Source organism: Magnolia sinica, chromosome 11 (genome assembly GCF_029962835.1).
Source record: "Magnolia sinica isolate HGM2019 chromosome 11, MsV1, whole genome shotgun sequence".
Taxonomy (NCBI): Eukaryota; Viridiplantae; Streptophyta; class Magnoliopsida; order Magnoliales; family Magnoliaceae; genus Magnolia; species Magnolia sinica.
The window spans coordinates 22,432,463-22,504,551 of record NC_080583.1 but is presented as its reverse complement, the minus strand read 5'-3'; the positions used below and the strand labels follow the sequence as shown (position 1 = coordinate 22,504,551).

Here is a 72,089-nt window from a genome sequence, read left to right as displayed (position 1 = left end):
TGAGGACTGACATGCTTGCGTTGCATCTCAGATATGACACTTGGCTAAGTAGGCCTCGCATCGCATGGCCTTGGTATGGCCGATAGCATTCATGCCTTGCATCGCATGGCCTTGGTATGACTAATAGCATTCATGCCTTGCATCGCATAGCCTTGGTATGACTGATAATATTCATGGACTTACCAACTTATTTCTGCATTACTCTGACATTGCATACTTAACACTTGCCTTACACACACACTTACACCACCCTTTGAGATTTTCATAAGCTTATGCCGACCGTTCCGTGCAGGTGACGTTGGATCGCAGCTGCCCTAAGGCAGGAGGGCGTGACAGATTATTTTGAAGTTCTTTTGATCATTTGTATTTCCCCTTTCGCATTGTACTCAAAATTTTGATATAGTGGATATGTGGTGATATTGTTTTGTGACTTGGTTATGCTTCATTACAAAAAAAATAAATTCATATTGAAAATCCTCTTTGTAGGATCTCAGGATCGGAATCTGATATGTGGGTGCCGGGAGCAGAGAATGGGGTACTACGGAGGCTGTTGGTGCCGGATTCGATGATTGAGAATTTTGTGAGCCTGTTTTCCAAGTTTAGGGCATGCCAGGGGCTTAGCATCGTTCTTAGAAAGAAGATAATTAAGCGCCACATGATCTGTGTAGACGCGGATCTTGGATCCGATCAAGTAGGACTTAAATTTATCTAAAGCGAATACTACATCTAAGAGTTCCTTTTCTGTAGTCGAGTAATTCACTTGGACAGGATTTAGAGTTTTACTTGTATAATGAATAACGTAGGGCTTCTTTTCTTTACTCTGGACTAGAACCGCCCCAAGAGCATAGTCAGACGCGTCGCACATAAGCTCAAAAGGAAGGCTCGAGTTGGGTGGCTGCATGATAGGTGTAGTGGTTAACATGCCCTTAAGCTTAGTGAAAGCTTCCTGGCATTGCTTAATCCACTCGTATGGTGCATCTTTTTGAAGTAGATTACATAGAGGACGAGAGAGAAGACTAAAGTCCTTTATTAATATTTTATAAAAATCGGCGTGTCTTAAGAAGGATCGCACATCTCGTATGTTCTTAGGTGGAGGTAGGTTAGAGATAAGATCAATTTTTGCCTTATTTACCTCGATTCCTTTGGACATGATGATATGTCCAAGGACAATTCTCTTACGAACCATGAAATGACACTTCTCCCAATTGAGTACCAAATTCTTTTCTTCACATCTTTTCAGCACACATTTAAGATTCTTTAAGCAATCATTAAAAGATGGATCGAAGACAGAAGTCGTCTATGAAGACCTCTAGATATTGCCCCACCATATCAGAAAAAATACTCATCATGCATCGCTGAAAAGTGACATGGGCATTACATAGTCCGAATGACATCCTTTGGTAAGAAAAGGTGTCGTAAAGACATGTAAATGTGGTCTTTTCCTGATCTTCAGGGGATATATTTATCTGGTTGTAGCATGAATACCCGTAAAAAAATAGTAATAGGAATGACTAGCTAGCCTTTCCAAAATTTAATCGATGAAGGGCAAAGGAAAGTGGTCATTCCTCGTGACGGTATTCAACTTCCTGTAGTCAATGCACATTCTTCAACCAGTAGTAACTCTAGTTGGCACGAGTTCATTATTGGCATTGGCTACAATGGTGATTCTAGACTTCTTGGGAACCACATGAGTTGGACTTACCCATTGACTATCGGATATAGGGTATATGATACCCACATCTAATAGTTTAAGAACCTCGGCCTTAACCACTTCTTTCATGTTTGGATTTAGTCTACATTGTAATTGCTGAGATGTCTTCGCATTATCCTCAAGATAAATGCTGTGAGTACAAATCGAAGGGTCAATTCCCTTGAGGTCTGCAATCATCCATCCATGTAACGTCCTGTCCAACCAGAACAATGTCCTGAGGCATCCACGTAGAATTTACCGCAGGACCGTTCGCTTAAACCACTCGTAGGTGGGGTACCACGAATAAATTAACCCAAGATTAGCCCATTAAGGTGGACCAGTTTGGTTATAATCAGAACGTGTGCAGGCCGTCAGGCCAAATAAGCTGTTTATGCTTGGCAACAGCCTGCACAGGCCGTACAACAATCGAGGAAGGTCAGAAAAATCTAAAATTTGGGAAAACCTCAAATCTCGTTGGGCTTGTGGTCCATCGTAGACCACGGGCTCAGTAGACGCCTAGAAATTTATTATCTATGTTGTCCCAACGGCACTTGCCAAACGCAACTCACCCCAACCTCGACCTAAAGGCTAGAATTGAAATCTGGCACTTGTAAATAAAACTGAGATATCAGGCTTTACAGTCATTGGATGTCTTCTACATTTACGGTGAAGGCCTAACATATTTTTCTACGCCCGTCCACAAAATCTGGAACCCGATCGTGAAACGGTGACCGTTGATCGCAAATCAAATCCGTACGATAAAACCTTACTTCCGTTTACCTTAAAATTTTGCATGGCCCTTTATCGGGCTATGGAGCACCTATCCTATAAATTTCATAGCCAGGGGGCCATCAGAACCGCCCCAATGGCCAGAATGGACCCCATAGGGCCATTTATAGATTGGAACCGTACGATCAAACCCCACATCTGATCGCTCCGAAATTTTGCACAGCCCCTCATCGAGCCATGAGATACCTACTCACCAAATTTCATGGCCAAAAGGGTGACAAGGCTTCCCCAAAGCAAAAAGGGGCCCCCAAAGGGCTATTAAGGGCAATTGTTGAAACTTAAGGCCAATAGGCCTAAACCTAGGAAATAAATCCCTAAGTCTCTTTCTCTCATACTCCCACCATTCCTCCAACAACCAAAGAGGAAGGAGAGAGTAAAGAGAGTAGAGAGAGCAAGGTGTGAGAGAAGAAGGGAGAGAAGGTGGACTATAGTTCAAGGTGGGGCCCAAGGGAGTTCAAATCTTGCAACTCGTTCCTTTTTCCTCAAGAGATCCCGCACCCACCACTCTAAATTTGAATTTCAACCGATTGGAGAGGTAAGCACCCATCTCCTTGAGATCCTTTGTGTTGAGCTAGATGTTGCATGTAATCCTAACATGCAAAGTTTCTTTGACTCATGGTCTCTACGAATCCACCCGTAAGTTGGCAATCCTAGGTCGTTTCCCAAGATCCCAACGATCCATAGGTGCGGACTATTATTTTTAGGTGGCCTAGCACCAATTTTAATATGAATTTAATGATTTTGCTTGTTGGGTGATGTATTTGGGTAATTTAAAGAAACTTAGACAAGACTTTATACTTTAGGTCCTCCCCAAATCAATATGGAATGATTATGGAATGTTTGAAGTTTCTCAACATGATTGGGTATGCATTTGATGTTTGCTTGTACATTCCTTGCTCGATCCTTGTATGATGTTTCCTCATAACATGTTGGATGCACTAACCCTTGTGTATGTTTTTGTACTATGAGATATATGAAATGCTTGGCTTCCTCACTAACCCACACAACACATATACACCTTTATTTTATAATATTGTTAGCATTTGCATTGTAGAAAAATCTGAATTTTTATGTTTGGAAATATGAATGCATCGTATCACTTGTGTTAGTAGATAAACCCTGATTGTTGAAATATTATTGAATATCATTAAATCCCTGTGTTGATTAGGAATTTAAGGTGAGAGACGGTGGTCCCATTGGTAGGACTATCCTGAGGCTAAACCCGTGGATTTGGGTGGGTGTGTATGGGCGACAGTAGTTGGACTACACGGGTCGCTTGTACCCAATGTCGTCTGTCATGTACTCGCCTGAACTCGTGCAGTCTAGTCTACTCACTGACCAACCATGTTTGTTAACCTTGTCTGCTTATGCCTGTATGGAACCTGGAACACTCTTCAACCATTGAAGCCCATTGATAACCAATTGAAACCGATCCACTGACTCGAAAGCCGGACATGGTGGAATGGGATACTGTTTCTAAATCGTCGGCCTACGATGGGGTGAAGAGCCTCCCCGTAGTAACCGCGAGCGATCCCTCTGCTTAACACTCCCCATATGCTTGAAGTCGGGGATGGGAAACCCGACAGGATCAAGGATCGCGGGGTCTTGGCCTCACACATTGGGGGGCCTTGGCCTTGCAACCAGTTTAGGGCATTGACATCGTGAGGTGTACTAGTTTTCCCAATCTGCTGTTTGAATGGACTTAATTAAAAACCTGGCTAACACGATCATGACTGCATCGCACTAGTTAGGTTGGAGACTCGGGAGTTGAGGTTGCAATGAGGGTGGTTGGTCATACGTGATCATTAGATGGAGTCGCTCGAGGGAGTGTTGTTGCGAGGGCATGCAACATATCATTTATCATGCGTCTGCATTAACAAGATTAGTTAGGTGTTTATGAATGTTTGTCTTTTATTAAATTCATAATATAATTGATGTTTGTTACAACTTAAGACTAATAGCACCCACTGAGTTGATCACTCACTCACATTATGGGACGGTGTTTTAAAACACCAACCAGACTTTTCAGTAGTTGCAGGTGACGCAGAGTACGAAGAGCCTGGCGATGCGAGTCTTGATGAGGAGGACGAGCTGTCCTACTTCCAGCTGATGGGCGGTTCTCCATCGGCCTAGTAGATGGATGTTGGATCGCTAGGCGTTGGACTCAGCACATCATTCTTTTTGGACTTATTTTTTTTTGTAATTTTGTTGGGCAACGCCAGGTGCGACCCTCTATTATATTTTTGGACTTATATACCTTTAGTCATTCCCATTTTAGTAGACTAGTTGTGAATTGTGATTCATGTTTCAAGTAATTCCATATTGCGCATCACCCTAATTAAACATAAAACAATAAAATTGGATATAAGTGATACCTAGGAACTTGTGAGTCGAGCGTATGCACGACCCTCATTTTTCAGGACGTTCCAATCCAAGGGCTCCGTTATGCTCGATGAGAGTAGATATGAGCATACTCTCCTGTTCTTGCTCAAGGTGGGAAGAGATCACCACCGGGTAGGTCTCATCTTGACCTAAATAGACATATTTCAAATCAGAAGGCAAAGGTTTTAGGTCAAGCTTCGGTGCCTTGAGGTTAGATGGTAGAGACACTTCATTAGTTTAGGGCAGTTCTTCAAATTATGGCCTCCACCGATTAACTTCAAGTACTAGCATAGTATCAAACATGACAACCATCTCCCTAATCATGTCATCATCAAAATCATGGGAGTGGGCCAGGCACGTCTCTAGAGGGTCAGAGGATAAGGTCAAAGGTGTTTTATCTTCCACGAAAGAGTCAATCATGTTAATGTCATGAAAATCGTCATCATCCTCTAACTGTCTGTCAGTAGTGAAAAAGATATTTAACTCCAATGTTATATTCCCGAAAGACATATTCATGACTCCATTTCTGCAATTAATGATTGCGTTTGAAGTGGCAAGGAATGGGTGACCATGAATGACGGGAATCTGTGTGCTCATGTTACTGATGGGTTCCTTATCCAAGACGATAAAATCTACTGGGTAGTAAAATCTGTCAACCTAGACCAACACATCCTTAATTATCCCTTTCGGTACATGAACTAAACAATCAGCAAGTTGTAATGTGGTTAGGGTGAGTTTTAATTCACCTAAACCTAATTGTTTGTACACCGAGTAGGGAATCAGATTTACGCTCGCTCCTAAGTCAAGAAGTGCGTGCTCAATTCGGTAGTTCTCAATTACACAAGGTATGGTTAGGCTACTAGGATCTTTGAATTTCTATGGCACATCTTACTTTAGGATAACGCTCACTTTCTCAGTTATGAAGATTTTCTTTTGAATATTTTGCCGTCTTTTGTTCGTACATAAGGCTTTCAGAAATTTGGCATATGAAAGTATTTGTTTAACCACATCCAGTAGAGGAATATTGACCTTTACTTGTTTCAATACCTTTAGAATTCCCTGAGAGTTAGAAAGAGGTTTTGGTGCAACCAACCATCGGGGAAATGGAGCAATCGGCTTCCCTTGAGGTTCCGTGTAACGCCCTGTGTTTTCAGGACCCGAGTATATAACCCATTTCCCAAAAACCTGAGTATTAGCTTATAAAATCCAATTTAAATTTGAACCGTTTATCATTAATCAGAGTTAACAGCAACGAAGCTAGAATAAACCATGTATTGAATAAGAACATTCCAACCATAATGAAATTCCAAATTTAGCGCCCATACAGGACTTATACAATTCAAAATACAAAGTTCATATAACCCAAGACAGGAATCTATCAACTAGTGGTGTAGCTCAATATGGGCCGCAAGAACCCCGTCTAGCTCCTCAGCTACCTGGTCCGCCTTATCAACTCAGTGAACGGTGCCTGCTCGCCCTACACCTGCATCAACTGTTACGGTTCGATAACGTCAATGGCTATCGCAGTGAGGGGCACCCTCTAAGATTGCACACTCATCATTCATAATCCAGTACAAATCGCAAGTCATGAGAACAGATATATTAAACAGGGCGATTCATAACCATGAGTATACATTCAAAAATTTAGTCAATCAACATAATCTCATCATAAACAAAATATAATAACAGTCGTAATGCAAAGAAATATGTCCGGATAACCAAACAATCCACTATACGACTTTCTACTGCACCTGAAAGCCACATTGTATGTGAACTCCGCAAGATGGCTAGAAAACTGATAAGCGAACTTCAGCTTTACTCGAAAATCATGGTACAAGTGAAATTCGTAAGGTGAGTCGAAACCTCTTTTTCATTCGAAAATCATGTCGTATGTGAACTCTGCAAGATGGCTAGAAAATCGATAAGCGAACTTCAGCTCCACCCAGAAATCATGGTAGACTGACACCGCAAGATGAAGAGGCAAACAACATACAAACCCTATACCACTCGGAAATCATGTCGTACGTGAACACGGCAAGATGGCTAGAAAATCGATAAACGAACTTAAGCTTCACTTGAAAATCATGGTATGACTGAACACCGCAAGATGGCTAGGAAGCAACAATATATTTGAATGTAACCATCAAGCCACAAGAGGGCACTAATAATCCATCAATGCCACGAAGGCAACTAGACGATCCAAGCCATGTAGGCAACATACGGTCCAAGTCATGTAAGGTAACCATAGACCGTAAGATGGTAAGACCCTAACATGTTCCATTCAGTCCATAGGATAATCACAAACGACCCCATTTAATTAATTAACAAACCCTACAACTTGAGATAAATTGTGGCAACCAGTTCATTCATGTTTATTAACATTAAAGAGATATAGCAGTTGTTCATTTCATAGTTCAGTTACAAAACATATTGACAAAATTATATAATAAGACAAGTATGAGAGAATTTAGAGCTACTAAATTCATGGAATTAAAGTATCATTTATGCCCAGATTGGTGAATTAAAGTGGGAAGCTCAAAGGGTGAGTCCTCACCTTGGTCAAACAACCTAGTTGTGTGTGGCCCGCTAGGTAGCACGAATGTAGCCTGATCGAGTCAACCCTAATTGATACACATGCTACCATGACCAAATCAACATATCAATGAACATGCTAAATGCTTGGCTTCAAGGGTCAATAAACTTAGTGAAGACTTGTTGAGTTAATTTAGAAGCAAACAAAAGAAATGGGTTTTGATTTACCTTGACTTGAAGTTTGTCTTGGTGACTCAGATCTGGGTCAATCGGCAAGGCGTGGATGCAACTATGACCCATCGAAATGATAGCGGCTAAGTCGCTTAAGGAGTTGACTCGACAACAACTCCAACCCAAGCTCCCTTCTTCCTTTCTTCTTTCTTTCTTTCTCCCCCTTTTTTTTTTTAAAAGCTGGAATATCCAGCAATAATCTGGACCGAGTCAACTTAGACTCAACTCGTCAGCGAGTTGACTCGACTCACAACTCTCTCTCCTCTTCCTTACTCTCTCTCCCTCTCCTCTTCCTAACTCTCTCTCTCTCTCTCTCCTCTTTTTTTCTTAAAATGCTGGAATATCCAGCAAAAATCTGGACTAGGGTCCAAACCCAACTCAACTCGCTGGACTCGGATCCAGCTGAGTCAACTCTGTTTCGACCAGGCCGCAGCCCCACTCCTCCTTTCTCTTTCTCCCTTTCTTTCTCATTTTCTTTCCCTGCTAGACCAGCTCGTCCAGACCGTACCCAACACGATATGGACTCAGTCTAGACCGAACTCAGACACTGAGTCAACACAGTAGCAGCAGCTCGTTAGCAACCTCTCTCTCTCTGCCCTTTCTTCCCCTGTTTCTCTCTTTCTCCCTTCTTTCTTTCTTCTTTCTTCTTCTCTCTCTCTCTCTGTTTTTTTTTTTAATATTTGAAGTTCCAGGAACGTCTGGACTAGGCGCAGCAGGTCTGTTACTCGGACAGCAGCCCACTCGACCGCCCCTGTGCTCAGCAAAAGTGCAGCGCCGCACCTCTGTCTCCCCCTCACTTCCTTCTTTCTTCCCTGCTGTCTCTTTCTCTCCACTTTATTTTTCTTTTCTGCTGTTCTCTCTCCTTTTCCTTAGAAGAGCACGGACCGAGTTGGGCTCAGCCTAACCGCTGTGGTGCGGCAAGAAGAGAGCGACGCTCTCAGCTCTATCTCCCTCTCGCGTTTTCTTTCTTTCTCTTCTTTTTTTTTTTTTTTGGGATAGTTGCCCTAAAAGGGTGGGCTTTTATAAGCCGTTCGAATCCTCATTTAGAAGTTCCGACCGCTAATCATCGGATTAGCTGCGGTTCTGCAATTCTAACCGAAACAGGGGCTCGGTCCGACGCTGATTCGGTCTAAATCTGGTTGCATTTAGAGGTGGGCATCGGTCCTGATCGGATCGGATTAGGTTCAACTCGACCTGATCCGAAATTCTACAGGCTTGACCCGAATCCGATCCGATCCGTGCCTGGATCTGGGTCACATGATTCGGATAGATTCGTTGCATGGTTTTCGTGACTTGAACAGTGTCCGACTCGGTTAGAAAAACCAAGTCGGATTAGGTTGAGTAGAATTCAAATATATAAATTTAATTAAATTGTTTCATGTGATGTGGTCTACTTTAATCTTTAATATAATTACTTTTTGTACTCAATGGCTAAAATAATATGTAAAAATTTATGAATGGCTTAGATAAGACATACACATCAAGGTGGGACCCGCATGGGTATGAAAGAACTTCCAATCTAAACGTATACAGCGTTTTTACTTTTTATTGAATCTTGACGTGCAGTACACGAAAATCAAACTACTTCTTTCACGCAAGCGGAGCTGTACAGGGTGAGCAAGGTCCATAAATATAATCATAGGGTATGTGTTATATCAAAACCGTTCATCCATTTTCTAAGCTTTTCTTAAGGCTTGAGACGAAAAATAAGATGGATCTAACTATCGAGTGGACCACACGAATGGTTTAACAGTGAAAATCATTCTCTACTGCTATTTGTGGTGTGGGCCACATGATCTTTGGATATTATTTAATTTTTTTGCATAATACTCTGTAATTATCTCTAAAATTATATGAACGGTGTAGATATGATAAATACATCACTGTGGGGCCCATAACTTTAATCTCATTTGAACTGTTCGTACAGCACGGAGCTCGAGGAGCGCCTGCAGCTCGAGGCGGTCAGACATATTACAGCTAGAAACGGACTGGGTACTTCCCTGGCCACCGGACGTCCATGCTCTGTGGGCCCCACCACGATGTATGTGTTTCATCCATGCCCTCCATCTATTTTTATAGATCTTTTTAAGTCGTTGGAAAAAAAAACTAGGTATATTGAAATCTCAAGTGGACCACATTATAGAAAACAGTGTTGAATGAATTTTGACCATTAAAAGCGTTATGTACGCAATAAAACTTTTCGATCAAGCTGATAGATATTTTTTCCCTTCATCTGGGTCCCCATGACTTGATCAACATATTAAATATGCAATCTATATATTTTATCTATATCGTCCATCTATTTTTAGGAAAATTAGGGTAAAAAATAAAAAATATATTTCATACTACCCCCTCGCCTATCGGTTCGGGTCTGTTCGATGCGATTCGGGTCCATCGGTTCGGGTATCCGGGTCGAGTCGGTCCGGACAGAGTTCTATCCGAACCTGACCCGAAAAAAAATCGGATCTGGAAACCACAACCTGATCAGGCCCGATCTTGGTCGTCGGTTCTGTTCGGAACGGGCCGGATCGGGTCGGATCTGGTCGGATCCGCCGAATCGGGTCACAAATGCACACCTCTAGTTGCATTGATGCAATCCTTCGATACGGATGTAAACTCATCCATATAATCCACTAAATGGACGCCTTAGATCAGCAAGTGGGGCCCACGTACAGGTGGTGGGTTCTTCAAACGGACGGGGAAGATGACTTCAATGTCAATGACAGATTGCCATTGGACGGTTGAGCTTGTGATCTGAGTCGTTCGGACGGTGTGGATTGCTCCTCTGATGACTGTGGGGCCCTTCAGATGGACGGCGATTAATGGTTCTACTTAATGGGTTCGAAATGCGGCAGTGGTTGCAAATCTTAGCTTGGCTATGAAGGAAACCGGACGCGGATTTCCTGTGAAAGGCTTTGCAGGAAGTTCCTGCGCTGGAAACCTAGGTGGGGCCCACCGTGAAGTCTGTTAGAAATCCACCCCGTCCATACGTTTTGTGAGCTCATTTTAGTACAACAGGTCATACCCAAGTGGGCCCAAAAGGTGAGGATTGAACTTCCACAATTGAAATATTTGTGGGACCACAGCATTTTTGAATCAGGGTAATATTTGTTTTTTCAATTCATCCCAGTAATAATGACGTTATGAACGGTATGGATCTCATTTAAAAATAACTATTGACCACAGAGAGGTTTCAACGGTAGCAATTTCCCTGCCCACATTTTCTTTTAGTGAGGCCCATTTGAGTCTTGGATGCTGCTCAATTTTGGTCACAAGTACTAAAATGATCTCAAAAAACGGATGTACGGGTTAGATTTCTCTCAAACTTCACGGTGGGCTCCACCTAGATTTTCAGTGCAGGAACTTCATGCGAAAGGCTTTCGCAGGAAATCCGCGTCCAAGGAAACCTTGGTACGGAGGGCTAGGATGGATTTTCAATGAAAGGCTGAGATTACAGGAGGGGATTTCACGCGGATTGCCAGCGTGGCAAGAGAGATTTTCCATTTTCGGAAAGTGGTTGAACAAAGCCCTCTTGCGCCCGTGTTTGTGCATCTGTATGTGCTACAACACGTACTAAACTTTGAGGGTTCGGTCTGAATATCCCGTTCTATAAGATGGACAGACCAGATCGTCTGATAAATGGCCGATGGTGGGCCATCTCGTGTCAAAAACGGGCGTTGTCTGCAGCCGTTCGCGGGCGGGAAATTTCGAAAGATAAAAGAGAGTTTTCTCTTTTTCAAACGGGCTCGGTAAGCGCCCGATTTGACCGATTTGACCGAGCTCTCGGTCTGGTGCTCGGCTATGCACGCACATGGTGTACACACACCTCTTGTGTGGGGCCCACCATGATCCTTTTGATGGATCCATTCCATTGAACAGCCTCTATTAGTCCTAATAGGCCATTAATACAAAATTTGGGCAGATCCGAAACTTAGGTGGATCATACTTTGTGATTCGGGGTCCTTAGTTATAGGTTTTATTAATCCGACGGTTAGATATAACTAAATATGGTCATCAACGGTTACGAAGGTTTATAGTTCAATTTAGAGGGAATTTGTCAAATACATCTATGGTTCGTCAATCCCATATATAAATTGGGCACAAGATAATGAGCTTGAACAACTGGATTGCTTCAACACCGATCATTAGTGGTCCACCAAGATGTCTACTTAAAATCAAGATGTCTACTCAAAATTTAGCTCAATCATTTGACTTCACAGGTCCAGGTACAATACCTGACTAAAGGTTAGGCGGATCCATAGTTTAGGTAGGCCATATCTACTCATTCATATGTCCAAGTGGTTATCTTGAATGATTTAACTGTCAAATTGTTATCAAATGTGACTAAACCCGACCCTAAAGGGTTCTATGGATTTTTGAACTAAAATCTGCTAGTTAGATTTATATGCAGATGTTCCAATGGTGTAATCTATTGGCTGACTCGCCTAATCAAATTATCTAGACTCGATGATTAGTAGATCTATTGGTTTGGGTCCCGAAACTAGTGATGCATGCTTTGATATGTTGGTTCACATTCTTCAAGTGGTCAGACTTAAATTGGGTCATGTGGTTTAGGTGTGGTTTGATCATTAGGTCATCAAGGATGCAGTAGACGGTAGATCTCGCCACTGATGACTCAAGGTCGATAGTGTATGATTTGATTTTGGGATGACATGATGGCCTGTCTTGGAAATTAATGGATGGATAGGTTGGTTAATGGACAAAGATAACTCTCAACCATCAAATCAAGCTAGAATGAGGGCGAGTGTTCAGATACATCAGGTTTGATTTATCCTAAGTTTGGTCCTCATAGTAACACATGATTGCCGAAAGTATGGGGTGTTATGGACCCAATAGATGGTGGATCGGATGATCTAAATCCTACTATTAAAATGAACGGTTCGATTTGTATATTACAGTGATTGAAATCTTAACATAGGTGCCCCCTCACATTCTAGTGGTGTTTTGTTCTCTATTCAAGTATGTAGCTGATAAACAGTGGACCTCATAGTCATGGCTTGTAGTTTAAGGTGTAAGGTTATATCCTATCTATTTAAAGTGAGTGAAATCTTAAAGATAGATTTCTTAGTTGAAGTGAAGGTCCATTTTGAAAATAGATGGTTAGATGGCTTGATTTGCCTATTAAGGAGATTTAAAACCCTAAAATAAACATTTCTTGTGATGTGATAGTCCATCTTTAAAGATGATGGATGGATGACCTGATCTAAGGATGGGAATCCTTCTAATGGTCAAATGTAGGTTAGATCGAAAGAAAATATCTAGATGAATCAGATTTGTGTTTGTATTAAACTCAATTCTTATGGTGACACCCTAGTACGAAAAAGTACATATCTGCATTCACCTCTCGATTTTTTCCAATAAGACCATACAATTGTTATACCTTTGTGAAGTACTTGATTATTAAAGCAAAAGAGTTCATTGGAGGAAGAGCCCTAACTTCTTAGGTAAGTTACTTGATTAACGAGCACAATGTTAGTTGAATAGCCGGATAACTTGTTAATCGTTCAATTAAGCACCGCTCTATCTCAACTTCGGGGTCAATGGTAATCACGATTTGAGCCAGACTCGATTGGTTTTGGCATGCCCGCGTAGCAGCACACCTATCTCGTATGGTTGAAAATCGCACCAGCAACGAGTTTATTGTGTCAACTCATCAACCCAGGTGCCACTTACCTACATTAAACCAGACCATCCAAATCAGATGCCCATTAAGGATGAAGAGTACGCTGAAATCCAACTAATCCGATAATCCGAACCATCTGAATTAGTCCAATGAATTTGGACAGTTCACCGTGTGGATGACCAGGCCCAAAATCAGTTCGCTCTGGTGATTTCGTGTGCACAGTTTCTGCACATGTGGGGCCAATATAGTGAGTTGGTCGGTCTGATTCTTGGGCTAGGCCATCCAAACAGGTACATAAGGTGTATGCATGTGTGGGCCACCGAACATAAGACATGCACGTTCGAAAAGCAAGTGCTTGATGGTCAGAATGTCTAAAATCACAAGTTTAAGCACATAGCCCATAAAAATGGTGGCCCACCAGACTAATCAGACAAACAGCCCGATTGCCGAACATGTTTGATAAGTGTATTCCAAGAGTGGAGCCTAAACTACTGTTAATTGTGATGGCTCAGGTACTGCACTCAGCATAAGCTTAACTCGCCAGGCCTTTTTCCTGATATCGGTTTGCGTACTGAGATACTCAGTAGGCTCTCATCGTATCGTACTGAGTAAACTCTGTTGGGCCCACCGTGAACGCGTGTTGTTTATCCACGCCGTACATCCATTTTTACCGATCATTTTAAGTGTTGATCCCAAAATAGAAGAATATCCAAAGCTCAACTGTACCATACCACAGGAAAGAGTGGAAATGTTGATTTCCACCGTTGAAACCTTTCTAAGGCCCACAGTGATGTTTATTTGTCATCCAACCTGTTCATAAGATCACACAGACATCGATGAAGGGTAAAAACAAATATCAGATTGATCTAAAACTTCTGTGGCCCACAAGAAATTTTCAACGGTAGATGTTCAATTCACACTGTTTCCATTGGTGTGGTCCACTTAAAATATATATAGGACTCATTTTTGGGCTAAACCCATACAATTATCTTCTAAAATGGATGGAAAGAGTGGATAAAATGCATGAATGATGGTAGGCCCCACAGAATTTACTCAGTAAGCTTAGCGTACTGGGTTACTCGGTACCCAATCTGTTTCCCTTTTTCCTGCCAAAGAATCACACGTGTAGGACATCCGAGCCATGTGGAAGCTTGGCGGTACCATGACCATCACCTGACATGAAAATCAGGGCAATCCAGCCATCAGATAGGCCAAACATGTGTATTAGTTCAGATCAGCTGTCCGTTGATTTCACTGTCATGGTTCATCTGATAAGTGGTCTCAAGCCATTTTCGTACCAATTAATCTTTATAACGGAAGCGAATGCCTGAAGACATATCTCCAGGGATATCCTATTCACACAACTGTGGGCCCCACCGTGATGTATGTGTTTTATACGGACGCGGAATGCATCAGCGGGGTTCTGTGGGGCCCGCCGTGATGTAATTGTTTTATCTAAGCCGTTCATCGCTTTTCTCGTATCATTTTAAAGTATGAGCATAAAAATGAAGCATGTCCAAAGCTCCTGTGGACCACATCAAAGGAAGCTGCAGTGATAATGACACTCACAGTTGAAACCTTTCTAAGGGCCACCTGATGTTTTTTTTTAACCATCCAACCTATTGGTATGGTCATGTAGGCGTGGATGAGATGAATAAACAAATATCAGCTTGATCTGAAACTTCTCCAGCTCTCAAGAAGTTTTTAATGGTGTATGTCCACTGAAGCCCTAAACCTGCCTCATTTTTTTAATCGTAAGTTAAAATTATCTGGAAAAAACTATGAACGGCGTGGATAAAACACTTACATCACCGTGGGCCCCACAGAGCCTTAGGACGCAATCCGCCTCCTTTTTATACACGCTGTACATCCGTTTTGCCAGTTAATTTTAGAGCATAAACCCCATAATGGGAAACGGATTGAATACTCCACCTGCCATCGGCCATTCTAATTTTAGAGCATAAACCCCGTAATGGGAAACGGATTGAATACTCCACCCGCCACCAGCCAATGACTGATGGTCAGTGCTATGTGGAGCCCACCATGATGTGTATTTTTCATCCATGCGGTCCATCTATTTTTCTAGATCATTTAATGGCATGAGACCAAAAATGAGGTATATCCCAATATCAAGTGGACGACATTAATGGAAAAGTGTTGAATGAACATCGGCCATTAAAAACTTTTTGGGGGCCATAAAAGTTTTGGATCAAGCTGATCTTTTTCCCATCATCTGGGTCTATATGACCTAATCAACATATTGGATGTCAAATAAACAGTACAGTGGGCACTAGGAGGATTTTTAATAGTGGATATCCAATCACTATTGTTTTCCTTTAGTGTGGTCCACTTGAGATTCATGTCCCTCTCATAGATCAAGCCTTAAAATGACCTATAAACATAGATGAAAGGAATGGATGAAACACACACATCATGGTGGGGCCCACATAGCACCGACCACCGGCCACCGGGTTGGTGTTAGGGGGGTAGCCAATCCGTTTCCGCGGCGCGGATTGGGTACTACCCTCACCAGAACCTAGCTAGAGACGGAGAGTCATGCCGGGGGCTCTATCGGGTCCACCGTAATCTGTATATTTTATCCACGCCGTTCATCTATTTTGACAGGTCGTTTTAGTGCATTACCTCAAAAATAAAGTAAATCGAAGCCTTAAGTGGACCACACCACATGAAGCAGTGGGGATTGAACTCTTACTGTTAAAAACTTCTTAGGGCCCACCGTAATGTTTATTTTCCATCCAACCAGTTCATAAGGTCACGTAGATATGCATGAAGGGAAAAAATAATTATCAGCTTGATCCAAAACTTTTGTAGCCCCTAAGATTTTTTCAACGGTAGAATTTAAATCCCCACTGCTTCATGTGGTGTGGTCTAGTTAAGATTCAATCTGCCTTAGTTTTAGGCTCATGACTTAAAATGATCTATCAAAATAAATAGACGGCCTGGATAAAATATACATATCACGGTGGGCCCCACAGAGCTCCTGACATGACCGTCCATATTTGGACAGGTCCTAGTGGAGGTAGTACTCAATCCCCGCCGCATATCCAAAGCTCAAGTAGACCACACCGTAGGAAAAGGAGGGTTGAATGCCTACCGTTGAAAATTTCCTGCCACATTTCGATGAGACAAAAGGAGAGAATGATGATCAACGGTCCTCCTTGAACTACACATGCAGCCTACTTGGCAGGTTTTGATCTACGGGTATATAAACACAGTGCATTGTACCTGATGAATGACGTGGACTTATTACACGTGTGGCATTGTGGCACATGTGCTGCAATGGCCTGGATTCCATCGAGGCCAGAAAGTACATTTACATTCGTACACATACACTTTAAAATTTACACGTGGCATGCACGAAACTCAGATCTGGCCGTCCAAATCATGCATTTTACTTTAGATGTTTGACAAACTAAAAATTACACTAAACCAATATCATGACCGGTAGATTGGCAGACATCCATCGGACGGATAAAACGAAACACACCATTCTAGATCGAACGACTAAATTTCAAGTTAGGACAACCCAATAGTGGGTCCCCCTATTCAGACTGTTTAATTGGAATATCAAATAATCCCCAAGCGAAAACTTTTGATACTCCAAAAAAGCTAGGTAGTTGATACGCAGGCACTAAGAAACTGTACATGTGACCTGCAATTCATTAAAAATTAAACCGTGACTTACAAGCTACTAGAAATCAAACCGTTCAAATCGTCGTCCCTAAAATCCAAATAATATAATCATTCGATCCCCTAACTAGCTGATTGGTAGACATTTAATGGATGGTCAGAATGAGAAGTAGTTGAAAGGTCCAGATCCAATAAACAAATGTCCTTCGATCTGAGGTTAGTATCTTTCTCAACAATCCAGATTGAGTTGGGCAATTTGTACGGTGTGATCTGAGTTGATGAATGCCACGTGTACAATTTGTGAGTGCCGTTGTATCAATCATCACACTCCGCTGGAGTATACAAAAATTCACCACCTCCCGTTAAAGATTTGTAACGTGAGATATGCTTATTTAGAACACGTAGATACCACGCACGTATTTCTTGAAGTGTACGTCCGGAGATATTGTTATAGGATAAGTAAGCACTGAAGCTGTTCGATATGGGACCATGTTCAGTGATCTTAGCCGTTGATGTGACGCGATACACAGCCAATGACTGGAACTTTGGAAATTAAATTAAAAATCTTGAATATTTGATCGATGGTTCACAAAATAATGGTTGAGGAGATGGCATATATTGTTTAAATGATAAAAATGTTGAAATATTCCAATATAAGAATTTTGGTTTCGTATCTGTTCCCATCCAAGGCATGGACCTTCGTATTATCGGTTTGGATTGGTAAAACATGAATTGGATCCTATATGTATTAGTTGGAATGTATTGCAGGTAACATGTATTTTTTTCTATCTTAATATCACTTTGCAATACTTGATTGGACCATGTGGACGCGTATTGCGTCCTACACCCGCCCCGACGGTAATCCGTCCAGGCAGGACTCTGTGGGGCCCAATGTGATGTAATTGTTTTATCCACGCAGTTTATCACTTTTATCATATCATTTTAAGATATGATGATAAAATTGAAGCAGTTCCACAGCTCCAGTGGACCACACCAAATGAAGCTGCAGTGATAATGACAACCACCGTTGAAACCTTTCTAAGGGCCACCGTGATGTTTTTTTTACCTTCCAACCTAGTCATAAGGTCATGTAAACGTAGATGAAGTGACAAAACAAATATCAGCTTGATCCAAGCTCCCAAGAAGTTTTTAATGGTGGATGTTCAATCTCCACTTTGTGGTCCACTTAACACTTTACCTGTCTAATTTTTTGGCTCACACCTTAAAATGATAGGAGAAAAATGATTAATGGCATGGATAAAGCACTTACATCATATTGGGCCCCACAGAGCCCTGCCCGGACGGATTATCATCCGGGCGGGGTAGGAGGCAATCCGCATCCGGACCATCTATATAATTAACCATATTAGGAGATATCTGGGATTTATAGAATCTAAAATTTAAAAAACAAATTAGAAAAAAATAAAAAAATTTAAAATATATATATATATTCCAAAATTTCCAATATCTTGTCTATATATACTCGCACACTTGCACCTCCATCTCATGTTGCCTCTTGCTTCCTTAGTTCTTGTAAGCTATTGTAGTCTCATCTTTTACTCTTCCATTTTGTAGTATTTAATGCTATATTTTTTTTATTATTGTTATTATTATTATTATCATTATTATTATTATTATTATTTCATTTATAATTATTTGGTATTTGATTACATGATTGGTGTTATGTATAATTTTAATATGTATGCTCTATATTAATTAATCTTACTGAGAATGCGTCTTGATGTGAGGCTATGACTTTTGTATATCTCATGGTTGTGAACTTTCAAAAATGATGGATGGAAATTAGGTTGAGACCCATGTTCATGTCTAAACATGTGCCGGCTTGGTATATGCTTGCAACTTTCGAGCCATCTTTCATGTGAGTCTGATGGTGTAAATGTTCTCACCCAAAAATAAATCTACTCTACTCATATGGTGGGACATTGAGTTTGAAATTAACATAGAAGTTGGAAAATAGAAGAAAGTTTTCCTAAGCCAGCTAAAAACTTATATTTGTTTCATAAACTATGGCCCACTTGAGCTATGGATGGTCTGATTCTCGAGAAATGGCAATTATATGATGATACTCCTTTAATGGATGAATTCAACTGTAACCATAGGCCATGTTGGGATATTTGTGGCATGTATATGCCACAAATATACATGCCACGAAACTTATATTTGTTGGAAGTAGGCATAGAAGTTGAAAAATAAAAGACAGTTTTCCTAAGCCAGCTAGAAACTTATATTTGTTTGAAAAACTCACTATAAGAAAATAGGCTATTAGCCACAATTTTTTAGCCTCAGTTGAAAAAATGGAGGCTAAATGTGTCTTTTAGCCTCGGTTGTTAAGGAACTGAGGCTAAAAGTTCATCTTTCGCCTCAGTTGTATAGGAACCGAGGCGAAAAGTCTACCTTTTAGCCTCAGTTGCATAGGAACCGAGGTGAAAAGTCACCTTTTAGCCTCAGTTGCATAGGAATTAAGGCGAAAAGTTTGCCTTTTAGCCTCAGTTGCATAGGAATTGAGGCGAAAAGTCTACCTTTTAGCCTCAGTTGTATAAGAACTGAGGCGAATAGTCTACCTTTTAGCCTCAGTTGCATACGAACCGAGGCAAAAAGTCACCTTTTAGCTTCAGTTCTATAGGAACCGAGGCCAAAAGTCTATTTTTTAGCTTCGGTTAAGTTTACCTTTTAGCCTCAGTTGCATACGAACCGAGGCGAAAGGTTTACCTTTTAGCCCAAGTTGCATAGGAACTGAGGCGAAAGGTCTACTTTTTAGCCTCAGTTGCATAGGAACCGAGGCGAAAGGTCTACTTTTTAGCCTTAGTTTGATAGGAACCAAGGCGAAATGTCTACCTTTTAGCCTCAGTTGCATAGGAACCGAGGCGAAAGGTCTACTTTTTAGCCTCAGGAACTGAGGCAAAAGGTCTACTTTTTACCCTTAGTCACATAGGAACCGAGGCGAAAATTCTACTTTTTAGCCTCATTTGCATAGGAACCAAGGCCAAAAGTCTACTTTTTAGCCTCCATTGCATAAGAATCGGGGCCAAAAGTTTATATTTAGGAATATTGAAAAAAATTGAGAATATTGAAAGAATTAAAAATTTTTAAAATTTTTGACAATTGTGAAAAAATTGAGATTTTTTATTTATTTAAATGGAGACAATTGGGAAAAAAATTAAGAATTTTGAAAAAAAAAATTTGAGAGTTTTGAATTTTGAATTTTTTTAAGAACTAAGAATTTTTTAAAAATTTGAGAACTTTTAAAAAATTAAGAATTTTTTTTTGAAAAATTAAGAATAAAAAATGATAATTATGAAAAAGTATGATTTTTTTTTTAAAAAAATGAGAATTTTAAAAAAATTAAGAATTTTGAAAAATTTTGAAATTTTTGAAAAAAAAAGAATTTTGAATTTGAAAATCTTAAAAAAAATTAAAAAATTTTAAAAAATTGAGAAATTTCAAATAATTGAAAATTCCGAAAAAAATTAAGAAATTTCCAATGAAATCGGATGGACGGATGAAAGATTTCACACAAAGGCCAAATGGCTACTTTTTAGCCTCGGTTGAATAGGATCTGAGGCTAAAAGTCTGTCTGAAATATGAAATATAAATTCGTCGGGCGCACATGATGCTTTTTCCCTAACTCCTTTTTCTCACTTGCTGTGTGAGCGAGCGAGAGAGATCTTCGTTCTCTTTCTAGGGTTTTCCCCCGGGATTTTCATACCTCCAAATCTCTTTGATTTCTTCGATCTTTGAAGAACCTATCATGACCTCGATCTCTTTCTTCGCTTTTTCGCCTAGGGTTTCTGCTCCCGATTCGTAGATTTTACTCTCTTTTTTTTCTCGTTTTCTCAGCTTCAATCTCTGTAAAAGAGCTGGAATCCTTCTTCGCCGCTCCTTTCTAGGATTCCTGTCCGAGATTTGCTGTTTTGTCCGTTGGGTTCCTGGACAATACATTTAAGAAGGTTGGGAGAATGCAGCAGAGATTGAAGCAGCAACAATAGCAACAAGCCCTGATGTAGCAGGTGTTGGTACAGAAGCAGCAACTCTACCATCCCGGCGTCGTCGCGGCTGCCATGTCTCAGGTACCATTCCAGTATCAGATTTCCCTCCAAATTTCTCAGTTTTCATGCCTAATGCATGTCTTTTGCTCACCCCACACATTTAGAGCTGGATTCCACCTTTCAGTGATCCAGATGGTCCATATAGTGGGTTCTCTTAGATGGACCATGTTGAAAAAAAAAAAAAAAAAAACTCCATTAGGTGATCATCGATGTTTGATTTGTGGCCTACAAATGGATGGTTTGCCCAATCATCTGTATTCGACTGGAAAATTCCACTGATCCTGTGGTAAGATTCTATGAGTGGGGAGTTTTTGGGGCATGATTCATTCATAATAGGGCCCACCAGATGAATGGCCTGGATCATGGAAGTGGGCCACCTTTAGGTTTCTAGCTGAACCAAAACCATTTTTTTTTTTTTACTTGGCCAAGCATTATATGTTTCCTCTTACGTATTTTCAACAATTTTCACATATCTGATGATGATGGATGATATAGCAACCCTGTAAAGTTGTAGCAGTCATGCCAAGTAGATTTTAGTCTGTTTCTCTCATTTGTTTTGAACTCACCGATATTCAAATGAATCTCAAAATTTGCACTTAGTATGGACATCTAGGTGGCTTGCTCTAATAAATCAAAGGGATTATGAGTGATGAGAAGATGACGAGGAATTTTCTGATGGTTCTTGCCTCTAATCAGCTTTACATTTAGCTAACATGGGAACTAAAGACCGCAGTCTGGCATTACTAACTTCCATGAACTTCTTTATTGTTGGAATCAAACTACCAATGGTTATTCTTCTAGTACTTTGTCTTCAAATAATTTTGATATGTGAACTTGATCGATTGCCTTTTTCTTTGTTCATATATTAATGCACTTGTCAGGGCGGGCACAGTTAGCAAAATTTACTTATTTTTTGTTGCAATACCTTTCTAAAGAGCATGGTTGTTAAAGCTTTTGGCATTAGAGTTGCATGTTGGTGATGTGGATGCATCCAGCCCTATATTTTTGTATTTATGAACAGAGGATGTACAAAACAGAGATTCTACATATTTACCTTTAATTACATTCACTTGTTTGCTTTTATGTAACATAAATGCATTTCATCAAAATGATTTCCTCTCTCTGATTGATGGCTAAACATGACTGAAATGTTCACTTGTTGTAGATTTGTAAAAAAAAATTAAAAAAATGTTCACTTTGGATGATCCTAACCATCCAATTGGGCAAGGTTGTACGTGGACCATTGCTTGCAACTATCCATTTTGACCATATAGCTAGGATCACCATATCTAGGCTTGTTTATAGTCAAATTTTAACCAAATATCCTTTTGTCCCTCGTTTGTATTGCTTTGGTTTTAATTTTTTACTTAACAGGTTGCTTGCAATTGAATGTTCATCCTTGGGAACTTCAATATATGGCTTGCAGAATTTATTTCAGTTGATAGATGTTTTTATTTTTTATTTTATTTTTTATTTAAGGTTTCTGGATGCAAGTTTTATATTCTAATTTCTAAGGTCAGTTGTACCTTGTCGCATAGTCAAGATAGTTTCCATCTTCTTTTGTCTATATTACCACAGATTCCAAGTTTTTGCAAAGAACCATCTAGCATTTCCCTCGGGTGTTTCTTTCTCTTGCGAAAGTCTTTGTGCTTTTGTTGAGTCCACTAACAAATGTGTATTTTGAGACAAGCAAGCATTTTCCCTGTGAGCTGAAACTCACTCGTGGACATTTCTTGTGTGTGTGTGCCCACACATGCGTGGGGTGGGGGAAAGAGAGCATGTGTACATGTCTATCTATGCATGTATATATTAAGGAATACCAATTGATAAAGGGGATGTAACGCCCTGGAAATCGGGGGTCGTGCATATACTCGACTCCCGAGTTCCCGAGGTCACTTATAGCCAATTTTCATCAATATGCGATCCAATCTAAATGCGCAGCCTGAAATCTCCTAGTACATGAAGTACATCCACACAAGTCCACTAAAATGAAAGAGACTGAATACAAATATATATATATACATATACATGTCCAAAGGAATACATGGGTCGTATAAGATGCTACACAACAAAATTACAAAAGAATAATATGACCAAAAAGAGTAAAACTGAGCCTCTGCTCAGCGATCCAATCCCGCCTATCAAGCTGGCGGAGAACCGTCCATCAACTGGAAGTAGGACAGCTCGTCCTCCTCCTCGAAGCTTGCCCCACCAGGCTCCTCCAGTCTCGAGTCACCTGCATCTATGAATAGGTCTGGTTGGTGTTTTAAAACACCGTCCCAGAGTGGGAGTGAGTGATCAACTCAGTGGGTGCTATTAGTCTTAAGTTATCACAGGCATCAATTATAATATGATATTAATGAAAAGCAGACAATCACATACATCTAAGTAATCTTATTAATGCGCATGTATGCAGCATGACATAATACATGCCCTCACCACAACGATCCCTCGTGCGACACCATCTAACGATCGCCAATGCCAACACTCCCTCAGTGCGACCTCGACTGCCGAGTCGCTACCTAACTAGTGCGATGCAATGATCGTGTTAGCCGTGTGATTAGTTAGGTCCATTTATCCAGCAGATTTGAGAATCTGGTACACCTCACGTATCAATGCCCTAAACGGGTTGCGAGGCCAAGACCCCCCAATGCATGAGGCCGAGACCCCACGGTCCGTGATCCCGTCGGGTTCCTCATCCCTGATTTCAAGCACATGAGGAGTGCCATTAGAAAGGGATCGCTCGCGGTCACTACGGGGAGGCGCGGTACCCCAGCATAGGCCGACAGCTCGGACACAGTGTCCCATTCCACCATGCCCGGCTCACGAGGCTGTGGACCAATTTCAAGTGGGTTATTGATGAGCTACAATGGTTGTGGGGTGTCCCAGGTTCCATACAAGTGTGAACAAGAAGGGTTAACAATCAAGGTTGGTCAGACAGTAGGCTAGACCACCTGAGTCGAGCGAGCATGAGGTGAGTGACATCGGGCACAAAGGACCCATGTAGTCGAACTACAGCCACCCGCACACACCCGCCCAAACGCATGGGTCTAGCCATAGCATAGTCCAACCGATGGGACTACCGTCACTTCTCAAATTCCTGACCAACCCAAGGATAGGAATAGGGACTCATGGCATGCCAACTATCAAAGTAACATCAAGCATATTCAACACCATGTTCTCATGTTGCTCAACATATAATTCAAATTTCTTTAACAAGCAAACTATTAACATATAAATAAAGTGTATGTGTGTGGTGTGGGTTGGTGAGGAAGTTAACACTTCCTCCATGTTGAGAAATCATGTACACAAGAGTAATGAAATCATACGTAATATGAAGCAAACAACGTATAAAAATCAACACGACATGAGCATATGATCATCCATACATCAAATCATGTGAGAAATATAAACTACATCATGAGAGAGAGCCAAACATATAAATCCATACAATTCCAACCAACATACAATTCCTAGGATTTCCCTAGGCTTTCAAATATAACATCCAAGCAATCAAAGTCATTAATCTCGTATTAAAATTGGTGCTAGGCTACCTAAGAACATTAGTCCGCACCTTCGAATTCGTTGGAGGCTTGGGAACGACCTAGGAGTGGGGATTTTTGGGGTTGAACGGCCGGAAATCCCTAAAGCAAGCATTTGTATGTTAGAATCCATGTTAATCTCTCCTCAATACATGGATTTCAAGAAAAAGGGGGTGAGGGATTTTACCTAGACGATCAACGGAGTGAATGTGTGGTTGTAGTGGAGGGATTTCCTTGGAGAAGAGGTAGGGAGGTGCAAGGTTGAGCTTCCTTGGGCCCCACCATCAACAGTACCTTCCTTCACTCTCTTCTTCCTCTCTCTTTCTCCTCCTTTCTCCTCTTTCTCTTCTCCTTTTTCTCTCTTCTCTCTTTCCTTCTCTAGGGCAAAATCGTATGGGGAGAGAGAGAGCCCAAATGAGGCCCTTTTATAATGCCAGATTTGGTGGAAATGGCCCCAAGTGTTGGGTTTTCACTATACTAGACCTATGGGAGGGTCTTTTCAAGATCTAGGGCCCACTATAAGGTATACATATTGATATACACCATAGGATAGTTAGCCCTAATGATGATCTACGTATGAACATGATCGGCCTGCCATTTGGATGCGCCGATTGACAGATATGATTAGAAATCTGTTCAACGGTCACCGATGGTCGATTGGGGCCACAACTATACGGATATGAGCAGGAAAATATCCTTACTCCACGTGTGAAGTTTGGTCGCAAACCGACGGTCCGAAATCCTCAACTTTGCATAAGATTGGATGACTCAATTCACTTAAGTTCCAATTCCTTTCTTTAGGGTATTTGCGCTTCTCATGCACTCGTCCTTCGGCTCAATTTGAGTGGTTCTAGATACTACCCAGGTCTGACTCCCGCGATGAACATCGAGCCCAGTAAGACGAACATTACTCTATAATTTTGGAACTAATGGCCCACCAACGAGCGGTCTAAAGCTTCTTCAGAAAATCAGAGCGTTTCTGGAATGAATTAGGTATTGAGATTTCTCATGGGCAATGATCAGGGTTAAGATTAACTATATTTATAGGGTGGCCTATTTATAACTAGTGGAAGTGGATATTTGGTCATGATCACTCTAAAACGTCGGTTTTAGACTAAAAGAGTAATGGGGTTGATTTAGTCTATTATTCAAGATCCGGGCCTCATCTGACTCTACCCCCGGTTAGATCTTTAATTTAGTCATGCTTGCCTTGATTAGTTAGAGAAGGGTCGGTTAGATTTGGGCCCTCTGGCCTTTAATTTCAATGAATTCCCACAATGGCCCTCTGGGATTCCTCATTGGTTTTGGGGCGGACCCAATACCCCATTGGCCACCAAATTTGATGTGTAGGTGCCTTATGGCCCAATGAGGGGCCATATAAAATTTGGGAACAAATGGATGATCGGTTATGGGGTTTGAGTAAACGGTTCCGATATTCAAATGGCCCTGTGGGGTCCATTCTGGTGATTGGAGTGGTTCTGGTGGCCCTCTGGCTATGAAATTTTTAGGATAGATGCTTCATAGCCCGATGAAGGGCCATGCAAAATTTGGGGATGGTCGGATCTGGGGTTTAGTCGTACGGGTCCAATTTGTGATCGACGGTCACCGTTCCACGATCAGGTCCCAGAGTTGGTGGACAGGTGTAGGAAAATTCATTAGACCTCCACCGTGAATGTGGAAGAGATCCGATGGTTGGATAGCCTGGTATCTCGGTTTCATTTGTAAGCGCCAGATTTCGGTCCTGGCATTGGTGAGGTGCATTCAGTCAGTGCCAGATCCCACTTCTGAGTGTCCGCTGGGTCCGTGGTCCGAGATGGTCTACAAGCCCAGTGAGATTTATGGTTCCCTTTATTTTTAGAATTTTCTAACTTTCCTGTGTCATGGTGTAGCCCATATGGGCTGTCGCTAGGTGTAAACGACCATCTGGCTTGGAGGCCCGCACCAGGTTCTATCAGGATCCATCTGGCATAATCAATTGGGCAAATCTTGGTCTAATTTATTTGTGATACCTCACTACGAGTAGCTTAAATGAACGGTCTTGTGGCAAATCCTATGTGGATGCCCCAGGACACTGTTTTGGTTGGGCGGGACGTTACACTATACCTGATGTTGAAGTGATCGGGCGGATTCATTGGCTTTCTATGGCTGATTAATCGGATTGGTGTGATTCTTTACTGGTACCATCCCTACATACACTAACATTGAGTGCTAATGGTTAATAACTAATATTATAAGTTAATTAAATTAAATTAAAAAAAATTAAAGGAATTTTGGAAATCTAAAAACAGTGAAAATCCAGGATGTTACAGGGGAAAAACCTCTAAATTCACTTGGTAGGAACTCCTTTCCTCTTCTTTTGTTTTTATGTATGAGTTTGGGAGCTCTTGTCATTGTCTTTGCTAAAATGAGATCAACTGGGAATGAACCTATGTTCACATATTTAGGATTTCACACCTTTGTGCCTGGCTGGCACATGCGGTGGCATTTAGATGGGCTAGGTTATACATGTGTATGCTCAACACACCTCTAAACTCTACATGTGAGCCTCCTTTTTGGATTTTTGTGTTTCTTATTAATGTTGCATAACTTCTGCAGGCCTGCAATGCTCATGGGATTTATTGTGCTCCATTATATGATACCCTTGGTATGCATATCACAACTTCTCACTGGATTCACTTGTGCATGGACTGATTTTCAGTAATCATAAATGAAGTTCAATTAGTGCAGGATTTTGCATCATAAATGCTTGACGTGTTTTTTTTTTTTTTTTTTAATAAATTTCTCTCCATAAATACTTTGACATATGTTTATTTGCTTGAAGTGTCATCCCTTATCATTTTTAATTTTGTAAACTTTACAGATTATATTGCACTATATGCTGATTTTTTTTTTTTTTTTTATAACCTTTTTTTCTTTTTCTTTATTTGGTCTCTTCTCCAGGTGTTGAAAGCATTTCCTAATGCAACCAAATTCTTGAAAAGTAAGAAACATTTTTAATTTTTTATATTCCTGGTGCAGACTTTGTATTATATATATTGAAATTGGCATTTGTTGATGCAGCAATTGTCAGCTTCCGAAGTAACTTCTCTATGAATTTGTTATTGCAACGATTGTTCCCATACCTCTTCTCTTTGAAGGTTGGTAATTTCAATAAGTAACTTCTCTATGAATTTGTTTTGTTCCTGTCCTGATGATGATTGTTGTGAAATTTACTGTTTAATGAAGAACTTTATCAGCATGGTGACACTAAATGGTTAGAAAATGCTGGAAGTGAGAGGGTGGATAAATCAGAAAGTAACAAGAGATAGGCTAAAATAAGCACAGCATATCAATCGGTCCCTTTCCTGTTTAGGAGATGTGATTGCAGCCTTGGCTCAGAAAAATACCTACATACCCTACAGAAACAACAAACTTACGCAACTCCTGCAAGATTCCTTAGGTTGAAATCTATTGCCTTTATTCTATGCAAATGATGTGAGGTTTAGATTGGAAGGGCCTTAATGTTTTCCATAAATTGTTCTATTAAAAGGAACAACGGCAAATATTGAAGGATAATCAATGATGAAGTTTGGATAGTTTGCTCCCTCACAAATTGTAATGGCGGTAATCTAGGAGACCAAACTTTGGTAGGGTGTTTTGGTTCTGGTTTTCACAATTATTCTAGGAGAGTAAGCAAACTCTGTGATGTGTGTCACAATTATTCTAGGTTCTCTCTGGAGTTTTGCTTTTTCTAATTTAATCTTTAAAGAACTGTAAGGCTGAGAACTGGGCACATTAAGAACCTCATTTGTCTTGTAATAATTTGAATATATGCTACACAGTTGCGAACATCATAGATAGCTTTTTTTCCAAGTCAAAAGTTTGGAATCCAGATGATAGAGTGACTACTTTCTTTTAAAAAAAAATCTCAATTGGGACAAAGTACATACATTGATGTAAGTGGCGAACAGTTAGAAATGTTGATTGTGTGTTACGCAATGATGTGATTGTCTTAGGCAATGAAAGATAAGTTATCCTCCTGTTGGTTATATTAAACTAAATGTTGATTGTGTTTTAGGCAATGATGTGAAGTTGGTAGGAAGGAGAGGACTGGGTTGAAGGCAAGTAGAGTTAACCTGTTATTTAAGTCCATGCATCTAGTAATCATGTATGGCGTCATAGAAGTGAAATTCTACTAGCTGGCCAATGGAATTCTTGATCACTATAGGGTTTGATTTGTGCCCAATTGATTTATATTACAATGAATTCATTTATTTGGAAGTAAAGATGCAATATCCAATGAAGTAAAGTCAATCCTGGCTTAAAGCCTGTTGAAACTAAGTGGCTTATATACTTCATTAATTATATGGTTTTAATGCAAAACTTATGGTCACTACGAAACACTCTTGTAGAAAGAGGAAGAAAGAAAAATTCTTACATGTAGATCTTATCATAATTCTTCGTCGTTTGGTGGTATAATCTATCACTAAGATAAAGGAATCGCAATTGTTGCTTATCTGCTCACTGAAGGAAGCTTGAGTTTGTCATGTCTTCAAGCTTTTCTTTATTAGAGCTCTCCTAAACTTTTAAGAACTTCTGTTCTCAATAATGTTAGCAACCTTATGAAGTTTTGTTGTTGTGAAAAACAAGCACTTATGTTATATACTTCATTAATGATATGGTTTCTAGCAACTATGGTATATCTTTTAAATTCCATTGGCTCCCATATCTCTTGATCATGTTGATAGTACCACAGTCATATCAGAGTTTCTCATAGTCTCAACTTAAAAACAAAAGTTATTTCTCTTGTAGAATGTTTGCATTGAACTTTTGCAGTGTAGGCATGTTGTTAATACAACTGACATTACCACCAAATATTGTAGAAGAACTTGTGTTTCACTGCTTTCATGTTCTATATTTTGAATGATATTCAATGGTTTTTTTCTTTTCATTTAAGGAACATAAGTGTTGGAACCATGATGATCTCTATTTGCATATAGATTAACATTCAATTTCTTTGACTTATAGATAATTCCAAAGTTAATATGTATGGATAGTTTGAGGACAGCTCAAGGTGAGAGTATATGCAAGGCTATGGTTGTGTTTGGACATGCTATCATCTAGAAATGCAATAATCATTTTAGTGAAGCTGAAATGACCAATTTGAAACTATCATAGTATTTGTATTGTGTGATCATTACTCCAAGTTCAACTAGAAAGGAATGTAATTGCAATTTGTATTCCATTATGAATAACAGTAACCATCGATACAATTCGATCATTGTCACCTAATTGAACTGAACAATTGCAATCCAACTCAGGTGTGTTTCAAAATGCAGCGTAAAAGATGCATTTAGATCAATGGATTATTTCCAGCCTAGTGAACCTGTGATTAGCTCTGTTTTGAGCATGTAGATTATCTTTGCATTAAGTCGATGAAACTCAATCAGGCCTTAAAAGATTTTAATTTTATTTTGTATTGTGACTTGAATAAAAGATCTGATGTAATTGAGAAAACCCAAAAGCCACAACTTAGTTTTTCTTTTTTCTTTTTGCAGTGGCTATAAGTACATGCATTCCTGTTACAACAAAAGTGGCTGATGTGCTAGTCGTGTTGGCATTGAGTTGTAGTTTGACCACCAAGTGTGTCAAGTTTTTGGGTATCACTCTGTGATTAGAGTTCATAGAGAACCTACAGACATGTTATGGAGTCACAAATCATATGCCTGTTTCCAGTGACTAGTAGAAATGATGTCACGTGATTTTCAGTTCATCTTTCCTTCCTCCAATCATCCCTTTTTCTTAGTTTTGCTTACATTTATTTCCTAGTTTGTTATTCCTTCATCTTAAAGCTATTCTTTAATGTTAAAAGCAGAAGAAGATGGACGGGCAATGTTATCTCAGGGTCTGCCAAGCATGACGGCACCGGTGATGACGGACGCAATCATGACTTTGTATTATTTGTGGAACCTAATGTTGTGTAACAGTTTGATTGAGTTAAACTTTAAATAGACTGTTGTTAACTGTTTTGTTGGTATTGTGGCTTTCGTGATTAATTGTTTCATGAGTGGATTGAATGAATGGATTAGTAGTTTAAATAAATATTTAAAAAAAAAAAACATTTTTAGCCTCAATTTGTAACTGAGGCTTGAATTTAGCCTCGGTTGTTGATAACCAAGGCTGAAATTCCCGTGGCTAAAGGCTTTAACCTCAGTTGTTGAGAACCGAGGTTAAAAATAGATTTAGCTTCGGTAGGAGGTAATTGAGGCTAAATTTTAGATTTAGTCTTAGTTGAAAACAATGGAGGCTAAAATTTTGATTTAGCCTCATTTCGAGAAAATTGAAGCTGAAAAGGTTTTTAGCCTCACTTGAAGAACCGAGGCTATAAAAGTCATTTTAGCCTCGGTTGCTAAAACTGAGGCTAAAGCCTTTAGCCACAGGGGTTTCAACCTCGGTTTGGATAACAGGCTAAAGGCTTTAACCTCAATTTTTAACCTTTTTAGCCACCATTTTCATTTTGAACAGAGGCTAAAACCTCCTTTTCTTGTAGTGACTGTGGCTCACTTGAGCTATGGATGGTCTGAATCTTGAGAAATGGCAACCATATGATGGTACTCCTTTCATGGATGGATTGAATGTTGTAACCATAGGCCATGTTAGGATATACGTGGCATGTATACGCCATGAATATACATGCCACAGAACTTATATCTGTAGAAAACAGGCATAGAAGTTGAAAAATAAAATGAAGTTTTCCTAAGCTAGTTGGAATATTTGTTTCAAAAACTGAGGCCCACTTAAGCTATGGATGGTCAGATTCTTGAGAAATGACAACTCTATGATGGTACTCTTCTAATGGATGGATTGAATGTTGTAACCATCGACCATGTTGGAATATCAGTGGCATGTATATGCCATGTGTAAAGTCTTGTTACGTTAAAGTGCTTTATAGCGCATCATGGGTAATCTCTGTCGTATTATTATTTGGCATTGATTATATGATCATTGTGAATTTTTTATGGTGGCCCATGAAATGTGGCTGAGACCTAACGGACGGTCTATATTCATTTAGTGAATTGTCCTAATGTAAGTAGGAATTAATCTATATATTATAGTGCTCATATAATTGTTTGGTATTTAATTAAAATTGTAAGTGGATTTTGTAGGTAGCTGAATTTTACCCATGAAGATGGCAAATTTCACAAGAGATCATATCTTTCTAATGATACTTTGTATCATCTCAGCAGGTTTGCATTTCAAAATAGAACCATTGTAGGCCTTAACTGGCCATTTATGATGGGGGAATCCACATGCAGATTCAAAATAGGATCCTCACCCAATCTCACTTTGGATATGCACGGAAAATCCCACCTCCATAAAAACGGCTAAAATCCATTCAAACGTAATTGGACGATGGTGGTTCTACCTGAGGATCCATACTCTTGCTCGGGTGATGGACTCTCAAGAGTTTCAACACTCCGGTCAAGGGTACGAGTATCCATAGGTGGTGAAATCCCACTATGGGGTGAGTGTGTAGGGGTGTCTGTGCTCGGAGTCACAGGCAATCCGCGAGTCACGAGAGAGTGGCATGCGATACGTAAGGTGCCAAGTCTACACGCGTGTACAGGGAATCTCATCTGCATGCCATCACATGTGATAGCATTGTGTATAAGATTGAGATCTAAGCCGTCCATCCAGTGGGCTTCATTGTTTTGATACCCTGAGACAAAAATCAAGTTTCTCTATTTTTCGGATGGACCACACTTCAGAAAATAAATTGATAGATGAAAAACTTTAGCAAGCTTTTCTAAGATGTATGCCTATCTCTGACATTTTGGCTCACATATAGTGCGGACCATAATAATTTTAGCTCCAGAGGAACTACATGGGACCTGCCCACTGCCGACCCTAATTGAAATTAATTCTACAAGCGAGTAGAGCGAATATGAAATTCGTATACTAGACCTATCTTTCCATAAAGTCGGAAATAATCCCCTGAGAATCAGATAATTTCACTCTTTAGGTGGGCCAATAAATGCAAGGTGAATTGGCTGTTAAAAACATTTTTTTTTTTTTTTTCTAGTCATTAGATCTTCTTCCCGAAAATCAGACAGTTTACCTCTTTAGGTGGGCCACAACTTGCAAAGTAAATTTACCGTTGAAGTTTTTCTCTCTAGCCGTTCATTTATTTTGATATGCTGTGGCCCACCTGATTTTTATGCAGAGGGTTTATAATGTAGCTCAACTGATGGAGAGCTCAGATCTCACACCCACGTGACATTGAACAAATGCGTACGGCTCCCACGAGCGCGTGGAAGTACACAACCGCGACCATCTTAGGGTTTTCTGTTTGTTAGTGGGATCCACCGTCCAGTGATCCAGACCATTGCTCTGTTGGGGCTCTCCATAGATGGACCATACTATGAAAATCTCTGACACTGGAAAATCACGACCGCTAATCTTGAGCTACTTTTCAGCTGAACCTCAACGGTGTCCATCAGATCAATGGAACGTATGTCCCATTTGCACTAACTGAAGAGGGATACGGGCAAAAGAAAAGAAAAGAAAAAAAAATAAATATTGGACGGTCACGATCTTCCAATGTGGATGATTTGGGTACTACTGTCCATATATGGTAATTCTCATCAGATGAACTGTCCAGTACATCTCTACTTTCTAGGATTGTTCATCCAAGCGTGGTCGCAACATACCAACGGTCTGGATCACTCAACCATTAGCACCTTTTTGTCCAAAACAGAAACCGAGTATAGTATTATGTCGGCCGAGAATCTTATACTTCCCTAGCAACGGTATTTTTATAATTTAAGTGGTATACATGTCAACTTTTGAAATTGATTGTTGCAGCGACAGCAGCTGAGGCTTTATCCTACGATTATTCAGCAACCATTGAGGTATAAAACACGTGAGATAAAGTACACACGTTTTGGCAATTTGGCCCATGGATCGGTAATCCAGACCGTTGGACTCTTCTCCCAATCTTTGATAGACTATATACCTAAAGATTTCCACGATACGACTTTCTTGACCTATCGATCACAACCGTCCATGTCAAGAAAAATGGTCACAATATGGGTTTTGGGTATTTTCTACCAAGGTGGCACTTAATAGATCAATGATCTGGATTACCGAACGGTGGGCCTTCAGCACAATCATCAGAAATCTTTGGCACCCACTTTGGTATCACATCAAATCATCTAAGAATGCAAATGGATGGTCAGGATTCCACATTCAAGCAGGAGACTGGCTCACTGACTGAATAGTTATGATCACCTTCCTGCATGATGTTTGGACGTCCCATCCACAATACAGCTCATGCTCATGAGAAAGTACTGGGCCATCCAAATCACGCATTTATTACTGTTGCAACTCATCCAATCGTACGTGGCACTTATCTAGATTAATCCAGACCATCCAAATCAGAGGCACATTAAAAATCAAGCATGCCTTGAAATCCAACTAATCTGATGATCTGAACCATCAGAGTTCGTCCAATGAATTTGGACAACTGACCATGTCGATGACCAGACCCAAAATCAGTTCTGTTGGTAAATTCGTGTGTGCAGTTTTTGTACATGTGGGGCCAATATGATGAGTTGACCGGTCTGATTCTTGGGCCAGGTCATCCAAACAACCCGGGTCACCTGATGTACGGCTGGATGTTGCACATTCACTGGATGGTTACGTTTGATCGCGTGCAGCTTTTTTTGCTCAAAAAGCTCCTGTATCTATCTATTATCTTTACGTTTTTTTTTTACCCCTCCCCTTATGCAGTGTTTGGAAGAACCTCTAAAACCTCAGTACGGCGGAGGGATTCTCATAAACCCAGAATTTAACCATGGTCTGAATGGATGGTCTAGATTTGGGTTCGCCAAGATCGAAGAGAGGGTATCAAAGGGGGGCAACAAGTTCATCGTGGCCCACTCCAGAAACCAATCGTATGACAGCTTCTCCCAGAAGCTTTACTTGCACAAACACAAGCTCTACACTCTCTCGGGTAATTCCTCCGGATCTTTTGTACATGTGTGGCCTACCCAAAGGACTGGATTGTTTTTTGGGCCGTCCTTAAATTTCACAACCGACCTGATGGACGGCTTCGATCTGGAGGACACGTGCCACATCTGCTAGTAATGCGAGATCTTAATTAGAAATTTGTGTTGTTTCAGCTTGGGTTCAGATCAGCAAAGGAAATGCACCGGTGACAGCCGTTTTTAGAACGTCCAGCGGTTTTAAGCATGCTGGTGCTGTTGCCGCTAAGGCTAGCTGCTGGTCCATGCTTAAAGGAGGTCCTACCGTCGATGTCTCCGGTCCATCTGAACTGTATTTTGAGGTAATTGAAGGAATATATAATTTCAGGAATAGATTATACACTGAAACTCGGTGTATAATAATCTCTATGGTTAATCTTTGATGATCCTAGCCATCCAATCAATAAGCCTGGTTTAAATAATAAGAATCCATCAAAAAGGTCCTTTGACTGGAGGGTTAGAATGTGGAATCAACATGGTGGGTCCCACTTGATACATGCGGCTCAGATGTATTCTAGATCTTTTTTCCTTTTCAGAAATTGATGCCTCTGTGATAAATTTCGTTTCACTCAATTCTTCAGACCAACAATACAGCAGTGGAGATATGGGTGGACAGCGTCTCATTGCAACCATTCACCCAAGAGGAATGGACGGCTCATCAAGATGAGGCCATTGAAAAGGTAAGACCAGAAATTAGAGAAATAATCATGTAATAGAACACAATTGAACGGCTACCTTTCAAAAGTAAGACTGATCGGACGGTTAAATCCATCTTAGATTTCGCCCTATTGTTTGTATCCATCGTTTTTGCCATTCTTTAGAATCATTGCCAATATTTATATAGGATGGGAACTATCAATTGGATGGATCGAACTGCTGTTTAGACCTATTTTATACAATTGATCTGGACCATCCATATTAGATGCCATCGCTCGGATGGTTATGATCATCAGATTAGTGTGATAATTGTATGGTAGCCTGTGAATATGTGTTTGACCTAATGAACAGTCTAGATCAATTGATTGGACTGTTGAAGTTTCCCAATGCAATTAGTGTCCGTGTTACGGTAGTCCCTCTTGTACCAAGGGCACTTTAAGTAGAGAGATGCTCCAGTGCTCCTAGGGCACTTAAAGTTACAGTGCTCCTAATTGCACTGGTTTAGTTGTACAATCCAATCAATCGATCTGAACTGTCTATTAATTCCAGAATACATTTCAAATTTTCTCATGAACAATGGCAGTGATGGGAAGATCCTACCGACATTAATTTCGCCTTATTTTATACATCCATCCTTTTTCCAACCCATGGATTTGAGGGTTAAGATTGCCTAAGAAAAGTAATTCTTTTGAATCATATGTAATACATGATGGTCCCTGACAAGTAGACGGATCAGATTGTTGATTAGACCTAAGTTTTATGTACTCATCTCAACTATCTATATTAAATTTCATTATCAAACGATTACTATTTGTCAGATCCGGTACGATGTTTGCATGCTATCCAGGAAGTGGGAAACGGATTGGCTACTCACCCTGCCACCAGCCAATGGCTAGTGGTCGGTGCTCTGCAGGCCCCAACATTGCGTATTTGTCTCATCCACACCGTCCATCCTTTTCCAAAAACTTTTGGGTTGGCTAGGCCCACAGTGTTGATTGAACTCTGAACATTTAAAACTTCCTGGAGGTACAAAAGTTTTGGATCAAGCTGATATTTGTTTTTTTTTTTTTACCTTCATCCAGGTCTGTATGACCTAATCTACTGGTTGGATATGAAATAAACATTACAGTGGGCCCTACGAGGTTTTTAACGGTAGACATTCAATCACAACTGTTTTGCCATGGTGTGGTCCACCTGAGATTTTGATTCGCCTCATTTTGGGTTAAAGTATTAAAATGACGTGTAAAAATGGACCCTAGTTGGGGTGGCTAGCAGTGAAGTACTGTGAACTGACAGTGGGGTGTACTAACAAGTTAACAGAAAAAGAAAAAAAATAAAAATAAACGTGTAAAAATGGATGGACGGTGTGGATAAAACACATAGATTATGATGGGCCACACTGATCACTCGCCACCTGGCTAGTGGCAGCGTCACAAGCGAAACCACGTCCCATGAAGTGTCCATTGTACCTGATAAACGGTCTAGATCAACGCATTGAACTCTTCAAGTATCCTGATACAACTCTAAGAAACGCTATATCAGCCGTTAAGAGGAGTTAATTCAGTTAACATATGTTATATCGTTGCATCATGCATCTAAGAGCAACATGCATAAATCCATGCAGGTACGTAAGAGAAAGGTCCGATTCCATGCTGTAGACGCAGACGGAAACAGCCTATCAGGTGCAATCCTCTCCATCAATCAAAAGCTTACCGGCGGATTCCCATTCGGGTCAGCAATCGCCAACACCATCCTCAACAACGCAGCCTACCAGAACTGGTTCACCACCCGATTCGGAGTCACCGTCTTCGAGAATGAAATGAAATGGTACAGTACTGAGAGATTCCAAGGCAAGGAAGATTATACGACGGCCGACGCTATGGTCGCACTCGTCAAGAAGCACGGCATCACAATCAGAGGCCATAACATATTCTGGGATGATCCTAAGGACCAGCCGTCGTGGGTCCCATCGCTATCGCCCGATCAGCTGCGGGCCGCGGCTGAGAAGAGAATCACATCCGTTGTTACGAGGTATGCTGGACAGGTTATCGGTTGGGATGTGAACAATGAGAATTTGCATTTCAGCTTCTTTGAAGATAAGCTTGGGAAGGTTGCAACGGCTCAATTCTTCCAACGGGCACATCAGCTGGATGGGAGGAATACTATTTTTATGAATGAATATAATACGATTGAGTATAGCGGTGATGCGAAGGCGTCGCCGTCTAATTACGTACAGAAGGTGAAGGAGATCATGTCTTTCCCAGGGAATCAAGGGTCCACAGGAATTGGATTGGAGGGTCATTTTGGTACTCCTAATATTGCTTACATGAGATCTGCTATTGATACTCTTGCTGCTACAAATTTGCCCATATGGCTTACCGAGGTGGATGTTGGACAAGGCCCTAATCAGGTATGCATGCATGATAACATCCATTGCATTAGTTGATTTGAATTTCTTGTTGGGGCCCATGTAATAATGCAACACAACACTCGATTTGAATTTCATGTTGGGGCCCACTTTTTAGTGAATCACAATCCTTGATTTGAATTGCATGTTGGGGCTCACTTTAGTCCAACTTTTTTATGCATCCACTACAAGAAAAGGAGGCTTTAGCCTCAGTTCAAAACTGTAGCTGAAAAGGTTAAAAACTGAGGCTAAAGCCTTTAGCCTCAGTTTTACCTCAGTTATCCAAACCGAGGTTGAAACCCCCGTGGCTAAAGGCTTTAGCCTCAGTTTTAGCAACCGAGACTAAAATGACTTTTATAGCCTCGGTTCTTCAAGTGAGGCTAAAAGAAACTTTTTAGCTTCAGTTTTCTTGAAATGAGGCTAAATCAAAATTTTAGCCTCTATTGTTTCTAACTGAGGCTAAATCCAAATTTTAGCCTCAATCACCTCCAACTGAAGCTGAATCTATTTTTAACCTCGATTCCTAACAACTGAGGCTAAAGCCTTTAGCCACGGGAGTTGTAGTCTCAGTTTAGGTAACTAAGGCAAAACTGAGACTAAAGATAGATTTAGCCTTCGTTGGCATCAATTGAGGCTAAATTCAATTTTTAACATCATTTATCAATAATTGAGGCTAAATCTAGTTTCTATCAACAAAAGCTTATTATAATCAACCAATGATTGAACCTGTACATGTTTCCCCCATTTAACATCCATCAAGACAACAATCAACAAAACAATTAATGGTTTGTTTAAAGTTTTCAAAACACGCAAACTGCCACATAGCCTTCCACATGAACTGTTTCAGCAAGGTCCCCTTCCACATGACTATTTTCTCTTGAATCGGATCAATCGGTGGGTTTGTAGCCTGAGCAAACATCTGCTTGAAATACTCAAATGTACGTTTCTCTCTGTTGGACATCACAGCCAAAGGAGCGTCATTTCCCATTGAGCCAAGAGCCTCAGTACCATCTTTTGCCATGGGCAACAACAGCATCTCCAGGGCTTCTATAGTGTATCTGAATAAGGAAACTCAACAAAAGCAATTTCACCCATTGTCAACAATAGATTAATGAGAAAACATTTTCCCATGATGCTAAAACGGCTAAGAATTGTTGCTATTTTAATGAGAAGAGAGAACTAACTCACAATGTCGAGAGACCAGTTAGTTGTCCACCAAATTGGCCACCCAATTCGCCCTGAAGTTGATTGCGACTCATGTTTCTACACTCACCACCAATACCATCGTTTAATTCTCAGGTTTCCAATATAAATTCATAATATAATTAAACAAAAAAGGTGCCAAACTTACAATCAGTGTTCGAAGTATTAACAAAATTTCCAAGACAATTGTTTAGTCATGCTAAAATGATGTTGACGAGAAAATATTAATAAATCTTCCTTCCTAACGTAGCGATTTTCTAAACTGCCCGATCATATCTGCAGTAGTGCCAGTCCCTGCCCTTCTGGTACAAGAAAGATCATGAATTAATCTTTTCTAAGCCATTGCTACCTATAAATAGTAACATACAGATTATGCACAGAAATATGTAGCCATCATACCAATCGACTAACTGCATTTTGCACAAACATAGAAATATCATAGAAAGTAACATTTAGGTGAATGCCAACAGAACACCCAACCGCAATTAAATTGTGTCGTATGACATCGAACCTACCTATTTAGGTAAGAAAATATTCATTAGGCAAAATGCATTCAAATTACATTTCGGCAACTGCCATTATGACAAGAAAATCCAATGAAACATTCAATCTGCCATTTGTCAATTGATAGTAACTGAGACTTTAACCTGATTTGAGTTTAACAGCTATATTTAAGTACTGATACATTCTGGTTTACTAAAATAACAGGAATGGAAAATGAAAGAAATTGATAAAAACAAAGCCGAAATGTGGGAGTTACAACAACTAAAAAAATTAAGAAATTTTATGGAAATTGAAGATCTGACTGTAAATTCGTCAGAGTATTCGTCTTCGATTCCATCAGACGCTCCAAATTCCAGATGCGAGCTCGACCTCGACAACCGCTTCGTGTATTGTAAAAACAGTGAAAAACAGACCGACAGAGTGGAATTACAGCCGGATGTTTCTATCATGAAATAGTGTGATGTCATTAAGAATATCATTGATACTGTTAAATCTAGTTTTACACTTGATATTCAATACTCTAACCCAACGGCACAGATAAATAACAACTGATAATATCACCAATATTATCAATTATATTGATGCTACCAGGAAGACTGGTCCATTTTCATAAGGTGGTATTCAGATAACAAAGATATTAGGGCACAGCCCAACCCATGAACCATGAGATCGAAGGATTAGGCTACTGAAAGGTGGTTCCACCTGTACCATTGACAAGTTGAACAAAAGATGCTTTTTTCTCTTAGTCGAGTAGCATAACCCGTCTTCCATCTCCTCAGCCGCAGAATTGGTCGGTTGCATTTGAACATTTATTTCCAATTTGAGTAAAGTTTAAACATTCCAAACTTGACCATGCATTCAATAGTCAAATGCGTGAAAAGTAAACCATACACATTTTATTCAATAAGAAACTTTATTGATGTTGATACATTAGATACTATGGATAATTTGTAAGTTAGAAGCTTTCTATACCTGACCAACAGAACTGAAATGGTACATGACATTTTCTCCTGTGACATCTGAAGTTGGCGATGACCAATATGAGTCAAAAGCAACTCCACTAACCTGCCGGTCAGCAAATAAAAAATAAAAAAATTAAATATTCGCTAGTCATGAATATACAAGTAAAACAAGTGCAACACTGAATATTTAATAGGAAAAAGAATTACCCATGAGTTGTGTCCCTCGCCCCATGCTACAACCTTCCGATCTTCCATACTCCAAACTTGTACTAGATCATCTTCACCACCAGTCAAAATGTATTTTCCATCAGAGCTGAGAAACAGTACATTATTAAGATTAATTATTAAATTCTGTTTTAAAAAGGTTTTATTAGTTGTTCAGAAAAAAGAACTTGCAGGGACCCATATAAATTATACAATGAGCAAACACATACAACATGTTGAATAACATGGAGAACCAGGGAAAAAAAAAAGGAAAAAGAAAAAGAAAGAAAAGTAGAAGTCACCTCCAGGCACAACACAATAAAGCACCGTAATAGCTTTTTCCGCCACAAATTAACTGTTCTTTAGAGTAGTCAAATACTCTCAGGTAACCTGCATGCGGCAGCGGATCTCAGGTATCTAGGTCCTGACATCAACATGAAGTAAACATGAAAAAGAACACAACTAAGAAGTCGAAAGGTTAGCATTACCATCTCTTCCAACAGTGGCCAAATATGTTCCATCTGTCGAGAAAGAAATACTGTTGATTGAACCTTGGCAAATGTGCCATCTTGCAATTGGGTTACTCTGCAAGTAAATCCAAGAAATCATCAAACTAGACCACATGGAAACCCAACAAATTAGAATATAAGATTCTCTCAAATGACAGGCAACCAGAAAATGCTACTAATGGAAGTTCTCATGTTCCAGGATATCATTGAAGAGATCATTAAGAATATCATTAAGAATATCATTGAAGAGATCAATGTACTGTAGAACATTCTCTTGGTGGAAACCAAATTTGGGGAAAAGATACCATTGTTTTCCTTGCATAAAGAAATTTGGGGAAAGCCACTCAGTAGGTCAACGACTGAATAAAATCATATTGCTACTAACCTGTATAAAACAAGAGCTTCGTTTTTTCTGGCATCATATCTGTATTTAAATTCGGTGATATTTATTGGACCAACCTGCCATATAACATATGAGATTTGGTTCAACAAGGATGAAACACAGCAGCTGTGGCATGAAAGGTTGATGCAATGACTTTTGTAGCATACCAGTTCACAGAATCTTTTAAAGCTCCCTTTATCCTCCGGCATAAAAGTAGCTAGTACAGCCTCTCGTTGCCTACCAACATCAGCAAGTTCAGTCACCAACCTCAGCCTATCAAAGTTCATGTTGGCTCCACTGGTTATTGCTACAACATTTTCACCCTTCCGACCATAGTACTTGCAGTAGGCTTCTGCTCCAGCTAGGGCAAGCACACCTGCTGGTTCTAGAATGCTCCTTTTGTCCTCAAACATGTCCTGAAGAATGGACTCAAATATAACAACTCCAGTATATCATACATTAAAGCGCCAAGGTCAGTGTAGCTACAATTCCAAACAAGTAAAAGATGAAGACTTCTACTTGCAAGAAGGAAAATAACTTGTAAAGTTCAGGGCCCGTGTCATGTTCTAGCAGAACAATGGTATGCAGTGTATGATGAAGAAAAAAAAAAGGTGCTCGTGAACAGAAATTTTGCTAGTAAGTCCCATCGCCAACATACCAGCACTAGGAATGACTAACAAGAACCATCGCCAACAGCATCTTCTGAAAGAAACTAATGAGGCAAATCAGATGGAATTGAATTTAATGAAATAGTTGAATATGCACCAATCACAATCAGGAGTGAAAATCCCTTCTATAACTATTACTCAGAAAAGTTAAAGCAACTCATATTCTATCAAAATAATCATCATATCATATCATCGTGTCCTATTTTCTGCATGCCAACACATGCATGCACACTATGGAATACTTCAAACAGCCTTCTAGCAAAGAAATGGTACAAAAAGATTCTTCATTGGCAATGTATAAGTCGGCACTACATTGACTTCTTATGCCTCTAAGAATATGAATTTCCCACCAATCATTCTTCTCCCATTTTGAAGGTAAGAATCATTGAACTTCCGTAGTCCAAACAATCTCATGAATCTTTTTATATGCGACATTCACCACAGTTCCTAGTTAATATGTAACATTCTCCCTTCTCATTTAGTATTTCAGGACATTAAAATGGAAACCAGAGGAGCAACTGGGCCTAACCTGCTACACAACCATTCATTCCACCCCTATTCCCTTTTCTACCGATTGTTAGTGTAAGACCCGTATTCTCGCCCGTACTGTTCCGTAAATTTTCACGGTCCTCCTAGTCGAATTTTAATGACCCGTAGGTAGCATTTGCGCACGCTCTTGAGTCACATCCTATAAACCCGAACTGACTCAAGCTGAGACCTATGTCATTGCGACCGCGCCGTTGCTGCGGTTCCGACGACGCGTCTCGTGCGTCAATGCGACGCTCAGATTATGAGATCCGGCCCGTGCATTATCTCAGCCTTTGATCGCTTGATCGCGGGACCTACCTATCCCTTTGGTTGTACTTTCCTAGAAACATAATTATTATGATGTCACCCTACCCTACCTTAGCCATAACTCATAAATAACCACCCATTCCCTTTTCCCCATAAGTCAACTCATTAATTACCTATAAACCATCACCTCTCTCTCTCTCTCTCTCTCCTATCTCTCTCCCTCCCACTTTCTTCCTCACTCTCCATTGCAAAAGCCATGGACGTCCAACCATCCCAAAAAAAATCCAACCACCATCTACCTTAGATCCCCACCAATCCAACCTCTAGATTGTCATCTTCACCGTTGAAAGAGCTTCATAGAAGCATTGGAGTATATGGGAAGAAGAAAAAGAGTAAAGTGGGTGATTCTCCTTCCCTCTCTCTCTCTCTCTCTCTCTCTCTTCTTCCTTTATTTTGTGGCCCACTCAATAAGATGTGATATATATTTGTCCATCAGATGGACCCCATGGTCGTCCAAGCTATGTGGGCCCTATCTTGTGGGTGATGGAAAAACCACAAATATCAAGTTGATCCTGTAAGGTGGGCCACGTCAACGTGGGACCCACCTTAAAGAACTTTCATATTCACTTCGTCCGTCCAGCGTCATCCACGGACGCTGGACGTGCTTCACACAGCGTAAAAAAAAAAAAAGAGAGGAGATTTTAAGGCTTTTGGGAAGGGTTGCCTATGCAGGCCCCACCTTGATGTATCGGTCTAATCCACACCGTCAACCCCACTTCCCAGATCATTTTAGGCGTTGAACCAGAAAATGGAGTCAATCCGATAATCGAGCGGGCCATACCATAGGGAATAGTGAGGTTAACCGTTAAAACTCGCCTTGATGCTTTTACCCACCACAACACACTGCATATTAGACTCAATGAGTCTGTCTCGAGCTATAAAATTCAATGGCTGGATTGAATTTATCTTAGGTGGGCCCCACCTACTAAAAACCGTAGAAAAATAAAAAAAAAAAAAAATTTGCATGCAGAAGCAGCGCTGCTGCTGTCAGAACGCAGCAGACGCTGCCTGCGGCTGGCGGACGGCCAGCGAGCTGGGCCTCACGGCTCCAGCTGTGGGCCCCACTGTGATGCGTGTCGACCATCAACTCCGTGCATTTGATGGGTCCCTACAAAATATATGTCCATTCCAAGAATCAGCCTTATAAGAGACTCAGGCGGGACACACCATCTAAAATCATATGAAAACATGCCTAAACATATAGAATCATTTGGTGGGGCCTACCTGAGTTTTGGATGTGATTGAAACTTGGTTTGGACCCCTAACTTTATGGGACAGATATAATGGACGGAGTAGATCTGGTTAATGTGGGTCCCACCTAGGATTAAAAAAAAAAAATAAAAAAAAAATATGCATGCATGTACATTGACGTCCAGACTCTCTGGACGTCCAACGTTAAGTAAGGAGGATCCCATTGGCCCCAATGGTGGACCCTACCATGATGTATGTTCTACATCCACGCCATTCATTTGATAGGTCCCTTTATTTGATACGTTGGTTCTAAAAATCAGTTATAAAACGTTCTCGTATGGCCCACACCATCATCTTTCATGCGGTGGTATGTCAAGCCACATGGAATCAACTGTTGGGGTCCACATGCAGCTTGGATCCACCTGAAACTCTGTTTGGACCCTTAAATTGGTGGGACACACACAATGAATGGGTTGGATTTGTGAACTACATCATGGTGGACCCCAAGATCACATAATCGTACCAAAAGTTTGGTGGACAAATAAATATTACAGTGGCTTAGTCCACGTGACTTTATAAAGAGGTTGTATGGCAAGTAAACATTGCGGTGGGCCCTTGGCCCATGTGACTTTATCAATAGATTGGATGCAAGTAAATGTTGTAGTGGGTCCAATATCGTGTGACCCTATCAACAGGTTAAAATAATAATAATAATAATAATAATAAATAAATAAATAAATAAATATTGTAGTGGGCCCCAGGTCTATATGACCTTATTAACAGGTTGGATGCAAATAAATATTACAGTGGCCCAGGTTGAATGCAAATAAATATTACAGCGGGCCCTAGGCCCATGTGACCCTATCACCAGATTAGTTTGGATGGAAAATAAACATCATGTTAGCCCCAGTTTGGATGGACAGTATGTTGGGCCCTAGGATGGGTGGAAAATAAACATTTTGGTGGGTCTTACTTAAGACCCATTTATGCATGTGTTGTGTCCACAATTGTGGACCTCCATAGCGGGATATGTGACTTATCTATGCCTTCCATCCCAATGGGACGCACCACGATGCATGTGTTTCATCCAACCGTCCAACCATTTTTGGAAAAATGATTTTAAGGTTTAGGATGAAAATAATACAGATTTATTTATCAAGTGGACCATAGTGCATGGTGAGGATTGAACGGCTATCTTTGAAATCTTGAGACCTTATGATTAGATTAGATGGGAAATAAATGTTATGGCGGGCCTTGAAAATTTTAGTAGTGAAAATCATTATCACCACTTATATTTGAGTGTGGCCCATTTGATATATATGGGGCCCATTGGTGTGACCCATTTGATGTATGTATGACCATGTTATGAGGTCTACTTTGATGTATGTTGTGGCCCATTTGTCAGGCCCACTTTGATGTATTTTTATCCACGCCATCCAGGGTAGGCACCCCATTATGATATATATCAGGGCTCAAGGGTCGAGGCCCATTAGTGCTGCCTATTTGATACAACCCACTTGATGTGTACGAGGCCCATTAGTGCGGCCCATTGATGCAAGGCCTATTGTGACATGTATTGGGCCCATGACGCGTGACCCATTTGAAGCGTATAAGACCCATGGGTAGGGCCCACATATTATGTATTTGAAGCCCATGAGCAGGGCCCACCTGAGGTTTATATATGGGCCCCATTAATGTGGCCCACTTGTATTTGAGGCCCACAGGTAGCGGCCCATGGGTCGTGGCCCATTGTGATATATACTCGGCCCATACGTTGTGGCCCATTGAGATGTGTTTCCGATCCATTTAGTGAGGCCATTGTGAAATATTCCTACTCATGTGATGAAGCCCATTGAGATGTATTTCTGGCTCATTGATGCGGCCCAATGATGCCACCCACCGTGATGTGCATATTAGGCTAATGGAGCGGCCCAATGTATCGACCCACGGTGATGCGTAGGCCCACGTGCTGCGCGTGCAAGGCCCACCTGTGATGACTATTTGAGGCCACCTGTCGGATATTTGGGCCCACCTTATGTTTGACTTTACATGGGCCACTACTTGGGAGCAATGTTGGTTAAATGTCCACTTTGACGGGCGATGATGGTTGAATGTTCATATTGTGACCTTCCCATAGGCCATGTTCGACCAATCAATGAGGCTGATTATTGACCGATTCTGATTGACGTGACTGATTTGCCGATTCTGGTTATCGACTACCGATTATGATTGTTGTGGTCGATTGGCTGATTATCAACCAAGGCCAATCATCGTGGCCGATTGTGGATTTCGATTGTGATGTATATTCTGCCCGTAGGTTGAGGTCCACTATGATGTATAAAGGCCCATGGACGTGGCCCATTGTGATGTATATGTAGCCCATGTGATGCGTATTAGCCCCATGTGGCGCAGCCCATTATGATTGTACAAAGCCCATTGTGGTGTGTTTGAGGGCTAGGCTATGGAGCCATTGTGATGTATATGAGGCCCATGTGAGAGGCCTATCGTGATATGTATTAAGCTCTTGAGTAAGACCTATGGTGTTCTATATTTAGCCCTTGTGTGAGGTCATGGGTTCACTATATGTTAGGATCCATGAGGGCCATTCTTTGGGGGCAATGTTGGTTAAATGTCCACATTGTCGAGGTCGATTGTTGATGCCGGTTGTTGATACCAATTATGAGTATGTGACAGCATAGCATCATGATACATGCCCATACGCATCATCTGCATGTTTGTTATGAGATGTGGTTGATCATTGCATATGTCATTGAGCATGTTGTTATGAGACTCCCTGATAGGCGGAGGTTATCTCACATGAGCGTACGATATGCGCAGGAGTGATGTATGATTGGATTATATGACTCATGCATCTTGCATTATGATTACTGTACGCCCTAGCGACATCAGGGCCGTAGCCTCCACAGGCATATCGTGGATGGCCAAATGGGACACCGGAAATATTTTGTTCTAGCATACGGGCGCCATAGATGTCCCTGGGTGAAAATCCCTAAACCTCCGTGGCCAGGAGACGCCCCAACGTCGAGACCGAGTGGATACATGAGCGCCCGAGTGCCGAATACCAGGAGGCCGCGTCTCCCACTGTGTCGTGGTCGGTTGGGAGGGGGTGTGGCCTTACCCGCCCGAGGGTAGGGGGCAATACTAGGCTGAGTTTGACCAGCTCGTGAATGGGTCCGCTATCGACATGCCGGATAGGTATTGACAGACTATTGGCCAGGCGGATAGTGAGGTTTCTTACGCTCACTTGGACTGTGCGGCTGGGAGAGCGGCAGTGCCATTTGGAGTGTACTAAACCCCGGTGATGATTCCAGAGATGAACCGTACTGATATGTGGATTTAGTGAGCAGGAGTTGCATACTCATTCATGCATTCATTCATTCACTATCTACTCGGGTTGGTGGTATGCAACTAGTTGTTACGTGTGCCTTCGCAATGGCCAGGATTTCGGTTGGGGCGCGCGACTAACCTGAGATCAGGAGTTTACCACATTGAATCTGACTATCCAAATTTAGGTATGGGACTGGTTTGGATAGAAGTCCCTTGTGATAGACCCCATAGCATGTGATACTACGCACTACCATCCCGACTTCACACTCCAACATGGTCATTCCATTCGCACCGCATATTGCATTACATCCGCGGCATATGGCTACTGTGCTTCTGCATTTATATGGTCTAGATATGGATGACGTATTTGTGAACAAATAAGGAATTATATACCCCATTGCATTCTCGGCATTTGATATTTGGCTCTTTATGACTCTTCGTTTGCATAGCTGTTATATATTGCGTATTCTGATATTGATTGGCTCATGGACTTGCTCGTATTTCCGCTTACTCTGTTATCGTATGATCTATGATCTTGTGAGTATTTCTGTTTACTCTGATAATTCCTGCTCTTGTCAGTATTTCTGCTTACTCAGATAATTCATGATCTTGCTAGTATCTTTGCTTATTCCGATATTGTACGATTTATGGATTACCAGTACTTCCAGTTTTTATAATAATGACATTGTATTGAATACTTGGCACTTACCTTGTGCACACACTTACACCACCTCCTAAGCTTTCTATAAGCTTATGCACGATAGATGCGTGCAGGTGTTATTAGGTTGCAGCAGCATTGAGCTTGGAGCGTGCAGTTGTATTTTGGAGCTTTGATTTCGATATATGTATTTTCCCTTTTAGCATTGTACTCAAATGATTATATTAGTGGATATGTGATGATGATGTTGCCTTTGTCAATTGGGTAATCTTGTGGTTATGCTTATTACGAGTTAAATGTATATACAAAAAAAAAAATCCTCCTTGTAGGATCCCAGGATCGGAATCTGGCATATGGACGCTAGGACTCGAGAATGGGGTACTACGGAGGTTGGCCTAACCTGCTACACAACCATTCATTCCACCCCGATTCCCTTTTCTACCGATTGTTAGCCTCTGGTTCCAGGATGAACCAGCATGAAAAGCAGAAATTCATGCTTCGAGTGCATCCAGCTTTTATTGGGAATCAGTTCTCAGATACCAATCGTCAAGGACTGCTAGGGTTGGAAAGCTTAAGTATCATACCTTCTCTGCTTTAATTTGGAATCATCTAAAAAGTTCCATTTCAGTGCAAGTAAAAATAAAGGAGAAGAATTTCTCTAGCACTCGATGAGTAGGGCATCCCCTAGGCTCTTCTGTCCCTTGATTTGTCTGTATTAAGTTCAGTGGAATATATTCATGACAAAGGCTTCTAATATCTCTCATATAACTGCAACTAGTCTCCACCATGGTAGAATAGGTAGTGCAACCTGCAGGGCATCCTCGATGGAGACAAAGGAATACTATACCAAGGATTACAAAGCTAAATGATAGCCAAATTTAAAACGCACTAATTTTGATATGGAAGATAACAGAATTGCAGATTTCTGGCACTCACATGGAAGTGATTGGAAACCGGGTTCACTTTGTAGGCATTAGATCTGTATACAACTCAGCACCAATCCGTTGGGATACCTACCAAATAGACATAAAAAGAACCATATTGAGTAAGCCCCTGACACTTGATGACCGAACGACTTAATTCATTAACAGAGAGGTTGAGTATCAGCCATAAGAGGAGCATAAGGAGCATACAAGGTGATCAACATGGTTTGTTCCATCTTTGGTATGAATAGGATATTCTATATATATGAGACTTCTAACGTTAATAAAAAGATACTGTGTCATAAGCCATGGTATCATTTCTCTCTCAAGTGGGCTCCAGTGGAAAGAACGAAAAAAAAAGCAAAGAAAGATTTGAAATCTGATTAGTACAGTGCGTTTATAGGCTCGAGAAATAGAAAAGAGAAATAAAAACAGAGACATACGGTTTCATTCCCACTCTCAGATTAATATTTCCTGTGGCTGAGAATGTACTGTGCCGTTATTGCATTGAGGGTGCATGTAGGTGCCAAAATTTAGAAAAAAATAAATAAAGGCGGGCTATAAGGTCTAATGTCAACTTAGGAACACCCAATGATTAAGACCACCCATTTGATGGACCACCTCTCAAGGGCCACAAGGTTGAACGATTCCAACCATTCGATCAAATATTTTGTGGGGCTAGGTTTCTATATTGGATGGGCACTATTAGAGTGGTGAATATTTTTCGGTGGAAGCAGATTGGGTGGTGACTGTTGTGGGGTTCACTGCAATGTAGGTGTTTTATATAATTTGTTTTTAGGAGCTCATTTTAGGGTATGATTCCAAAAATAAAGCAGATCCTAATTAGCTTAAATGGACTACACCACAATAACCAACAATAATGTTTATTTTTCATCCAACTGTTGATAAGGTCACACTATCCTAATGAAGAGGAAACATAAATATCAGCTTAATCCAAAACATTTGCAGCATCTATGAAGTTTTTAATGGTGGATGTTCAATCACCACTATTTCTTATTGTGTAGACTGCTTGAACTTTGATATGCTTCATTTTTATTCTCATGTACTAAAATGAGATGGTGAAATGGATTGAGATCGTGGATAAAACGCATACATCATGGAGGGCTTAGGGTGTGTTTGGGTTACCCAATCCACTTTCCTCTTCAACTGCATGCTTGGCATAGTTGTATATATACACATGAGTCTACACCATACAGCTAACTCACCATTTTATAGAGCATAATCTAAAATTATACCATGTGACTTTTTCCTTCCAGGCTCATTTGGGTGCTCATATTGGATTGGATTGGATTCCAAATTACAAATGGAGGTGATTCTAAATCCTAGTTTGATTAGTCTATCGAGCACCTTGGTTGACCTGGCGTTCATAGCAATATAAATCATCATCAACATTATTATCATCGGCCTACAACAAAAATTATAATAACTTCAAATAAAACGAAAGCTAAAACATTGTGCTTATAATTAGTAAAGCCATTCATAGCAAGTAACTTAAAACATTGTGCTTATAATTAGATTTGTGCCAGGTTGGCATGTAGAGCCATTCATAGCAAGCAACAAATTATTATTTTTTAATTTTTAATTTTTTAATTTTAATTTTTACAGATCTGATCTAAAAGCTTAGAATGACAATAATCCAAGTTAAAGATATGATGGCGTTGGAGCAGATTTTTCAATCCTTCGAGCTCTTTACAATGTGAGAGTTTTTAGGAAAGCACTAATCCGTTTATCTACAGATCTAGATAACAGGGAGACTCAAAATTTTGGAGAAAAAAAACAATAGATCTTGTTCCAGTACTAAGATCTGAACCTAACTGCCATCAGAAACCAAATTCTTCTCTCCAAGTCCGAAAATTTAGGGTCTCATATAGGAAAAAAATGTATACAAAGGATAGAGAAAAGATCATCAAAATGAAGAAAATGAAAAATAAGAACAATGAGTAGTATTTCCAAAGAAATTCGCAAAATTTCCACTTCTAAAGTCATGAATCAATAGAAACTCAAAATAGCAAAAAAAAAAAAAAAAAAAATCATTAAAAGAAAAAAGAAAATGAGAAATCAAGAGCAAGAGTAAGCAAAATTTTCCTAACATTTTAAAAAATCGACGAAATTTCTATGTGAAATCTCTGTTTCCAGGGTTTCAACTAGAAAAAACTCGAAAACATGCTAAAAGAATCAAAATCTGCAAACAAGGAAATCGCAAAGGTCTTCTTTATGGGAATCCGACAGAATTCCAAAAAAAAAAAAAAAAAAAATCTCTGCATTCCTCTCTAAACCAGACGATCTAGGGTTCTCGATCGAGAAAAAATAGAAGAACAACAAAGAAATTCCAAACAAATCAAGAAAAACAAAATTGAGAGCTTGAACATCCGATCTTCGACGAGATTTAACGAGAAAATGCGGGAATAAGAGCAATACCGACCTGCACGTCCGAGAAACGAGAATTCCGAAGCTCCTTTCACCATCAATCGACGAAATAGTTGGAAGTGAAGAAGGAGACGGCAATTTCCGAGCAAAAATCGAGAGAAACGAGGGTTTTGGGAGACTTGCGTGGACTCGCAGAGACCTTTTGCCCGAAATGCTAAGCGAGAGGTGGTGCCTTGCTGTTGTAGAAATAACGAAAACGTAGGGTCTAAAGTACCCTTGCTCTTTTCTCAGTGTAACGGCAGGTGACCGGTGCGATATTGGCCTCAATTTTCATAACCGAGGCAAAAACGGCCAGAGACCTTTGTACGGCCCATCATGACATGGTATCCGCACCATTCATCTCTTATGATATCATGACATGGTATCCGCACCATTCATCTCTTATGATATATTATTTTGGAATGGGACTCAAAATAGTAGACTGATTTAACATTCCAATGGGCCATAATGCATGGATAAGTAATAATAAGATCATTTACCTTTGAAATCTTACCGTGGCCCACCGTGAAAATGACAGACTTTTAGCCTCAGTTACTCACCAACCGAGGCAAAAGGGTAGACATTGGACATACTTTTAGACTCGTTGAGGCAAAATGGCAGACTTTTGGCCTCAGTTTTCAATAACCGAGGCAAAAGGGTTAGACTTTTGGCCTCAGTTGCTCACCAACCGAGACAAAAGGATAAACTTTTGGCCTCAGCTTTCAATAACTGAGGCAAAAAGGTAGGCTTTTGGCCTCAGTTTTCAATAACCGTGGCAAAAGGGCAGACTTTTGGCCTCAGTTTCTCACCAACCGAGGCAAAAGGGCAGACTTTTAGCCTCAGTTTCTTAACAACTGAGGCAAAAAGGCAGACTTTTAATCTCGATTGCTCACCAACCGAGGCAAAAAGGCAGACTTTTGGCTTCGATTTCTCACCAACCGAGGCAAAAGGGCAGACTTTTGGTCTCAATTTCTCATCAACCGAGGCAAAAGGGCAGACTTTTAGCCTTAGTTCTCAACAACCGAGGCAAAAGGGTAGACTTTTAGCCTCAGTTGCTTACCAACCGAGGCAAAAGGGCAGTCTTTTGGCCTCAGTTGCTCGCCAACCGAGGCAAAAGGGCAGACTTTTGGCCTCAGTTCTCAACAACCGAGGCAAAAGAACAGACTTTTGGCCTTAGTTGCTCACCAACCGAGGCAAAAGGGCTGACTTTTAGCCTCAGTTTCTCACCAACCGAGGCAAAAGGGAAGAGTTTTGGCCTCAATTTCTCATCAACCAAGGCAAAAAGTGAATTTTTAACCTTAGTTCCTTTACAACCGAGGCTAAAAATCATATTTAGCCTCCTTTTTTGGAACCGAGGCTAAAAAATTGAGGCTAAAGGCCTACTTTCTTGTAGTGATCACAGCCCTTGATCTGAGTTCCACATAGGGGCACACTTTCTAATGCATCACAACCCTTGATCTGATCAGTTCCATGTCGGGCACATTTTTAATGCATCACAATTAGGGTTGCACATGGTTCAGTTTGGTCCAGTTCTGGGGTGAAGGCGGAAGTGAATCACTTCCAATGGTTCCATGAGAACTATACCTAGAAGTGGACCATTTGCACCCTAGAACGGAATTGGAACTGGCCTGTAAAAACTGGTTCGGTTTTACAATTCTGGGCTTTTTATATTTCAGTCTAGATTGCATGGTTTTTATTTTTCTTTATTTATTTTATTTATTTATTATTATTTTTTTTTAATCCAGCCTCGGCTCCTCTGCTGGAAATTTCCACAGAATAATCTTGTCATGGTTTGTTTTTACGGCCCTTTGGTGCTTTTCAAATGATTTTGCTGCCAATGTCTATTAGTGTTGTGATCTATTTGAATAATGGTTTAGTTTTATTTTTATTTTTTAAAATAAAATTTAAGTATTTGTTGACTAGGGGTCTGGTTCCAGGTTCGATTCTACAGTCCGGTTCACATTCTGGTTTGGTTCTACAAAACTCCAAACTGAGAACCCAACCGAACTAATGAGGTCTTTGATTTTCAGAACCGGTGCACTTCAAAACTGGACCAAACTGTGCGGTCTGATCGGTTTTGGTCCGGTTTACCGGTTCTACCGGTTCCATGTGCACCCCTAATCACAACCCTTGATCAGAGTTCCATTTTGCGCCCACTTTTTAATACATTATACAACCCGTGATTTCAACTTCATGTTGGCCCACTACCTGCACTCACACTTATCAATCCAAGATTACATTAAAACACAACTCTATATCCACAGAGATTTTGATTTCTTTGACAATCTTGGCCATTCAAATGAACAGGCACAATTCCTGGACCAGATCCTGAGAGAGGCCCACGCTCATCCAGCCGTTAAAGGGATCATCGTGTGGGCAGCATGGCGTCCTCAGGGGTGTTACCGGATGTGCTTAACAGATAACAACTTCAAGAACCTACCGACCGGAGACGTGGTGGACAAGCTGATCAGTGAATGGAAAGCCAACAAGTTGGTGGGGACCACCGATAATGACGGATTCTTTGAGGTCCCACTGTTTCATGGGGAATATGATGAGATGATCACACATCCGAAGACGAATTTCTCCATGACAAAGGCCATGGAGGTTGTCCCACATAATCTAGAAGAGGAGATACTCCATGTTAAGCTGTATGCATGAGAGCTGTGTGAGCCCCTTAATAATCTTTTGTTTCATAAAAATGTTTTCTAAATTTTGAGAATTAAAGGTTGGTTGATTGTAGAAGCATCGTTTGGAAATATATGTTGGAGATAATACCACTTTCTTAGATATATATATATATATACACACACACACGCGCGCGCGCGGAAATGCTCACCTGCGAACCAGTTCGTACGTACTACATATGAACTTTTTTGAGAACCCATCATACATAATGTGGATCCAAAATCTGAACCGTTCATGTGAAGCAGCACCTCGTGAAACCCCCCGGGACCAAGTTTTACTTTGATCTAAAACTTTGATGGGCCATGAAAAATGAAAACAGTTTCCTCCCTTGATTTGCATTTCTCTTTGCTATGGCCCACCAGAATTTTAGATCAGGGTGAAAATTTGTCACAGGGGGTTTCTTCGGATTCCGCATCACATGGACCGTTCAGATTAGATACACATGACACGTGTGCAAAGGTGCGCACGTGCATATGTGCGCAGGGGAGCATGACACACACTCTCTCTCTCTCTCTCTCTCTCTCTCTATATATATATATATATATATATATATATATATATATATATATATATATATATGGAATGCTCACCTCCTCACCATCTTAGGTGAGCACCCGTGCACACCTTCGCACACCTATCATGGTCATATAATCTGAACAGTCAACGTAATGTGGCAGCCCTGGAAATTCTATGGGCTTAATTTTCAGCCTGATCCAAAACTCCAGTGAGCTATAGAAAAAAGAAATATAAATCAAGGGAGAAAACTACTTCCTTTTGCAATGGCCCACTAGAGTTTTGGATCCGGTTGAAAGTTGGGCTTGAGGTTTCAAGGGGTGCCACATCACGTTGACCATTCAGATTTCGTTCCTGTAACGCCCTGAAAATCGGGGGTCGGGTATATACGCGACTCCCGAGTTCCCGGGGTCACTTATGACCAGTTTTCATTGATATGCGGTTAATTCAGTCTAAATGCGCATTCTGGAATTTTTTGGAATATGAGTACAAGCATACAAGTCTACTGAAATGAAAAGGGGTACACATGGCGTCACCCAACAAAAACGCAAAAGAATAATATGTCCAAAAGAATAGAGCTGAGCCCACTACTCAGCGATCCATCGGCCCATCTACTGATCCGAGGAGGTCCCGCTCATTAGCTGAAAATAGGAGAACTCGTCCTCCTCATCGAGACTCGCACCGTCAGACTCCTTGTGCTCCTCATCACCTGCGACTAAGGAAGAGTCTGGTTGGTGTTTTAAAACACCATCCCAGAGTGGGAGTGAGTGATCAACTCAGTGAGGGCTATTAACCTCAAGTTATAACAGGCATCAATTTTAATATGAACTTAATGAAAAGCAGTCAATTATAACACCTAGCTAATCTTGTTAATGCGTATGCATGATAAATGATATGATGCGTGCCCTCTCCACAACGCTCCCTCGAGTGACTCCATCTAACGATCGCGTATGACAACACTTCCTCAGAGCGACCTCGACTGCCGATTCGCCATCCTAACTAGTGCGATGCAATGCGATGATATTAGCCGAGTTCTTAGTTAAGTCCGTTCATCCAGCAGGTCGGGGAATTTGAAACACCCCATGTATCAATGCCCATAGCTGGTTGCGAGACCAAGACCCCCAACGTGTGAGGTCTAGACCCGCAGTCATTGATCCCATCGGGTTCCTCATCCCCGACTTCAAGCACATGAGGAGTGCCAAGAGAAAGAGATCACTCGCGGTCACTACAGGGATGCACGGTACCCCAGCGTAGGCCGACAACTTAGACACAGTGTCCCATTCCACCATGCCTAGCTCATGAAGCTGTGGACCAGTGGTAATTGGTTATTGCTGGGCTGCTTACGATTGTAGGGTGTTTCAAATTTCATATATGTATGAGCAAGCAGGGTTAACAAACAAGGTTGGTCAGGCAGTGGGCTAGACCGCACGAGTCAGGCGAGCATGAGACGAGTGACATCGGGCACAAGGGACCCATGTAGTCGAACTACAGCCACCTGAACACCCGCCCAAACCCACGGGTCTAGCCAAAGCATAGTCCTACTGATGGGACTACTGTCTCTCATCCTGTTCCTGACTAACTCAATAGTGCGTTGGTGATCCCTAACATACCACTATCAAAGTTACCACCTAGCATATCAACATCATGTTCTCATGCATCTCAAGCATATGAATCAAATGTTTTTAACAAGCAAGCTATCGCTATCGTGAAACATGTGCATGTGAGTTGTGTGGGTCTATGAGAAAGTTAAGCACTTCCTCCATACTACGAAATCGTATGCACAAGAAAAATGACATCATACATACTATGAGGCACAATACATGGAGAAATCAAGCAAGGCATAATCATGTAATCATGCATACACAAATCATGTGAGAGGCAAGAACGACACCAAGAGAGAGACGAACACGCAAATTCATACAATTTCATCAAACATACGCTTCATAGGGTTTTCTCTAGAATTTCAAATATTGCATCCAAACAATCAAAATCATTAAGCTCATACTAAAATTGGTACTAAGCCACCTAAGAACAATAGTCCGCACCTATGAGTCGTTGGAGACTTGGAGAGCGACCTAGGAATAAGGGCTTCGGGTCGAATAGCCGGAATCCCTAGAACAAGTTCTTGCATGTGAGAAATACATGCAAATCCTTTCTCAATATATGGACTTCAAAGAAAAGAGGGTGAAGGATCTTACCTAGATGTCCCACGGACGATTTTTGAGGTTGTGGTAGTGAGTTCCCCTTGGAGAAGGGATAGAGAGTTGAAAGGGTTGATTCCCTTGGGCCCCACATTGATCTAGGGTCCACCTTAGCTCTCTTCCACTCTCCCTTTCTCCTCTTTGCTCTCCCTTAACTCCCTTGGCAATGGTAGTTGTGGTGGGAGTTATGAGATGGGGGTTAGGGATTTATTTTCTAGACTTGGGCCCTTTGGCCTTAAGTTTCCTCAAAATTTCAAAATAGCCTACTAAGATTCACTATTGGTGTTGGAGTGGCCCTAATACTCTTTTGGCCACCAAATTTGGTAGGTAGGTGTCTTATGGCCCGATTAGGGCCCGTGTAAATTTTGGGGACAAATGGATGAACGGATATAGGGTCTGAGTAAGTGATCCCGACCTTTAAATTGCCCTGTGGGGTCCATTTTGGTGATTGAAGCAGTTCTGGTAGCCCTCTGGCCATGAGACTTATAGGATAGATACTCCATGGCCCGATGAAGGGCCATGCAAAATTTGGAGACGATCAAATATGAGAGGTTTGGTCGTACGGGTCCGATTTGTGATCAACGGTCACTGTTCCTCGATCGGGTCCCAGAGTTCATGGATGGGTGTAGAAAAATTTATTAGGCCTCCACTGAAAATGTAGAAGAGATCCAACGGTTGCATAGCCTGGTATCTCGGTTTCATTTGCGAGTGCCAGATTCTAGTCCTGACATTGGTGGGGTGCATTTAGTCAGTGCCAAATCCCACTTCTGGATGTCCACTGGGTCCGTGGTTCGTGATGGTTCACAAGCTCAGTAAGCTCTATGGTTCTCTAGATTTTTAGATTTTTCTGACCTTCCCGTGTCGCGGTATAACCCACATGGGATGTTGCTAAGTGTAAACAGCCATCCAGCTTGGCGGCCCACACTTGGTCTTGCCATGACCCATCTGGTCCACTCAATTTGGTTGATCCTTGATAAATTTTTCTTGTGGTACCCTCCCACAAGTGGTTTAAATGAAGGGTCCTACGGCAATTCCTACGTGCACGCCCCAGGACACTGCGCTAGTCAGATGGGATGTTACAGTTCCTAAGACACGTGCAAAGGTGGCCATGGGTGCTCACGTGAGAAGGTGCACAGGTGAGTTCGGGCTCCATGGGTCTCACTGTGATGTGTGATGGACATCCATTCCATCAATCAAATGCAAAGGTGGCCATGGATGTTGTCCCACGGAATGCAGAAGAAGAAGAGATACTCCAAGTTAAGGTGTATGCATGAGAGCTGTGTGAGCCCCTTATTAATGTTTTTCTCGGACGCGGAATGCTAGTGATGAACTCACTAGGCTCAGCGTACTGAGTAAACCACGTGAGGTCCGCCATGATCTATGTATTTTATCTTCTCTGTCCATCCATTTTACCAGGTAATTTTATGGCTTGAGCCCAAAAATAAAAAATATCCAATGTTCAAATGGACCTCACCACAATAAACAGTTGAATTGAACTTCTACCGTTGAAAATTTATCAGGGGCCGCATAAGTTTTGGATCAAGCTTATATTTGTGTTTTCCATTCATCCATGTCTGTAGGATCTTATGAACACGTTGGATGACGAATAAACATCACTGTTGGGCCTATCATGGTTTCCACGGTGGAAATCATTATCCCCACTGTTTCCTGTGGTATGATCGACTTGATCTTTAGATATGCATCAATTTTGGTCCCAACCTCTTATATTAGGTGTAAAAATGGATGGATGATGTGGATAGACCACATACATTCAAGGTGGGCCCAACTGAGTACGATAAGAGCATACTGAGTAACTCAGTACGCAATCCAACTTCGTTTGTCTCGTACAAATGTTTTCTAAATTTTGAGAATTAAAGAATGGTTGATTGAGAATTTTGACCTAGTTAGTTTTTAATGGTGGACATTCAATCATCGCTTTAAAAAATGGTGTGGTGCCCCTATGATCCGGATATGCCTCATTTTTGGTCTCATGCCATATATAAAATGGTCTGTAAAAATGTATGGACTGTGTGGATAAAACACATCGTGGTGGACACTAAGCGTTTCCATCACCGACCTACCGGCACCACTGTCAATTTCGAGTGGGCCTCACTACCATGTATATAAAAAATCCATTCTGACTATCAGGTGATTCAATCAATTTAAAACCCTGGTCTGAAAAATTACTTATTCAGGTGGACCACATGATTAGAAACCGTGTAAGAAGTCCATGCCCACCCTTCAAACGGAAACTGATTGGCCACTCCCCCTGCCACCAGCCCGATGGCTGGTGGTCAGTGCTTTGTGGGCCCACCATGATATATGTGCTTCATCCATTCCATTCATTAATTTTTACAGATCATTTTAGGGCTTGATCCCAAAATGAAAAATGAAAGGGATGTAGATCTTAGGTGAACCACAGCATAGGAAAACAATAGTGATTGGATATTGACCATTAAAATCATACTAAGGTCTACTGTACTGTTTATTTGACATCAAAACTGTTGATTAGGTCATACATACCCAGATGAAGGGAAAAAACAAAGATCAGCTTGATCCAAAACTTTTATGGCCCATGGTCCATTTTAGATTGTTATATACCTCAACGTTTCTCTCATATTATAAATGATATAAAAAAAACTAAATGGACAACATGGATGAAACACATACATCATGGTGGCGTCCACAGAGCACCAACCACCAGCCATTGGCTGGTGGCAGGGAGTAGCCAATCCGTTTCCCTTCAAGCAGTGATATTTGTCAAAAATCCACTCCACCCAGTTTTTTCAGATTATATCATGACATGAGTAAAAAAATGTGGTACATATAAAACTTTTGAGTGTGCCTCATGACAAGAAAAAGTACGGGGGAACCTACCGTTAAAACTTTTCTGGGGCTACGGTGATGTTTATATGCCATTCATATCATTAGTTAGATCATTTTTACTGGGTTGGGTTAAAAGATAAAAAAAAATAAAAAATTATTAGCCAAATCCAAAACTTTTGTGGCCAATGTTTTAGCAGCATATTTTTGATCCTCACTATTTCTGTCATGCAAGTTTTAGATATTGCTTAAAAAAATGGATGAAAAGGGAGGGTGGATTTCTGACAAACACCACGGTGGGCCCCACCTTAACTTATCGTATCAGGAAGTTCCTGTCAAAGGCTTTCGCGCGCAGGCAATCCTTGTCCGGTCGGTGGTGTGTGACGCACCACGCAATCCGCTTCTCTCTCTCATGATAGCATGCTCTTACGGGAGCTTACGGTGCTACTTAAAACCAGTGAAGGAAACCATGCACTCATATGATACTGGCATACTGTGAAGCCCATGTCTATTGTGCATCTGATTTAGTCCGTCTGTCTTGCATGTTCTCTTGCTTATGCTTATCATAGAAATTAAAAATAAGCAAATTTAAAACTTGAGTCGACCACAACACGTGAATAATACAAAATCATACCTAAAACCTTAAAATTCTCAGGGTGAGGCCTACCTTGTTTTTGGAATGGCATGACTGTTAATGTGTCCTTTTATCCTAGTGAGACAGGTCCGATGAATGAGTTAGATTGTAACGCCCTGGAAATCGGGGGTCGTGCATACAGTCGACTCCCGAGTTCCCAAGTGTCACTTATCATAAATTTTATGATTTTATGATTAATCAAGCTTCATTGCGCAACTTGGAATTACCTGGAACATGTAACATAACCATAACTAGTCTACTGAAATGAAAAGAGATCAAATATATACATATATGTACAGGTCCAAAAGAATATATAAGGGTCGCCTATGGCGTTGCGCAACAAAAATCACAAAAATATCATGTCCAAAAGAATGGGGCTAAGTTTGCTACTCAGCGATCCGAAGACTCGTCTACTGGGCCGACGGAGACCCGCTCATCATCTGGAAGTAGGAGAACTCGTTCTCCTCCTCTAGGCTCGCGTCGCCAGACTCCTCATACTTGGCATCACCTTCATCTACGGATGAGTCTAGTTGGTGTTTTAAAATACCGCCCCAGAGTGGGAGTGAGTGATCAACTCAGTGGGTGCTGTTAGTCTTAAGTTGAAACAAGCATTAGTTATAATATGAATTTAATGAAAACAATCAATCATAAACACCTAGCTAATCTTATTAATGCGCATGCTTGACGGATAATATGATGCATGCCCTCACCACAACTCTCCCTCGAGCGACTCCATCTAATGATCGCGTATGACTAACACTCCCTCAAAGCAACCTCGACTGCCGAGTCACCACCCTAATTAGTGCGATGCAATGTGGTCGTGTTAGTCGAGTTCTTAGTCAAATCCATTCATTCAGCAGGTTGGGGAATTTGATACGCCCCATGGATCAAATGCCCTGAACTAGTTGCGAGGTCAAGACCCCCCAACGTGTAAGGTCAAGACCTCGCGATCCTTGATCCTGTCAGGTTTTCCGTCCCCGACTTCAAGCACACGGGGAGTGCTGAGAGAAAGGGATTGCTCGCGGTTACTACGGGGAGGCGCGTCACCCTAATGTAGGCCGACAGTTCGGACACAGTATCCCATTCCACCATGCCCGACTCACGAGACTGTGGATCAACATTTTCATTCAGTATTGATGAGCTACAATTGTGATAAAGTGTTCAAGATTCCATACATAAGTGAGCAAACATGGTTAACAAACAGGGTTGAACAGTAAATAGGCTAGATTGCATGAGTCAGGCGAGCACGTGACGGACGACATCGAGTGCAAGAGGCCCATGTAGTCGAACTGCTGCCGCTCGTATGCAACCGTCCAAATCCATGGGTTTAGCTTCTGGGTAGCCCTACCCATGGAACTACCATCTCTCCTCATGTTTCCTGACCAACCCAAGGTTTTGAAAACGATTCATAACATGCCAACCATCAAGGTTATTATCTAGCACAATAGTGTCATATTCACATACATCTCAAGATATGATTTCAAACTCCTAACAAGCAAGCTACAACATCATGAACAAGGTGCAAAGTGAGGGGTGTGGATTAGGGGGAAATTAAGCACTTCCAATACCTCGAGGGATCAAATACATAAGAGTAATGAATCATGCACACTATGAATCAACTCATATGAGAAAAATCAAACGAACATGAGCATGTAATCATCCATATAATAAATCATGTGAGAGGCAAGATTATCATCGAATGAGAACAAAACATGCAAATCCATATAATTTCAACAAACATACCATCTCTAGGTTTCCTCTAGATTCTTCAATACAACATTCCATTCAAGAAAAAATCATTAAACTCCTATTACAATCGATGCTAGGCCACCTAAGGATAATAGTCCGCACCTTCGGATTCGTTAAAGGCTTGGGAACGACCTAGGAGATGTGGAATTTGGGGTCGAACGGCTGGAATCCTAAAAGCAACCCTTGCACGTTAGAATTCCACGTAATCCCTTCTCATCACAAGGGTTTCAAGGAAAAAACAGTGATGAATCTTACCTAGATGATCAACGGGATGAATGGGCGGTCGTAGAGGAGGGATTCTTTTGGAGAAGAGGTAGGGAGTTGTGAGGTTTGATTTCTTTGGGGCCCACCTCGATCTAGGGTCCACCTTTCTCACCTTTACTCTCTCTTTCTTCTCCTTGCTCTTTCTTTACTCCCTTGGCAATGGTGGTTGTGGTGGGAGTTATGAGATAAGGGTTTGGGTTTATTTGCTAGACTTGGGCCCTTTGGACCTAAGTTCCCATAAATTCCCAAAATAGACCGCTAGGACTCTCTATTGGTGTTGAGGCAGCCCTAACACTCCCCTGGTTACCACATTTGGTGGGTAGGTGCCTCATGGCCCGATGAGGGGTCATGTAAAGTTTGGGAACAAACGGTTGAACGAATATGGGGTTTGATCATACGGTTCTGATCTTTAAATGGCCCTGTGGGGTCCATTCTGGTGATTGGAGAAGTTCTAGTGGCCCTATGGCCCTAAAACTCATAAGGTAGGTGCTCCATAGCCCGATGAAGGGCCATGAAAAATTTGGAAACGATCGGATATGGGATTTGGTCGTACGGGTCTGATTTGTGATCAACGGTCACCGTGCCACGATTGGGCCCCAGATTTTTTTGACAGGCGTAGGAAAATACATTAGACCTTCACCAAAAATTTTGAAGAAATCCGACGGCTGAAATGTCTTACATTTCAGTTTTATTTACAAGTGCCAGATTCCAATTCTGGCATTAGTGGGGCGCGTTTGGTAAGTGCTAGATTTTACTTCTGGGTGTCCACCGGGTCCGTATTCCGTGATGGCCTACATGCCTAGTAAGATCCATGCTTCCCTAAAATTTTATAATTTTCTGACCTTCCCGCGTCGCGGTATAGCCCACACGGACTGTTGCTAAGTGTAAAAGACCATCTGGCTTGACGGCCCGCACTCGGTCCTGTCATGATCTGTCTGGTCTGTTGAATTGGGCTAATCTTTGATTAATTTATTTGTGGTACCTCGCTACGAGTGGCTTAAACGAACGGTCCTGCGACAAATCTTACGTGGACGCCCCTACACACTATGCTGGTTGGACGGGACGTTACAATCTATCCCCCTTATAAATAAATTTTATCCTCGAAATTTGTACCTGTTCATATTGGTGAAGCAGGCTTGGGTAATGCTTACGGACCTCTACTTCCGTCTCCCAAGTGGCCTCTTCTTCATCTCGATGGGTCCATAATACCTTGACCAATGAGATGACCTTGTTGCGTAGGACCTGCTCCTTTCTATCCAGTATTCGAGTGGGTCGGAGAATATATGTGACATTTTTCTTAAGCTCCATATGTTCCCACTTGATGACATGCGAAGGGTCGGGGACGTACTTCTTCAGCATTGATACGTGAAAGATGTTATGCATTCCGGCGAGAGGCGTGGGTAGGGCTAAGCGATAGGCAACCGCACTAACACGGTTTAAAATCTGAAAGAGCCCAATGAACTGTGGTGCGAGCTTTTCCTTCTTGCCGAAGCGTAGAACGCCCTTCATTGGGGAGATCTTGAGAAATACATGGTCCCCAACTTCAAATTCCAAGTCCTTTCGTCTGGTATCAGCATAACTCTTCTGTTTGCTTTGGGTCGTCACGAGGTGGCGCCGGATAATTCCAATCTTCTTGGTTGTAATCCGCACCAAATTCGGTCCAGCAAGCTCTTCTCACCGATTTCTTCCTAACAATGTGGGGCTCGGCACGGATGCCCATACACCGCCTTGTAAGGTGTCATGTTGATGCTAGCTTGGAAGCTATTGTTATAGGCGAACTCGGTATATGGGAGACAATCATCCCAACTCTCTTGAAAGTCTAGTACACAAGCTTGCAATATGTCTTCCAATATCTGGTTCACCCGCTCAGTTTGCCCATCTGTCTGCGGGTGGAAGGCGGTGCTAAACTTCAACTTCACTCCCATGGCTTCTTGGATGCGGGTCCAGAAGATTGATGTAAATCGTGTGTCTCGGTCCGACACAATTTCCAACGGGACGCGATGGAGCCGCACGATTTCCTTGATATACAGTTTGGCCAAATCATCGGCGGAGCTAGAAGTCTTGATTGGCAGGAAATGGGTTGACTTGTTTAGCCTGTCCACAATCACCCATATCGAATCATGCCCCTTTCTGGTCTTGGGCAAACCGGAAATAAAATCCAATGATATGAAGTCCCATTTCCATTCTGCTATGGGCATGGGTTGTAAAAGGCCCGACGGTCGGCGGTTCTCGGCCTTGACTTGTTGATAAGTAAGGCATCGGGACACATACTCCGCTATTTCCTTCTTCATGTTGTCCCACCAATAGTTTCGCCTCAAATCCCCATACATCTTGGTACTACCAGGATGCATCGCCAACTTCGAGTTGTGAGTGGCGTTTAGAACTTCTTCTCGTAGCTCCTGAAGATTTGGAACACAAAGGCGGCCTCGGTATCGCAATCCCCCATCGGCATCGATCCTCCGCTCGGACTCCTCATCATTTTTTACTTTTTCTCTCATCTTTCCTGATAGTTCATCACCCTCTTCAATGATTTTACTATTAATCAGTGGATGGGCCTGAATGTGGGCTACGACCTCGTACGGTTCCTCCACGGTTAGCTTTATGTCGAAGTCCCGTACGAATTCCACCATGTCCTACTCTCTCACCATTAGCGGGGCAGCAAATTCGATTGTCTTTTTATGACTCAAGGCGTCTGCCACTAAATTTGCCTTGCCAGGGTGATACGAGACGTCGAACTTGAAGTCCTTCAACGTCTCCATCCAGCGACGCTGTCTCATATTCAGGTCCTTCTGGGTGAAGATGTATTTAAGGCTCTTATGATCAGAAAAGAGTTCAAACTCCTCATCATAGAGATAGTGTCTCCATATCTTCAATGCGAAAACTACCGCCGCAAGCTCGAAGTCATGTGTAGGGTAGTTCTCCTCATGCTTCCTTAGCTGTCGAGACGCATAAGCAACTGCCCTGTCTTTTTGCATGAGTACACAACCCAAACCCACTCGAGAGGCATCCATATAGACAGTGTACTTGACCCCTTACTCAGGCAGTATAAGCACAGCACAGGTGCCGACGTCAGTTTATCTTTCAACTCTTTGAAGGCCGCCTCCTCCTTCTCATTCCAGGTAAATTTGAGGTCCTTCCGCGTAAGCTGGGATAGTGGTCAGGATATCTTCAAAAAGTCTTTAATGAATCTTCGATAATAGCCAGCGAGACGAAGAAAGCTCCTCACTTCCGTGACCAACTTCGGTCGCTTCCAATCTTACATGGCCGCCACCTTGGCGAGATCCACAGATATTCCTTCCTTAAACACTACATGTCCCAGAAATTTGACCTTCTCCTTCCAGAAGGCGCATTTCCTAAATTGCGCAAATAGTTAATTTTTCTCTAGGGTCTCGAAGACTGCCCTTAAATGTTCTCCATGCTCTTCACGGCTTTTTGAATAAATGAATATGTCATCGATGAACATGATGACGAATTTGTATAGAACGGCCTAAAGACTCTGTTCCTGAGGTCCATGAATACCGCTGGAGCGTTGGTGAGCCCGAACGACATAATTAGGAACTCATAATGGCCAACATAGGTTCTGAAAGCCATTTTCTATATATCCTCCTCCCTGACTCGCAGCTGATGGTACCCTGATTGTAGATCAATTTTTAAGAAGTATTGAACACCCCTTAACTGGTCGAATAAATCGTCAATTCTGGGCAACGGGTATTTGTTCCGAACCGTCATTTGGTTCAATCTCCTGTAATCTACGCATAGACATAATGAGCTATCCTTCTTCCTCACAAATAAGACTGGGGTTCCCCATGGCGATACGCTGGGTCGGATGAAGCTTGACTCTAGCAATTTGTCAATTTGAGACCTGAGTTCTTCCATCTCACATGGGGGCATGCGGTATGTAGGCAATGAGATGAGCTTGGCACCCGGAGTCAGATCAATCGTGAAGTTTATCTCATGTCGAGGTGGAAGTCCAGGTATGGCCTTAAACACGTCCCAAAAATCTTGGACCACGGGTGTGCATGTTATCGAGGGCCCTTCATAACCGTCCTCCAATGAAGCATAACACAAAATCCTACGATCGTGGCTAACCTGGACTGGGAATGTGAGGGAAGTGTCGTCATCTTCGTATATTTTCACGGTCAGAGTGTCATAGTTGATCTCCGCCTTCATCATGGCCAACCAGTCTATGCCCAGGATGACATCATAATGAAAGATCTTGGTCACTATCAAATCCCCAATCGTCACCTTGCATCCTAAGTCAATGGGGCAATCCCGACATATCTTCGTTGCCTCTGAGAAAGTACCGGCGGCGGCAATGATCTTTACCCCTATGAAGGGGGTAGGGCGTAGTCCTAGGTGCTTGACAGTTGCATGCGATATGAGAGAAGCAGTGGACCCGGTGTCCACCAGGAGAAATATGGGAGTACCTTGAATGTGAGCAGTCACCTCGAAGGCCGTGAGAGTGGGGATGACTGCATCTTGCCCTTCTACCGCTAATGCATGGACTCGTGCATGCTGTGGAATGTTCGGTCATTGCATAGGCCGTTGTGACGGCCTAACTTGAGGTGGTGGTCGACGGCGAAACTGCTAACTAGGCCCCATTGCCCATAGGGGTGGAATCTGCAAGGCCTGCTGTGAGGGCCTATTGCTGCGCTGTGGCGGCGTAAAGCCAAGGTCCCTCATCCTGGTAAAATAATAAGGCTTAGAGTGACCCGCCCTCTTACAGTAGCTGCGTGTCTGGGTAGGTCGTGCAGAAGGGGCAGGTGCGACAGCTAGTAGGGGTGAAGAGTTTGGGCGCGGCCTTTTCCCTGCAAAGGAAGAGGATGGTCCCTCCATCCTTCTCTGTGTCCCCAACTGGGAACGGGTCGGCGCGACTCGCTCCTCATCCTATTCCGCTCGTATAGACATCTCAACGAGCTCGGCATAGGTCCGGATGCTCTCACAACACATCTTCGAGTGGATGCCGCTCCTTAATCCCACCGTGAATCGCCTCATCTTAATCGCCTCATTGGCGATCATTTCAAATGCATAGCACGACAGCTCGGTAAAACGGTTCTCGTACTGCACTACAGTCATCCCCCCTTATTGGAGGTGGAGGAATTCATTTTTCCTCTCATGCTGGTACGTCTCAGGGAGATACTTTTCATTGAAGCGGGCCTCGAACGCCTCCCACGTCTATACGTAGCCCTCGGGAATAGACTGGAGAACACTCTCCCACCACAAATCCGCCTCTCTCTTAAAGAGGTATGAGAGGAGCTCAACATTCTCCGCTTCAGAGCAGTGGAGAGGTCGCAATAGCTTGGTGACCGGGTTGAGCCAATATTTCGCTTCCTTGGGATGGTGGGTGCCGGCAAAAGTAGGCCGCCTATACCATTGGAACTGCTCAAATAGATTGCTTACGTTGTTTGCAGGCGCGGTTAAGCCGGGTTGCGCCAATTGCGGCATACCCATGTTCTGGGCCATGGCTCCAATCATAGTGGCTATCATTTGTTGTTGTTGTTGCATATTAGTGACCATCATCTGCTGTTGTTGTTGCATGAGAAGCAACATCTGGTCCACGCGATCCATAGCCTGTGGCGTAGGAGGTACGGGTCCCACGGCTTGTGATGGTGGAGCACTCAGGGCCACCTCCTGAGTAGTTCTACCCATATTCTGGGAGCCGTTTGCCCCTTGGGGGCCTTATTGATTGTCGGGGATTTGGTCCCTCTCGACCAAGCCGTCATGAGGGAGGCGGACATATCGAACCTCCACTCACAGAGGTATTTCCTCGAAGAACGTCCTTGAATAGGTTAGGTACTAAAATATTGCTCATACCCAGGTCATGCTTATATATACAGGAACCATATATATTTCATTCATGAACATAAGCAACCACACACATAAGCATTCCCATGATGACAAGATACTTTCAAGGAAATCCATACATTCACATCAATTCCAAAATGTCATTAGCATGGCCAATTACATGTTACAGCATGGATTACAACATTACTAAACATGCTAGACAAAAAGGAAATACCATCTAATTAAGCAAAAGTCCTAACTATCTTTAGTACATGGGATTAGACCTAACTAACTTAAAGCAAACTACTAGTCATTAGTAAGGTTGTGATGTTACTCGTCTGAGTCGGGCGAAAGTGGGGGTGCTTCTTCCCCCTTGCTGCAGCAGATCAGGGCCTTTATGGCTCGATACATCTTCTTATTCCACTTCTCCTACTTCGCTTGGTGCCTGGCTTGGTTCTCCTTGATCTCTGCTACCTCGGCCTTGAGCGCATCCAAGCACTCATGTACCTCTCGGATGGTAAGGGGCTCCCTACTAACTGTTCGGATTTCCTCAGCCCCATCCGCCTCTTCAACTTCGTCCTCATCCTCATCACTTTCATCACTATCCTCTTCTTCCTCGACTGGGTCTCCGTACTGATCAATGTGGGCCTGCCGTTGCTTTGGGCCTATTCTCATATTGTTCAACATATCATCTCCTAATATCTACGTTGGTATAAAATTGCCATCCGATCCACCCATGCCGTACTGCTGAGCCAGCTGACAGACTAGACGGCTAAATGGGAGGCATACTTCCTTCCAAGTCGCCCTTGCGGCCCTCACGATCTGGTGGAGTACCACACTAGGGAGGCATACATCTGCTCCCTAGCCTATCTAATATAAGAACTCCACCATATAGCAGGAGCACTCAGTACGGTTCTTCAGCCTCAGATAGACATTATGGGTGCAAATGAGGTAAAGCACACGGTACTCTGGGTTCAAGTTGGGTGAGTTCAGGCCGACCTCTCGACTCTACTGGGCAACCTGTCCACACAAGAAGTGAGTCCGCTCGTTGCGGGCTCGACTCGTATCCAAGTTTCCTTCCTCAATCTACACCTCCTCCAGTGGCATGCCAAGTACGTCTGCAATGTCCGCCGCCCTGAATGAGAACCTCTTGCTTCCCACTACAAGATCAAAGCCCAAGGGCTTGAATTGAGGGTTTCTAATCCGTACGTAAAAGGCCCTATCCTGTGCTTCATCTACCTGAGAATCTCTATAGAATATTTGACCCCATCCCTTTTCCATGAACCGACCAAGTAGTGCGATATCATCGAACAAATGCTCCTCCACAGAGGCTTCGAAGGCGACGTTGTGCACACGAAAATTTCCCATGTCTTCAACGGGTGGTTAGGACGCTTGAATCGCAAGAGCCCTTTGAGGGTCATTTCTTTGCTTAGATTGAACCTCCGAGCTCGGCTTCCCCATCGGATTGGCCTTCTTCTTACTGTGCCTTTCTTGGCTCGGTCCCGGCTCAACGAGAGCCGATCTCTTTTTCCCCATGAGAGAAAGAATCGCCGTAATGGAGAAGAGAGAGATGACGGTTGTTAGGAAGGCCATTTCCCATGGCTAGGATGGATTTGGGGGTGAAAGAGGGATTGGAAAGGGATTTGGTAAAGTAGAAGGAGGTGGGTTTTGTGAATAGGCCTTGAGAATGGGTATAGGAGTGGATTTTGGAAATGATGGGTTGAAAAATGAAATGTGGGAGTGGGTTTGAGATGGACTTGTTGGAATGGGTTTGAGATGAGGTTGTGTAAGATTAAATAGAAGGTGAGTTGAGGATATGGGGTTTGAGTAGAGATTGGGTTTTGAGATGGGTTTATTGGAATAGAAAATAGAAGGGATTTGGAGATGAAAGATGTGATTGAGTTTTGAAAGTGAGGGAGTGAAAGATGGTTGGGAATGAGGAAGAGGAAATGGAAGATATGAAGGAGTGGAGGTGGGTTTTGGTGTTGGATTTGTGAAGGAGAGGAGGGTAGGCTTGGAGAAATTGGCTTGGGATGGGAGAGTGAGAGTGGAGGGGAAGGGGTTTTAAACACGCTTATGTTAACAAGAAAGTGGGCCCCACACAAGTGTGCATTGCAAGGGAGGGGAGAACCCCACTTTTGAGGTCGGGCGGGGTCCCGCGGAGCTGCTAGACTCCCAGGTGGGGGCCACGGGTGGTGGGCAGGGTCCCGCGTGGATGATGGAGAGGCAGGCGGGGGCCACGCCAGGCGGGTAGGGTTGGCGCGCGGGTGGGCGGGGTCGCGCGAGCAGGCGCAGGCGGACGGGCGGGGTCCCGTTGGCTAGTTACTCCGTGGGCGGGGTCCACCTTCTGGGCATTTTTCCAACCACCGGTAAGGCTCCCGGGAAAGTTCTATATATGGATTTTAGGTAGAAGGAGCTAATCTACGCATTAGGACTATTAGTTTCATGAGATTCTTCCCGGTTAGGGGCTAAAATATGACTTTCCTATACTCTCTATTTTCTGTAAATTTTTATTCGCCCTTACCTAATTACCCTCGAATGGGTCAGAACTAATACGTTTGATCCAGTATTAGCTCATTTGGGCTTGGATAAGGGCTTCTACCATTCAATCATTCAGTCTTCGGCTCGTTCCTATCGATGGGTTGAGGTCCTATATGACTCCCAGATCCATTTCCTTACGTCGTTGCTTTCTCTCGCTACCCAATCCTAATTCCTAGTAAGTCTTACCGTTCGTCTAAGATGGCCGGTTCAAGGTCCGTGATGGCTCGTATATTTTTAAGTCTTTGTTACGGCTACTCTTAACTCAGCGGACGCATCAGTGAGCTCATGATCCATGGCCCAGTTACTTCCAAACCATACTTTGATACCAACTTGTAATGCCCTGAAAATCGGGGGTCGTGCATACACTCGACTCCCGAGTTTTCGAGTGTCACTTATCATAAATTTTTTGATTTTATGATTAATTAAGCTTCATTGCGCAACTTGGAATTACCTGGAACATGGAACATAACCATAACTAGTCTACTGAAATGAAAAGAGATCAAATATATACATTTATGTACAGGACCAAAAGAATATATAAGGGTCGCCCATGGCGTTGCCCAACAAAAATCATAAAAATATCATGTCTAAAAGAATGGGGCTAAGTCTGCTACTCAGCGATCCAAAGACCCGTCTATTGGGCCGACGGAGACCCGCTCATCATCTGGAAGTAGAAGAACTCGTCCTCCTCCTCGAGGCTCACGTCGTCGGGCTCCTCATACTCTACATCACCTGCATCTACTGACGAGTTTGGTTGGTGTTTTAAAACACCGCCCCAGAGTGGGAGTGAGTGATCAACTCAGTGGGTGCTATTAGTCTTAAGTTGTAACAAGCATCAGTTATAATATGAATTTAATGAAAAGCAATCAATCATAAACAACTAGCTAATCTTATTAATACGTATACATGACGGATGATATGATGCATGCCCTCACCACAACTCTCCCTCGAGCGACTCCATCTAACGATCGCGTATGACCAACACTCCCTCAGAGCAACCTTGACTGCCGAGTCGCCACCCTAACTAGTGTGATGCAATGTGGTCGTGTTAGTCGAGTTCTTAGTTAAGTCCATTTATCCACCAGGTTGGGGAATCTGATACGCTCCACGGATCAAATGCCCTGAACTAGTTGTGAGGTCAAGACCCCCCAACGTGTGAGTCCAACACCTCACGATCCTTGATCCTGTCGGGTTCCCCGTCCCTGACTTCAAGCACATAGGTAGTGCTGAGAGAAAGGGATCGCTCGCGGTCACTATGCCTGGATCACGTGACTGTGGATCAACATTTTCATTTAGTATCAATGGGCTACAATGGTGGTAGGGTGTTCCAGATTCCATACATAAGTGAGTAAACATGGTTAATAAATAGGGTTGAACAGTAAATAGGCTAGACCGCACGAGTCAGGCGAGCATGTGACCAACGACATTGAGCGCAAGAGGCCCA

General features: G+C 41.9%; 2 protein-coding genes across 2 annotated transcripts; one reads left to right on the top strand and one right to left on the bottom strand.

Annotated features, from left to right (window-relative positions):
* The first annotated feature begins 21,699 nt into the window (after positions 1–21,699).
* On the top strand, positions 21,700–54,109 carry LOC131218059 (endo-1,4-beta-xylanase 5-like). The gene is made up of 9 exons (XM_058212744.1): positions 21,700–21,786; positions 27,124–27,172; positions 27,547–27,669; positions 33,373–33,419; positions 34,300–34,522; positions 34,692–34,855; positions 35,135–35,233; positions 36,835–37,620; positions 53,759–54,109. The coding sequence occupies exons 1-9, from the start codon at positions 21,700–21,702 to the stop codon at positions 54,107–54,109; spliced, it is 1,929 nt and encodes a 642-aa protein (XP_058068727.1).
* LOC131218948 (uncharacterized) lies at positions 40,201–41,158 on the bottom strand. Its single transcript, XM_058213860.1, has 4 exons — positions 40,979–41,158; positions 40,793–40,880; positions 40,494–40,599; positions 40,201–40,389 (listed from the first exon to the last, which is right to left on the bottom strand). Exons 1-4 carry the CDS (start codon positions 41,112–41,114, stop codon positions 40,291–40,293), a joined length of 429 nt encoding a protein of 142 aa, XP_058069843.1. The 5' UTR covers positions 41,115–41,158; the 3' UTR covers positions 40,201–40,290.
* Positions 54,110–72,089: the final 17,980 nt, after the last annotated feature.

Coding starts and splice junctions, on each gene's coding strand:
- LOC131218059 (XM_058212744.1), top strand. CDS start 21,700: ATGGGAACTAAAGACCGCAGTCTGGCATTACTAACTTCCATGAACTTC. Junction 34,523..34,691: donor CAAGCTCTACACTCTCTCGG/GTAATTCCTCCG, acceptor GTGTTGTTTCAG/CTTGGGTTCAGATCAGCAAA. Junction 35,234..36,834: donor AAGATGAGGCCATTGAAAAG/GTAAGACCAGAA, acceptor AAATCCATGCAG/GTACGTAAGAGAAAGGTCCG.
- LOC131218948 (XM_058213860.1), bottom strand. CDS start 41,114: ATGTGGTCTAGTTTGATGATTTCTTGGATTTACTTGCAGAGTAACCCA. Junction 40,881..40,978: donor GGCCACTGTTGGAAGAGATG/GTAATGCTAACC, acceptor TGCCGCATGCAG/GTTACCTGAGAGTATTTGAC. Junction 40,390..40,493: donor GCGAGGGACACAACTCATGG/GTAATTCTTTTT, acceptor GCTGACCGGCAG/GTTAGTGGAGTTGCTTTTGA.